General features: G+C 41.9%; 1 protein-coding gene across 1 annotated transcript; it reads left to right on the top strand.

Annotated features, from left to right (window-relative positions):
- Positions 1 to 30998: 30998 nt before the first annotated feature.
- On the top strand, positions 30999 to 59803 carry LOC132383495 (transcription factor GATA-4-like). Its single transcript, XM_059954517.1, has 6 exons — positions 30999 to 31667; positions 46385 to 46551; positions 53783 to 53908; positions 57090 to 57177; positions 58397 to 58521; positions 59158 to 59803. The coding sequence occupies exons 1-6, from the start codon at positions 31178 to 31180 to the stop codon at positions 59293 to 59295; spliced, it is 1134 nt and encodes a 377-aa protein (XP_059810500.1). The 5' UTR covers positions 30999 to 31177; the 3' UTR covers positions 59296 to 59803.
- Positions 59804 to 72089: the final 12286 nt, after the last annotated feature.

Raw genomic sequence — 72089 nt, 5'->3', positions numbered from 1 at the left:
GGGCCCGAAGGAACATTGAGGATCCTAATAACTGCAACCACTAACTGTTCCAGATGCTACCATTTGGGAAACCAGTACCACAGCATTAAAGCCAAGACCAACAGGCACTGGGACAGCTTCCTCCACCAGGCCATCAGACTGATTAATTCATGCTGACACAATTGTATTACTAAGCTATATTGACTGTTCAGTTGTATATTTCATTGAACATACTATTTGTTACAAATTGCTATAATTTGCACATTGCACATTTGAATGGAGACATAATGTGAAGATTTTTACTCCCCATGTATCTGAAGGATGTAAGAATAAAGTCATTTCAATTCAATACAAATACCGGATTTGCACCATTCACAAACCTGTAAGGAAGCTCAAATCACGGCTTAAGTACACAGCTTGCGAGCGAAACAAGTGCTACACCTGCCCTTGCACCACTTCCCTCACTACCATTCAGATCCCCAAACAGACCTGCCGGGTGAGGCAACACTTTACCTGCAGAACTGTTGGGATCATCTACCCTATGGCCTCCTGTATATTGGTGAGACCCGACATAGACTGGGAGACCACTTCGCCGAGCACCTACGCTCCATCTGCCAGAAAAATCAAAACATCCCACTGGCCACCCATTTAAATTCCACTTCTCACTCTGACTTGCCAGCTCACGTTCTCCTCTACTACTGTGATGAGGCCACACTCCGATTGGAGGAGCAATACCTCATATTCCATCTGGGTAGCCTCCAACCTGATGGCATGAACATCAATTTCAGTAATGGCCTACCCCTCTTCACTATTCCCTGTTCCTATTTCCCCCTCTCTCCAATCTCCTTATCTGACCATCACCTCCCTCTGGTGCTCCTCCCCCTTTCCTTTCTTCCATGGCCTTCTGTCCTCTCCAATCAGATTTTGCCCTCTCTAGCCCTTTATCTTTTTCACCAGTCAACTTCCCAGTTCTTTACTTCACCGCGTTCCCCCCCTCCTAGTTTCACCTATCATCTTGTATTTCTTCCTCCACTCTCCCCTCTTTCTTACGCTGACCTCAGCTTTTATTCTCCAGTCCTGATGGAGAGTCCCTGCCTGAGACTAATTTCCTTTACTCTTTTCCACCTGCTGCCTGGCCTGCTGAGCTCCTCCAGCATTTTGTGTGTGTTGCTTGGATTTCCAGCATCTGCAGAGTTTCCCTTGATCCTCATTAAGTAGCAGACCAGTTCTGAGGAGGCGATAATGGATTCCTGTTCCTAATTTCAATGTACGATATTTTCATTATATAATTACTACTGGAACAAAGATAAGCCACAGTATACCATATCCAGGGTGCTGACAGTACAAAGCAGATCGGGAAAGTGAACTGCGATGAGATGCAGAGATCTAAAATTTTGCGGGAAAGTGTGTTTTGCCCTTTATTGCAAATGCTGCCACACCGAAGGGCTTTACTTGGAGCACTTCATTTCAGTTTCCATGGCAAAGGAAGGATTTACCAGCCTAAAGGTGAGCAGTATAAACTCCAAACAATAGGAAATCTGCAGATGCTGGAAATTCAAGCAACACACACAAAATGCTGGTGGAATGCAGCTGGCCAGGCAGCATCTATAAGGAGAAGCACCGTCAACGTTTCGGGCCGAGACCCTTCGTCAGGACTAACTGAAAGGAAAGATACTAAGAGATTTGAAAGTAGTGGGCGGGAGGGGGAAATGCGAAATGATGGGCGAAAAGTTGAAGGGCTGAACTCTCACTGCTCCCCATCTATAATTCCTTTGGCCCTTCAACTTTTCTCCTATTATTTCTACCATGGCCCACTCTCCTTTCCTATCAGATTCCTTCTTCTTCTTCTGTCCTTTATCTCTTCAACCTATCACATTTCACCTTCTCACTCCTTCCTCCCGCCCCTCCTCACCTAGTTTCACCTATCACCAACTTGTACTCATTTTCCTCCCCTCCGTTTATTATTCTGGCTTCTTCCCCCTTCCTTTCTGGTTTCTGAAGGGTCTCAGCCCGAAACATCAACTGTTGACTCCTCCCCACAGATGCTGCTTGACCAGCTGAGTTCCTCAGGCACTTTGTGCTTCTGTTTGTACCCCAGCTCTGTTTCCTCAAATGTTATACATTCCATGAGGAATGCTGCTTTTGAAAATGTTCAATGTCACACCAATGATGTAAGAGTTGTCCTTCAGGTGGAATGGGGGAGCTCGACTCTGCGGCTGCTGAGCCTATGTGTCCAACTCAGACACAGAAATTTCAACTAATGAAAAGAAATATCAGCTGAAACATATTCTGAAGGTTGCCAGGGACAATCATGGTCTTGAGGCCATGATCGCCCATAATGATGATGGTGGTGAGCTTCAAAAGGAATGCATTAGAAGTGTGGGCAGCTCTTAAAGCTAGAAATACAGCCTGCTAGTGTAGTGTAGCATTATCTGACCTCCTCAGAATATACTGGTTCCCATTTCAATAAATACTTTACACTTTGCACTCTTTATCTAAAGCAGAGTAAGCACAGTTTTGCACAATCGAGTGTTCTTTCAGCTCTGCATAATGTCATAAAAATGTTAGTAATATAACAACTGGTTGAGCAGTTTCATAGCAACAACCTTGCGCTCAACATCAGTAAGACCCAAGGGCTGATTGTGGACTTCAGGATGGGTAACATGAGGGAACGTGAAGCAATCCTCATAGAGGGATCAGAGGTGGGAAGAGTGAGCAAATTTCTAGGTGTCAAGATTTCTGACCTAACCTGGTCCCAACATATCGATGCAGCTATAAAGAAGTCAAGACAGCGGCTATATTTAATCAGGAATATGAGATTTGGTTTGTCACCTAAAGCACTTGAAAACTTCTACAGATGTACTGAGGACAGCATTCTGACAGCATCACTGTCTGGTTTGGAGGAGCTACAGTGCAGTACGAAAGAAGCTACAGAAAGTTGTAAAATTAGTTAGCTACTGATGCACCATCAATAACTCACACTGAGACGTAAGGCGAGATATCGGCTTTTATTGACTGGAAGAAGGAACCAGGTGTGAGTGTCCATCATACTATGTCCTGGAGACTGAGGCCGAGCGTCAGGCCTCAGATCGCCTTTATACAGGGGCCTGTGGGAGGAGCCACAGGAGCAGTCAGCAGGGGCGTGTCCAGACAGGCACATAGTTCACCACAGCTACATCAAGGGTACTAGCCTCCATCGTATCCAAGACATCTCCAAAGAGTGATATCTCAGAAAAACGGCGTCCATTATTAAAGACCCACAACACCCAGGACCTGTCCTCTTCTGACTGTTAAGGAAGGAGGTACAGAAGCCTGAAGGCACACACCCAGCAATTCAGGAACAGCTGCTTCCCGTCTGCTATCCAAATGGACATTGAACCCATGAACACTACCTCACTACTTTCTTTAAATTATTTCTGGTTTTGCACTACTATTTAATATACTTACTGTAATTCATTTATTTTTTTCTATATTTATCACGTATTGCATTGTACTGCTCCAATACATTTCACGACAAATTTCACGACGTATGCCAATGATATTAAACCAGATTCTGATTCTGAAATAGGAGCGCTGAAAAGTCTTTGATTATACTGTAAAGGTTCACATCAATTAATATCACCTTCGGGTTAAATACCACAGTGCTTCTCCACACTGCATCAGCATATGCCCCTCAAGCCGAAAATCCTCCAATTTAACCCTAACCTAATCACAGGACAATTTGCAATGGCCAATTAACCTACCACCTGGTATGTATTTGGAAACCAGGAGGAAACTCGTGCGATCACAGGAGGAACATGCAAACTCCTTACAGGGCGAGGTGGGAATTGAACCCAGATCGCCTGTACTATAAAGTTCTGTACTAACCACTACGCTACCGTGCCCCCCTCTGGGCTTTGGCATATAATCCTCGGCAAGGGGAGAAGGAGACAGCACCTCACCCAACAACCTAGCCCTTCAAAACCCTTCAATGAGAGCAGTAAAGTTACCTGGTTTTCCAATATTGACATCTGAACCAAAGTGCATTTTAAAAAAGGTATCAATGCTAGATACAAGCATTCATGAGCAAGCTTTGTATTTCCCTTTTGATACAGTTAGTTCACGGCCTCCCATCACCAGGAACCAAGTATCAATTTTTAACAAGAAACAATCAGGGTTTTTGACCCAAAATGTCAACCAATTCCTTTCCCGATACAAACGCTGCTCAACCAACTGACTTCTTCCAGCAGATTGATCCTCCAGGTTTGGGCATCTGCAGCTTCATGTGCCTCCAAAGAACCAGTCTTCACTAACCCACCCAGCATTGCTACCGGCCACCCACTGGTGGATGGGGTCTGGACCTTTCGAACCATGGCACATTCAGGGTTAACACAATAAAAATATTTATTTATATTTATTGAGATAAAGCACAAAAAAAAGCCCTCCTGGCCCTTCATGCTGTGCCACCCAGCAATCCCTCAATTTAATACTAGACTAATCACAGGACAATTTACAACAACCAGTTAACCTACCAACCAGTTTGTCTTTGGACTTTGGGAGGAAACCAGAGCACCCAGAGGAAACACATGCAGTCACTGGAAGAATGTACAAACTCCTTACAGCATTGTGCTAACCACTATGCTACCATGCAAAGAATAGTTTTTTTGAGCAATAAACTGTATGTTTCAGGTAGCTACTTTTCACTTCTGAATTCAACTGTGGAGAAAAGGGTTAATTTGGCCCCAGACACCTCACTGTTGCTTTGAATGACCTGGTAGGAGTTGGGGTGGTCAATGCCAACCTGAAGAAATAGTATCACCCTCTTTCAGCAATTTTTCTCCCTCCTGGGAAGTGCCTCGACTCCAGTGTTGTCATTGTGGTGCTGCTCATGTCAGTAATTCAGGACAGTGCTGAATTCCACATCTTCTTGGCCCCAGATATTGGTGGAAATTCTCTACCAATCGTTTTTGCTAACATTTCATTTCCCACCAATTTCCACACTGGTTCTATTTTTATTCCTTTGTTCCATTTCGGTTGCTGACATTTCATCGTCTTTTCCTTTTATCCGTAGGCTGCCCGAGCAGCAAATCTCTTAGAATATCACCGCGTGGAATTCCAAATTGCAGGATGGAGGAAGTTTTAGACTCTTCCTCTGCGGCGCGTTCATAAGCCTTGTTGCTTGCACCAGAAGCTGCGGATGTAATAATGGAGAGTGATTTATCTGTTTATGTAAATCCACTCTCTCAGTTCAGGAAGTGTCATGCTGCAATAGAGCCGATTAGGAAACTGTGAGCAGAAAGATTGGAGCTCAGGGCACAGCTCCAGTAACTGAATGACGCCGGTGGAATATGGGTTGGCACGAGTCATGAGGGTAAAGGTCCACTCACACCCAGAGAAGCACACACCCAGCAGACTGCAGGCAAAACTGTTGGCTTCCTTTCCTTGTGTTAACATTTGACCTCCATTTGATTGTACTTCCTTCCTTTCTCTTTTGCACTGGTCGCATTACTGTCCACTCTTACAATCCTTTCTGATGTCCTGTTTTGAACACTGCCCCTGTTTTAAGTCTTTTCTGAAAAAAATATGAAAAGTCAGAGGCTGACATGCATGACACACTGTAATATGTGGTATATTACCTCCCAGTCTACCACATTTCCATTTCATACATACATGTTCACGATCATGTTCCCTTAAGGAGGTCTATACAGACCAGGACCTTTCACATTTCCCTTAAGGAGGACTTAAGGGAAACCCTTCACATTTCCCTTAAGGTCTATACCCACCAGGACCTTTCACATTTCCCTTAAGGAGGTCTATACCCACCAGGACCTTTCATGTTTCCCTTAAGGAGGTCTATACTGAACAGGACCTTTCACATTTCCCTTAAGGAGTTCTATACCCACCAGGACTTTTCACATTTCCCTTAAGGAGTTCTATACCCACCAGGACTTTTCACATTTCCCTTAAGGAGGTTTATACCCACCAGGACCTTTCATGTTTCCATTAAGGAGGTCTATACCCACCAGGACCTTTCATGTTTCCATTAAGGAGGTCTATACCCACCAGGACCTTTCATGTTTCCCTTAAGGACGTTTATACCCACCAGGACCTTTCATGTTTCCATTAAAGGGGTCTATACCCACCAGGACCTTTCACATTTCCCTTAAGGAGGTCTATACCCACCAGGACCTTTCATGTTTCCCTTAAGGAGGTCTATACCCACCAGGACCTTTCACGTTCCCCTTAAGGGGGTCTATACCAAAAAGGACCTTTCAAGTTTCCCTTAAGGAGGTCTATACCCACTAGGACCTTCACGTTCCCCTTAAGGGGGTCTATACCGAACAGAACTTTTCACGTTCCCCTTAAGTGGGTCTATACTGACCAGGACCTTCAGTTTCCTGATTTTTCTGTTGCCTTTTAGTCCTGTGGTATTTCTCTCTCAGTTGTCACCCAGAAGATGTAATATGCTATTCAGTTTCAACATGGTATCCTGCCACTTGAGCATTACTGCTTTGACAATGAAAGGTCTTGTCTGAATAACTTCAGAATCATTAAATTCTACTTACATTGCAATGTATATTTTGATTGACAAGTCACTCTGCTGATCAGTTTTGAAGGGGTATATGAGAAAATTTAGCCTAACACACAGGAAAAAAAAAATGGGTACCCAAATTTACTTGTGAAACCAATCAGCCGTGATTCAGATGGTGACCCACAATGACCAGCTCTGAGGGGAGGCACAGCGACACTGGTAAAGCTGCTATGTCACAGTTCTGACAACCTGACACACCAGACCATATTCCCATCAACTATGCCAAGAATCTACCACTCACCAATGCACTAGGGGAAACTTGTAGTGGCCAGGTAACCTACACATGTCTGGAATGCAGAAAGAAACCAAGGCACCCAGGAGAAACCAAACAGTCGGCACCGGAGATCTGGATCAAAGCCCAGATTCCTGGGTCTACGAGGCAGCAACTCTACAAGCTGCTCTCCTGACCTCATCCAACTCATCCACACATTCCTACCGATATTTTAAAGAAAGGGCTTTTTTTTTTTTGCAATCTTTTTGAGTTAGCATGCATCTGGGAGTCAGGAAACAAGATAGCTAATTCCAGAAGATAAGGTGCTCCAGGATACCCCAGTGAAATATCTGTTCTACTTTGTGGGAATGTAACATTCAATTTCAGCACAGCGAAGTCCTACAAACCACAAACAAGATAACAAGCAGTTGATCTATTTTAGTCAGGTTGTGCAACTGATAAATATTGACTAGTACTTGAACAGCTTAACCAATCAACCTGCAAAATTTGCTCTTCCTGGGTAACAGGAGCACCAGCCTAGGGTCTACAGATCTCTTGGTTAATGGAAAGGGTCCATGGCATAAAAAAAGTTGGGAACCCCTGAGCTAAAATAAACAGGAAGAGCTGATGCCTTGGCACAGGTGTCTATTATAACTGTCCAATTCATAGCTATTTCGAAGTTCAAATTTTAAAGTAAATTTTATTATCAATGTACATATACAGTATGTCACCATATACAACTCAGATTCATTTTCTTATGGGCATACTCAATAAATCTATAGGATCCATCTATAGAATCTATAGTAACTTTACCAGGGTCAATGAAAGATCAACCAAAATGCAGAAGACAACAAACTGTGCAAATGCAATTATAAATAAATAGCAATAAATAATGAGAACATGAGAGATAAAGAGTCCTTAAAGTAAGATTATTAGTTGTGGGAACATCTCAGTGATGGACCAAGTGAGTATAGTCATCCATTTATTCAAGAGTCTGATGGTTGAGGGGCAGTAATTGTCCTTGAACCAAGGAAACTCTCCATAAACTCTGTCCTTGAGCATCAGAGTCCTGAGGCTCTTGTACCTTCTACCTGATGGCAGCAATGAGATGAGAGCATGGTCTGGGTGGTGGGGATCTCGGATGGTGGATGCTGCTTTCTTACGACAGCATTTCATGTAGATGTGCTCAATGGTTGGGAAGACTACCCGTGATGTACAGGGCTGAGTCCATTACCTTTTGGACGATTTGCTGTTCAAGGGCTTTGGTGTTCCCATAGTGGGCTCTATTCTAGTTCAAATTAGAATAGCAATGATTAGTAGCTGCAGTCATCATTCTGGCAGATTAATAGCCTCACCCTTTTTATTCTATGTTTTCCTGATCCACAGTTTATATGATTTGACTTTTGGGTTGGCTTTACTCACAAACATGGTTACTTTCAGTTCCGCCTCTTCCATACCCAGGTAACAGGGCCTGGTGGAATGAATTCTCACTATGGTCCCTTATCTGTTAAAAACATGGACTCTGAATCCAGTTCGCTGGTATCGTACGGAAATAGACACTGCTCTCAGTGATGAAGCCAACCTTTCCAAATCAAGTGCTGTTTACCTCTTATCCCACCATGCAATCAGACGGGGCCCATGCATTATCAGGCCTTAAATCAAACGGCCATCTCTAGGGGTAAAAGGTTAACCACATTAAACAAACATTGCAATCCTAGGTACTGATTGCTTTGATAGGTAACCATTTTCTTTTATTTTACCAAAATATTTATTTTTCTTCAACGATTAACTTTAACTAATTGTATGTGGATTGATTGCTTATTACTCAGTAATCCAGCGCTATCCTGAAAACTATATCTGATCCTGCAGGCTGCTCCCAGACACTTAATGCAAAATAAACAGAGATACTATGTTTAGTGTTTAACCCATGAAAGTATTCCCATGGTGCCTTTTAGCACAAGGGATGTATATCTCTGGAAATGCTATCAAATGTCAGACCACGATTTCATCACTGGACATCTATGCCACAGTCAGGAATCAACAGACAGCCCTGCTGTAAAAGGAGCTAAGCTGCCATCTTGACAAATGTATTGTTATTTTTGTTTTATGATGTCATAGAGTCATAGAGCTTTGCAGCACAGGGAGAGGCCCTTCAGGCCATTTATTCAATGCTGTACTTTTATTCTGCTTGGTTCCATCGACCAATGCCTAGAACACGGGTTCCCAATTTTTTTTATACCATGGACCCCTAACTTTAACAGAGGGGTCTGTGGACCCCAGGTTGGGAGGCTCTGACCTGGAGGAACTCAGCAAGCCAGGCAGCAACTAAAGCTAAGGGTAAACTGTCAACGTTTCGGGTCTAGACCGCTCATCGGGAATTTTAATAATGCAGGCTCTCTGCAATGGGAGAGGGTGTGGTGAGGTGGGTAATATTTTAACAAAAGGATAAAAAGTAGGTTAATATGTTAACACCCAGGCATTGATTAGGCAACTTCTGCACAGCAATCTGTGCAGCCCAATTTGCCCACTTCCTCTGAATGTATGGTGTACACTGGTCACATCCCAGGATGGCTTGGGAACTAAGGAAGGGTATTCATAGGTTGTCAGAGGCAGCATGTGGAGAAGGTTCAGGTGAAGATAGATGTGCCGTAGCAGGGAAGGAAACCAGCTCATCCTCCTGTCACTTCTATTCTTTCTTCCTGCTTAAAAACACCACTTTAAATCTTCAACAGCAAGTGAAAAGTAAGAGACGATAAATGTTTAAGTAACAATTGAATATTAAATATTGTAGGGTACAATAAAAACTATCCAGTGACACTTCGAATGCAATGCGCCAGTGAGTGCAGAAGCCTGATGGCCTGAGGGAAGAAACTGTTTCCCATCCTGACCGTTCTTGTTTTTATCCATCAGAGTCTCCTGCCTGATGGTAGAAAGTCAAAGAGGTTGGAGGATGGATGGGTGAGGTTCTTGATACCACTAAGGGCCCTGTGTACGCAGTGCTCCTGATAAATGTCCCCAATGGATGGTAGGGAGACCCCTGTGATCCTCTTGGCCATTCTCACGGTCCTTTGTAGGGACTTCTGATTTGATGCTCTGCTGCTCTCGTACCAGACGGAGATGCAGCTTGTCTGGATGCTCCCAATTGTGCTCCTGTAAAATTCAGTTAAAATGGGGGGAGTGGGGGGGGGGGGCGGCTCACTCAGCTAAATCTCCTCAGGAGATGGCAGCAGCAAGAAGAGAGCATGTCCTGGGTGGTGGGGTTCCCTGATGATAGATGCTGCTTTCCTGTGACAATGTTTCATGTAGATGTACTCAATGGGAGGGAGGACCTTAACTGCGGGCTGGGCCATTATCCACGACTTTTTGTAGGATTTTCCATTCGAGGGCATTGGTGTTTCCGTACCAGGCTGTGATGCAGCCAGTCAGTATACTCCCCACTACACAACTATATGAGTTTTAGATGTCACACTGAATCTTTGCAAATTCCTAAAGAAGTACAGATGATAACAGGAGGTACATGTAAATGCTGGAAAACTTACATAACAACTTTTGTGAGAAATACCAAGAAAATTCATAACCTTCCAACAAATGTTAACTATCTTACAACAAAATTTACAACTTGGTATTTGCGCTCAACTTCATCTGCAATCTGGATATTTTTCATTCCAATAACATTTCCATCAAATTAAAAAGACACAATAAAAATCATCAGGAAATCTCATTAAAGTAGGGAATAGGCGATTCTTCTGCCTACCTTGCTTTCCACAAATTGGTGCAGGTTGTCATTTTAATTACCTGACAACAGACATTCAGACAAGAGACCGTCCACAGTGTAAGGGAGGAGGGGACTATTTGCTATGAAAGCTCAGATTTCAAAATACAGCAAGTACTTTAAAAGCCTGGTGAAATACATCTTGTGAAAATAGTTCAAAAATTGAGTTTTGCCTGTTTCCACATTAGGAACCTTTGAAAGAAAAGAACAGCTCCATTACAGAAGAAAATTTAATCACATGAAATTAGTGCAAGAGTGCGTTTTTTATATGTTGTGTATCCTTCTCGCATGCATCAATAAATAGGTCTGATCCCAGCAATAGCGGGAGCTAATTGACAAGGAGGAATCCCAGCAACTGCACAAACAAGAGGAGAGGGAGGGGCACTCATGAAACACGAGATAAATATTAACTCTTTCAAAGCTGACTTCCTCGGGATTCCCTTATAATCTTCAGGCCGGCTCCACGGCTGTTGCAACCTCTGAGCGTGTCTGTGCTTAAGCAGCTCTATTAAGACCTTGTAGACTATTTGCATAAAAATCAGCAACATTGATTCTGATTCTGGGTGCCACAGCAGTTTTAGGAGATTTGCTATGTCACCTAAAACACTCACAAATTTCTACAGATGTACCGTGCAACACTGTCTGGTATGGGGGTAGGCTATGCTCAAGATCGAAGTAAACTGCTGAGATTTGTAAACTTAATCAGCTCTATCATGGACACTAGCCTCGGTGGTATCCAGGGCATCTTCAAGGACCAATGCCTCAGGAATAAGGCCCCTATCACCCAGGACATGCCCTCTTCTCATTGCTACCATCAGGAAGGGGGCAGAGAAACCTGAAGTCACACACTCCACAATTTGGGAACAGCTTCTTCCCCTCTGCCTTCCGATTTCTGAATGGACATTGAACCAATGAACACTACCTCTCTACTTTTTTATGTATTTTAGTACTACTTGTTTAATATAGCTATTTAATATATAGCTGCTAACTGTAGTTCACAGTATTTTATATTATATATTGCATTGTACTGCTGCCGCAAAGTTAACAAATTTCACAACGTACGCCAATGATCTTAAACAGGATTCTGATAGGACAGGGAGAAATGTGCTGATATGTTTACTATTACATGTCAATCACATGGAGATCATGCACAGAGGCACACTTTATTTAAACATATATCAATTATATTACAGTGTTACAATCAAGCAGAGAGAAATATTTTATGTCTTTTTCTCAGAAATTGTTTTATTTCTCTAACAGATAGATTGCGACACTTTTGCTTAATTTGTCGATGCGAGCCTATAGGGGTGGGGTGTAGACGTTTGGCTGGCTACTCGCTGCGCAGATCCTACTCTCTCCTTGGCCTTACAGGGCTGCAAAGCAATGAGCCATCAGTCATCGAGCCTCCAGGTGACCATGGATCAAGAGGATTGACCTGTGGACCAGTTCTGCTGGGATGCAAAACATGGCCTGATCAACCCTGGCTGGGTCGCCTGAGCGTGAGTGCCTGATGCTGAAAGACCCGAAACACCCAGTGACCCCAGGTTACATCACTGATGATGTGTCCCAGCACTTCCTAGGATATATCTCAGCATCTGAAGATAATCCAAAGTAATATATTTTCAAAAATAAGCATCTTTTGCCTAAGGTTTCTACATTTTTTTCAGCAAACCCCAATTTTGCAACACTGGAATATATTTACATTCAGCAGAACCTCTTCCACTGCAGGAGGACAGATTATTGTTCCAACTTACTGCAACATGAGGTTTCAACTCTGGACGTGAACTATAACCGACAAATCAGAGCTCTGGGCACTGATCCACCTTCTCTTTATCAGGCAAATTCTGCTTGCAAGTATTTAGCATGACCCGTGCTTCGCTATGAGTTGAGGAGTGCAGCAGAATGAACTTTACTGTGATGTCATCAACTGCACAGAAGGCTGCCAAAGACACTGATCCTTGTAGGCATTGGTATCGTGTAGTCGTAGTTCACTAAAATCATTTCATGAAGACGATTCCCCGTCAACATCTCCAGGACAATTGTGGGAAGTATAAACAACAATGCCCACATCTCATGAATAAGTAAAATGCTCTTCATGCCACAAAGTTCGTATCTTATCCTCCTTCTGCTGCTGACTACCTTGTCATTGACACAGCCAAAAGCAAGGATGACCCAGCCAAGTCAACAGTCCAAATATTAATTATTCATTCAAAACAAGAAATATATAGTAGTGGATAATTACCCTTGGTTCTTGTGTTCTGCATGCTGAAATACGTGGAAATCTGAACACTGTCAAAGAAACAGCAGCCTGATTGATTGGCGCCCTTTCCATCTTCAACTTCCATTTTCCCTATCACTGTTCCCAGTGTCCATCGTCAATAAGCTGTACGGAAGCACTCAGCAAGAATTCATCAATGATACCAACCAGACCAATGGCTTCTACAAATTATTAGGACACAGGAATCAAATATATGAAAATAGCATCACCTGCATTAATTTGAAAATTGGCAAAATAATGTTTATTTAATGAAATAAAGAATCTCAAGGTTATACTCTATATGGTATACGTACCTTGATAAAAATTTATTTTGCACTTTGAAGACCTTCTCAAAGTTCAACATTCAGAGTTAATATATTATCAAAGTACGTATATGCTACCATATACAACTCTAAGATCCATTTTCTTGCAAGCATACTCAATAAATCCAATGACCATTATAGAATCAATGAACTACCACGCCAACAGAGTGGACAACTAGCATGCAAAAGACAACAAACTGCAGATACAAAAAAAAGTCATAATAAAGTCACATTAAACAATTAGGCCGACACAGCACTCTTTATGTAAATCTCCAGAAAGCCACAATAGTAAACACCACTAGATTAGTCCGAAAGTTCCTAGCAATTGAGAAATGAGAGTGCTTGGCTATGCCTGTACCTCAGGGTTTACCAGCTTGAGATGAGAAAAAAAATAATAACAAAATAAATGCCATCTACAAACACCGAAGAAGCCAATAGAATTCAAAGGTCAACTGAAGGGGTAGCCAATCAGGACCAAAGAAGCAAATGGGGGGGGGGGGGGGGCAGGTGCTACATAAAGTGAGAAACATCGACAACTGCTCATTGTAGGTGTCACCTCAACTGGTGATGAAACGTCTGCAAGCTAATTGCCGAGCTCAGCGAACATCACAACATTAAATAAAGAAATAAGCATTAAATATTGAGAACGTGAGATGAAGAGTCTTCAAAAGTGAGTCCATAGGTTGTAGGAGAAAATTCAATCACGTAGTGTATGCACACAATACTGTCATAGATTACTTTCATAAAAATGACCAACGTTGACACTGCAGGCAACAATTTCCTGATGTGTTTACAATTGCATTATTAATCACGTGAAGAGTCTGGGCACTAGACCTTCACTGCAGTTTACAGATTGCGCTGGCTTTGAAGATTATCACACCTCCTTCCTCATTCAGTGAAAATTCCTTAAGGTTTCTCCCTTAGACCATTCAAATATCTACAGTACAAGGGCAGCATCAGCTAAAGAGCCAGAACAGCAGCATCTTCTCAGGAACTGATCGGATTTGGCAATAGATGGTAGCCTTGTCAGCAACACCCACATCCTGTGACTAAATAATATGTAAAACAAAAAACCAATAGGAAGGATACAAGAAGAATTAAATCAAAAATAACAGTCCAAATTGAAAAGAAAAATATATTCTTGCAAAGAGATCTGAAGGAAAGACTGCAATGTACTGAATTTTAAAATACAGTGCGAGGACAAGGCATTATATTTAAAACTGGAGAACATTGATTTAAGCAGATGGGAGTATTCAAGAGGAATCTTTTTCATACAGTGGTTGGTCAGTACCTAGAATGAACAACCAGTGAAAGGTATAGATGTGGGTGTGACTGTAATATTTCAAAGATGTTTAGACAGGTACTTGGATAGAAATGTTTTCAAGGAGGAAGGAGAAAATGCACCTCATAAAGTCCAACCCAATGTCCCTGTCATGAGAGGCGGAAATGGGTAAGGCTGGGCAACAGGGCTCTGGTGAAGCTATGTAAGTCAATCTTCTGTACAGTGAATACAATGGATTGCAGAAACATTAATGAACTCCAGCCATACCATTGACTTTGGACGATGGAGACAGGAGGTCACCAATGGTCTATGCTCCTTTGGGGGCCCATGAAGAAGAAGTGTCAAATGCAAGAAATAAAGGGCATGGACAAGCTGAGGAGTAGAAATATGATCTGAACGTGTATCTCAAGTACAAAAAGAATTTATCACAAAGAGCAGAGGGAAAATAAGGATTAAACCACTGCAGCTACATCACAAAGAATCAAAAAAAAATTAAAAAGGGAGAAAAAGTGTCAAATTGTACCAGTACTCAGGCAATGAACAAGGCAAGGTCAATAAAGGTAACTGAAGTTCGCTGGTTATTTCTCTTTCCATGGATTATACCTGACATGCTAAATTCCTCCAGCATTTTGTGAGTTGTCAAGATTACAAGAATCTGCAAAATCTGCGGCTTCTGAAGGTCTATAAAGGTAGCTATATACTAGACTGATAAGAAGCTGTAATAAAAATTTAGTGAAGAAAATAGAGTAGCAAATGTTCAGACAACCAGTAAAATATTCTCCAAATAAAAATCATTTTTCCACTAAATATGTAAGCTGATTGTCTATGAAGATAATGCAATAGGTGAAATGTCTAACTGGAAGCATTGACCGACAAAGTACGAGGAGAAATATGAGAAATAACATTTGCATCTCCTTGCACTTTCCGAGTCTGGAGTCACACAGGGGTAGATTGAAGAAACTAATAGTGGATAAGGCAGGGCACTGATTATCTTCAGCCCCGCATGTGGGTGACTTTGCTTCCAGAGATCACAGCAGGTCATAGGGGACTGGAAAATAACAAGCTGAAACTCCTGCCTTCAGAAGGCTAGGGATGAACCATCTAATTTTAGACTTCCAAGTAACAATGTGAGAAACTTGTTTAAAACAATGCTCAGAGACAGAAGAGACCACCTGGCAAGAGCAGATTAATGGAGTGGGAGATAGAGCTGGTAAATAATCTGGAATTTGTATTGTATTTGTCAGTGTAAGTCCTTGAATTTTATTTAGCATCAAAAATATTGCTGCTCAGGGTTCCATTATTAAATGCAGAGCATCTATTAAAATTTACTAGTGGAAAGAAAATATGAGTCCAAGTAAATTAAGAATGGGATGTAATTAACTAAGTAGTGGGATCACTGTTATTCATCTTGTTTTTAAATGGAATCAGTTCAAAGTTGTCTCTGTTTACAGATAACACAAAAATGGGGTCCCTGAAGAAGGATTCCAGCCTCAAAAGGTTTTTTGAGATATTCACCCAGAATTAACGGTCACTCATCACTGACCCCAAAGAAAGTTTCTCACAAAATTATTTTTGCTGAGAACTTCCCCTTATCTGTTAATGGCTTCTGCAATTTCAAGTATATCACCAGCTTCTAGCAACCAGTTATATGAAAGAATACTCATAACTTGCAAGGGGTCAGGATGTAATTTTTTTAATATTGCATCTAACTTTTTATGGACTGTTAAATTCAGTCTGGAATAAAACAAGCAATTAAGATAGTATCTGCAATATCACAAATAAACTTAAAAATAAGTTTTAAATGCCTTAAATCTCAAATATTAATGTAACAGAATTAAATCACAGATAAATGAAGTTTGTTCTTTTTTTTAAAGGGTCAAATACTCTGCCAAGCTGTAATTATGACTGAGTGTAAAATTAAAACCTTGCGTGCACGAATAAGATTTTCAGCATATTTTGTAATGGGGCTAGTTCTTAAAAATAGCTTAACTTAATATTATTACAGATGACTCCCCCCCCCCCATTCCATCTTAAACAGCTGCAAACAGTGCAGGCTATAGAGGAAGCCTGAACCGGTCACTTCAGTTTTTGGAGTTCCACATTAAACTAGGAAAGTGCAGAAATCCCAGACATGGTGCCAGTTCCATGGATTTTAATAGCAATGTTAGTAATTTCAGCTACATTGCTGCATGAAACTCTGGACAGAAAATGTGGGTTTGAAGGCAGAAAAATGAGTAAAAATGCAGCAGTGAACATTATGAAAGGGAGTTAACATAGTACAGGCATCCAATAGGAACAAATAGAAAAAAATCAAAGTCAAGATGTGATCTTGAAATACTTGAATAGGAATCTGGCAAAATTAACCTTAGTATTTCTAAGTGGTGTTAAAAACATATGAACTACATAACAAAGGGTGGCAGGTACGAATTGAAAAAGGATTTTAAAATTATATAATGTTTTGCTACAATATTCTAAAATATCCCTACAAAATGCTGGAGGAACTCAGCAGGCCAGGCAGCATCTATGGAAAAAGAACAGTTGACATTTCGGGCCATGACCCTTTGGCAGGACCGAAGACAGTCTTGTCGAAGGGCCTCAGCCCAATACGTTGACTATACTTTTCTCCATACATGCTGCCTGGCCTACTGAGTTCCTTCAGCATTTTGTGTGTGGTTTTCAGAGTTCCAGCATCTGCAGATTTTCTCTTGTTTGTTTTTAGACTATCCCATCTGTTTTTGGCCCGCAAATTAAACGGGATATACTATTAAGGAAGGACATTTAGTGGGAGCTTATAAGAAAACTAGATGTTAAAGGAGTGAAAAGAAATTGAATGTCTAAAATATGCAGATACTGGAAATCTGAAATTAAAAGAAAACAGAAAATGCTGGAAATATACAGAAGATCAAGCAAAAAATATCACTTTTTCATGCTGCTTTTGATTTCCAGGTAGATTAAAATTAGTTCTTAAAAAATAAAATTCCTATCTTGTTCATTCGGAAGGGGGATATCTAAATTGCATTGAAGATAACATGTCTCCCTTTCCCCTCTCAACACACAGGAAAGAGTCAATCTTTCAGATGCAGGCCTTGCCAAGAATTCTACCTGTTTAAACCCCCTCAACATTTTGTTTTTATTGATGAAAAGTGGTTGCCCAGCATGGATGTTTTCTTTCTGGTTAATACTTGTCAGAGCTCTCTTTTAGATTATGAAGGCAGAGGTAGATAGATAAGGAATGGTATGAAGTGTGATAGCGGGTAGACAGGGATGCACTGTCAACCAAGGTAACATTATAAGGAGATCAACTATAGCTTGAGGTTAGGTGACTATGCTCCTGCTCCTAGTTTGCATGGTTCATCCTTTTAATTCAATAAGCTGGTAAAATAGATGTTTCCTTGTGATAAACCTGAGATTGAGGGTAGAAAAAATTAAAATAAATGAGGAATTCACCCAAACTGCAAACTAGGTAATTTGGTTGCCCAAAAGGTGGGTGAAGCCAACTGCAAACTTTCCGATGGGAAACGTTAGCTAATCAATTCTTATCTTTTAAAAGGATTAAATGATATTTCACTGGAATGAAAGACCAAATAAATAAATAAATAAATTATAGTAAAAAAATTTAAAAGAATACCAATTTGGAAATCCAAAATCAATACAGGGAATGCTGGAACTATTCAGTCAGTTACTTCCTATAAGGTAAAACTTAACAGCATAAATGGCAGTGCATGGGATGACAAGGGGCTATAGACACAGTTAATTCCACCACGGGCACAACCTTCCTGCCATCTAGGACATCGTCAAGAGCTGTTGCCTGTGGTGAACTACATATACCTGTCTGGACACGCCCCCCCCCCCCCCCCCCGCTGACTGCTCCTGTGGCTCCTCCCACTGACTGTGGCTCCTCCCACAGACCCCGGTATAAAGGCGATCAGGGCCTGAGCCCTGCCTCTCAGTCTCCAGAATGTAGCATGGTGGTCAATTGCTGCTTGTTCTTTCTTCCAGTCAATAAATGCCAATATCTTGCCTCACATCTCAGAGAGTTATTGATGGTGCATCAATGCCTCAAGTAGCCAGCAACTATCATCAAGGAGCCTCACCACCCAGGACATACCCTCTTTGCATTACTACCATCGAAGAGGAGGAATAGAAGCCTGAAGACCCAGTGCTTTAAGAACAGCTTCTTCTCCACTGCCACCAGATTTCTGAATGGTCTATGAACCATGAACAGTACTATTTGTCCTATGCACAATTGATTGATTTATGTAACTTATGGTAATTGTTATGCATTGCACTATACTGTTGGTGCAAAACTAGGAATTTTATGAAATACATCAGTGATAGTAGACCTGACTCTGATGTCAAATTTGGCCGCTTCTATGGAAAGAGAGAGAAAAAAATCCGTTGACACCGAGTCTGTTTCTCGTCCCAAAGATGCAGCCTGACCAGCTGAATATTTCCAGCATTTTCTTGGCTTGTTTCAAATTGTATCTAATGGTTTTCTCCTGCCTGAAAAATACTTTTCCTCTTCATAGATGCTGCCTCCTCCCAATATTTTACATTTGTTGCTCTGGATTTCCAGCATCTGCAGAATCTCTTGTGTTTATTCCTGACGTATATTTTATTCTGTGGCATTAATTTGCCTTGTAATTTAACATCTGTAAGTAGGTGAATTCATAAAAAAAAGCTCCATACCTCCAAAAGTAACTACGATCCCTATTTTGCTATTTTTCTGGTTCCTGAATTGGCAATTATTCCCTAATCAGGAAATTAGTCAGAGCCTGATGTGGTTTCACACAGTTTATTAAGGTAAATTTATGACTCATAATCTAAGTATTGGGCTACAAATGATTTGAAATAAGCAGGTTTGAAAATAAAAGTGCAGGAACCAGAAACACACAGGATGATTAATTGACTTCCACTGGCATTGAAAACACTCTTGCAGCTGCGTACAAGGTTGCCTCTGCCTTTTGCATACTATAATCATTTAATACAAAGATAACTGATACATGCATGATAGGGCAATTCTGAGAAAACCTTGATGTCTGAGATGGTTTTGTTTAAACTCATTGCTAATTGGGCAAGCTCTACAAATTCCAATGTGGCAAGGCACTTAGGGAGGTTGTTGCTAAAACATGGGATTCAAACTGAGTTGTGGAGGAGGGCTGCTCATTGAGCAATCAGTACCAGAGAGAGACAGCACACAGTCCATAGGGAAGCTGACTTTGAAAAGCTTTCTCCTTCCAAACCCAGGCAAGGAAAGGAACATAAACAAAAGACACAGTGATAAGAATAGAGAGAAAATACAGAATAATGGAGAGAAAGAGAGACAACAGAATGTCACACAGACAGACAAAAGACACACGTGCATTAATAGAAAAGCCGTTTTTTTTAATAAGTCACATTTGATTTTAACTTTTTACCATTCAATTAAACTTCTGATGTTGGGGAAGAGGTGTGTTCAAAGGCAGTAAAAAGTAAACATTTTCCAGACAGTTTCTGTTTGCAGTCCTAGTACTTAAATATTATATCATATAGTAATTCATAATAAATTTTAATAATGCTTACACCCAAATGTAAAAATTCCTTAATGCAGCAGACTACTTTGTCCATACTAGTTTATGGTATCCTTTATATCAAGAAATCAATTCAGTTCAGGAAATGTGAGAAACAAGCATGCAATCAGGAAGCTGATGCTGATAACCAGCAAACATTATGACAGGTTATAATAAACAATACTATATGAAGATCATTTTGGTCTCCTAATAGATGCGATGATAGTTGAACATGAAGAATGACATAGAATATTACCGGTTTGGTAAAATTGTACCTTGTGTAAGTAATGGGACATCGACCCTAAGTTATCAACGAATGCTATGTACACACCTAGCAAATTCCAATTCAAGAATAATAGTTAAGATTTACAATCAGTGACCCTTCTGGTTAGTCATCACTGTAAATGGAAAGTAGTTCATGGATTCTCTATGACAAAATTATTACTACAGTACTTACATTGCAGAAGAATACTTCAATTCTTATTTTATTGAAATTCAGTATGCAATAGGCCCTTCTGGCCCCTGGAGACTCACCACCCAGCACTCCCCCAATTTAATCCTAACCTAATTACAGAACGATTTAGAATGACCAATTAAACCACTAACCAGTACATCTTTGGACTGTGGAAGGAAACCAGAGAATTCAGAGGAAATCCATGCATTCCACAGGGATGCAGTACAAACTCCTGACGGGCAGAGACAGAAATTGAACCAGGATCACCTGTACCGTAAAGTATGCGAACCACTACTCTACGTGCCATCCTTAATTGGCAGCAAAGCAGTTCGGGATGTCCTGGGGTAATGAAAGTTTCTTTCTTCCTTCTCTCATTCTCTCCCTTTCATGCATTCCTTCTTTCCGCTCATTACTCTATCCCTCCCTCAATTTTCCTTCCATCCTTTAAGCATTCCTTTGCCATTGTCACTGCATGGATTAACAAGATAACTGGTTCCAGGAACATTCAATGAATAAAATAGAGATACCTGTTATTATACAGAAGCCCTTGGACAATGAATGCTATCTCACAAGAATGGCACACAACAAGATATAATTGCACAAAAGTGGAAAATTTTCCGTTCAATCCATTTAAGCAAAAATTGTGGGCATTTATCTATAGTCAGAGCATGGTATTTTAATGAAAGTTTGATTCATCTGTTCATGGTCTTGATCTCTTGGCATTTCAGTTCTAAAGACCAGCAGGAAGAAATCAAGACAACTATCAATAGATAGAAAAGTAGCTGATTCTATAGCTCTGGCAACATGCAGCACTTTCCCCTGTTACAATTGTTCCCCAGATCAATCCTATTTGATGAGCCAATTAAATTAGTAATTATCAAGTTAATAATGTCAATATCCTGCATGAGGACCACAACTTTGACATTTGAACGCTTGTGTGCCTCAATGATCCAGAGACCTATGTTGGCTGGAGTCAGGGCTTTGTGCTTTGGCTCTTGGTAGGGTCGCCCATGCCAAACAGGTCAAAGGGTAGAGGCCAGACTAAGAGTGGTCCACCAGTCCTCCAGGTTCGGGGATTCAGCTCACGGCTAACAACCCTGAATTGTTACGGAAACGGTAATGAAGAACTCCGACTGCGACGGTATTCCTGAGTCCCCACCTGGGACTTGCATGATGGACAGTAGTGAAAACCAAGAGGAAGCTACTAGCACGATGAGGAAAGTCCTGAACACCACCGGAGAGGGAAGACCTTTATTGTTGTCCTAAACACCAGCAGCGTAACAGGCAGAAAGTAATGTCAATAAGACTATTTGTGTGTGAGACTGCCAAACTTCTTGATTTTTATTTTATGTTGAACTTATTAATTTATTTGGTTAGCAGTTCCATGTAAATCATTCCCTGTCTCACCTTTGCTGGATTTTTCCATTCTTTTTATGACCTGTACTAACGTTTCCAATATAAGGGGTTTCACTAGAGTATTGGGTGCCAGCATTTTTGCCTACTAACCAAACTGTCAATATTTACTGTCTGTGATAAATGGCATCATAATTAGTTGCATTCTTAAACATGATATCATTAGCTAAAGGGTGGCTCAGTAACTCACTTGCATTGAAATATTGCAAACCTCCTGGTGCCCTTATCAATGTAATTCTAAAGGAGTGCTATACTAATGTAATACCAACAGTGAAGCATTATAATGTCACATAGGATGATGGTGACAATCCCACCACACATCTACAGACAATGGAGGGAGTAGTCCCTCTAAGGCCACTGTTTTTTCCCTTTTCTGATATACTTCAAAAAGATCATGCAGTTGTTAACACATTGCTGTTTGTGGGACCTTACGGTACACAAATGGCAACAGGGACTACGCCTCAAAAGTACTCCAGCAAAATACTGCCAATGTTGGCAGCAAGAAACAAGGAAATTCTATGTTGAAAATCTCAGCAGGCTAGACTGTGCCTGAAGACATAGAAATGGAACTAAACTTTCAGGTTAATGACCTTGGACACTGGCTGTTTATAGAGATGTTATTCATTAAAAACACAATAGATTAGCACCCTCACTCATAAATCAATTTCAAACTATTACAGCAATATGGTCAAATATTAATATTCCATTATTTAGTTTTTAACTTATTTTTCAGATTGTTTTGGCAAACGCAAGAGATCCATTACTGATCTTCAGTGCATTTTGTTGCAAAGAAACATTTATTTCCAGTGTCCTTTTGTATATTTTAATTTTTTTTTCTTTTTTTAAATATCTGAGATGATGTTTGTTCATACTTTGTTTTCATCATCTTCTCCAAATTTCTCATTGTCTGTGTAAGCTACACAGCTGGTAAAAAACGCACCTCTTCACCTATACTTTGAAAACACTTTTCATATTCCAGAAAAGTAGCTACAAAAACCTACACTGAGTTTCAAGGACAAACAAGAGAAAATCTTCAGATGTTAGAACTCCAAGCCAGACAAATAAAATGCTGGAGGAACTCAGCAGGCCAGGCAGTATCTATGGAAAAGAGTACAGTCAACGTTCTAGGCCGAGACCCTTTGGGCTGAGTCCTGATGAAGGACCTCAGCCTGAATCATCAACTGTACACTTTTTCCATAAATGCCAAATGGCCTGCTGGGTTCCTTTGGCAATTTTTCAGTCTCAGGGAAGCCATTTTGTGCTTTGGGGAGTAGCATCTTTTAGTTAAGACATTAAACTGAGGCCTCATCCACTGCCTCAGGTGAATTTATTAGATCCTTTGATGCTATTTTATAAATGTTCTCCTGTGTCATGGTCAACGTTTATTCCTCAATCTATTTCTGGTCATTATCAAGTTGCTGATTAGGCAAATAGGCCTGTACAATTCCTACATAATAAATATAGCTATACTTCAAAAGTGCATCATCAGCCGTGAAATAATTTGTGATGCCTTGGGAATACATTAATGAAATGTTTTAAGAGCAAACACGAGGAAATCTGTAGATGCTGGAAATTCAAACAACACACACAAAATGCTGGTGGAGCACAGCAGGCCAGGCAGCATCTAAAGGAAGAAGCACTGTCAACATTTCGGGCTGAGACCCTGACCCTGACGAACGGTCTCAGCCCGAAATGTCGACAGTGCTTCTCCTTATAGATGTCGCCTGGCCTGTTGTGTTCCACCAGCATTTTGTGAATGAAATGTTTTATTTTGTTTTATGACAATTTTCTAGCTGTGAATGTGATTGTAAATTCTGTTGAACTTGCCGCAGTGGTAATGTCGACAGCAATACCAGCCTGACCCTCAGAATAGCTAGATGGACAGTTGGAAGGGAATCAAACCACTTTAACTCTCACTTAATTTCAGAGCATCGAGGCTAACCATAGACTATTTACCAATTCATTGGTCCTTTACTATTACCCAGGAGACCGTGGATATTTGACCAACGTATATATACAGGACAGGGATGGATTCCTTAAGGTATTTGTGGGCTAAAGGAAATTAAACATTAAAGTGGATGGTATAGGATCAATTATGTTTTTATCGGATAGATGGGCTGACTCAGTGGTCTATTTGTGCCATAGTGATCTGTAGCAAACTATAATTTATTCAAAAACCTCATTAATTAAGTAATACCTTTTATTTAATATATTCTAGGTTCTAAATTAATGAATTTCATATTCGACCACTGGTTACCAACCTTATTATGCCATGGACCCCTACTATTAACCAAAAGGTTGGGAACCCCCTGTTTTATATGCAATGAAAATTCGTTCGGGGCCATTTTCTCTGGCAAGAAGGTTCTGCAACAATAAAATCACAGCAGGATTTTAAATTTCCAATCTTAAGTGCTCTGAAGATATTATTGTCTGCACCCAGCATGTTAGTTCCTCTTTGAGTTATGTTAAAGGAAAATTAAACTAATTAAAATACAATCTTATCCTTACGAGCTAGCAAAGTGGGACTTGATTGTTTAAATCTTAAACATTTCACATAGTAATGTAATTTTAATTTTAATTATAGATAGTTAATTAAAGATTATTGAGATAATACTTTGTATAAAACTGTAGATTGTATTTTTCTTCTGGTCCAGATGACATCCACAAACTATTTAAAATTTACTCTTGTTGTCTGTTACTCTGTCTAAATTCTGATAATAAATAATAACCTTACTATTTAGTTGCCCATTTTGCAAATCTCTCTCAGGTGATGGTAGATTCCAAGAAATTACCTATAAAAGACTGAAGGGATGGGTTCTCAATAAGTAATATTTTGTTAAATCTTTGCTGCTTATGATTTATAATTGGGCAATGCCATGTGAGAGATGTTAGTTACAAATCTTAAAATGGAATCCCAGAATAGTTACAGTACAGAATAAAGCACTTCATCCCATCACCCAGGACATGCTCTCTTCTCGCTGCTGCCATCAGGAAGAAGGTACAGGAGCCTCAAGACTCGCACCAGCAGGTTCATGAACACTTATTACCCCTCAACCATCAGGCTCTTGAACCAGAGGGGATAACCTCACTTGCCCCTTCACTGAACTGTTCACACAATCTATGGACTCACTTTCAGAAACTCTTTGTCTCATGCTCTCAATATGTATTGCTTATTTATTCTTTATTATTATTTTTCTTTTATTTTGTATTTGCACCGTTTGTTGTCTTCTGCACTCTGGTTGTCTGCTCGGTTGGTTTGGTCTTTCACTGTTTCCATTATGATTATTGGATTTATCGAGAATGCCCACAAGGAAATAAATCTCAGGGTTGTATATGAAGACATATGTACTAAACTAATAAATTTACGTTTACTTATTTTTACTTTTTTATTACGTTAGATCCTTAATTTCCTCCATTATTTGTCTAGGGCCACCATCAAAGATATTTTAAATAATATCTATCTACCTCATGAAACCTCGATTGCTTCTATTTCTCAAACCATTTCGAGCAATAAGGTCCACATTAACACCCTCTGAATAAAAATGAATTCTCACATTGCTCTTGCGTCATTTTCCCATCACTGCAGTATCTACTGCAGACTTAAGCAAAATATTAATTATCTTGCCTTGTGTATTCTACATTTTCTGCCATCTGCTATAGTCCACGTGCACCCACCAATCAGAGTCATTTCAGTGAAAGCGTTTCTTGTTGAACCTTAGGTCAGCCAATGATATCAAAATAGCTAAATGAAATTGCACAAGGGAGGAACCACTAAACACAGTAGATGCTGTCAGATTATCTTAATACTACACATTGAAAAGATATTTACTTTTTAGTACGGCTCTACCGTTTGAATCGATTTCCAGATTATGAATGTTTTGTTTTACTTACAGCTGAAGAAAGAACACCTGATTCATTTTTCATGCTTTCAAAACTGTTAGACCTAAGGCGTCGTGAATTTAAAAACTATTGTGTCATGGTCGCGCAGTGGTTAGGAAACCGTTTGATTGTACAGGTGATTGGATTCAATCCGTGCCGCAGCCTGTAAGGAGTTTGAACATTCTCCCTGTGTTGGCGTGGGTTTCCTCTGGGTGCTCCAGTTTCCGCCCACAGTCCAAAGACGTACCAGATGATAGGTTAATTGGTCGCTGTAAATTATCCCATGATTCAGCTAGGATTAAATCGGGGGTTGCTAGGTATCGCAGCTTGAAGGACCGGAAGGGTCTATTCTGCCCTGTATATTAATAAGTATTGCATTCAATTAAATACGAATAAATCATATTGATAATTGGGGGGGAACCCTAATATCTTTATTTTTATAGAAGTGATCAGCCGGTTTCAAAATATAAACAAGTATCTTCCAGAAAATGCGAATCATTTACTGTTTAGTTTTGCACGTTCCATGTTGTTTCCTGAATGATATTTCTGCATTTGTTATTGTCATGATTTAAGAATGCTGGGTGGCTGGTTAATCTTGAGATTAGGATATTTAACTTTGAGCGTAGCATAAATACCATTGGAGTCTGTTGGACTAAAAGATTTACGTAATGTTGTTTTAAGCCCTTATTAGTTACTCTATGCTCCCCGCCGTGTTATATTTATGTACCTACATTATAAGGGAATCATATTCCACTCTGTAATCTTGTCAGCTCATGTCATGAATTTTGGTAGAAAGTGAGAACCATAAGGATATTAAACTGATAACTTTATTCCAAAGCATAATGGTGTTAATATGTTTTATTAAATTTGTGTAAATGATTGGGAAAATACCTGGAAAATGCAGATAATGTAACTGCTAGTAATGTGCGTTGCCTTGCAGAATAAACCATGGCTGTCTGGGTGTCACCAGACCTTGACCAGCTAGGAGATATACAATATGACAAATTGTATGTGAATATCATCAAACGAGGCATATTGAGGCTATTTTCATGTCTAAAAAAGATGTTTAAAGTAACATGATTTAAGAAATAGCATTATTCAGACATTCAAAAGGGAGCAAAAATAACCTCTGTTCATTCTTGTGACATTTACTTCGTCTTTTTTTTTATTCTCACCTTTCCACAACATTTAAACTTTTTTCTTCTTTTGTGATGTCTTAAAGCAGAACAGAAGAAATCACATATTCAAAAATGTTCCTTACCTTCGGTTCTCTTTATCTTGCTATATCATGCTCTCGGTATTTATTTGCTATTTATATTTGCATTTGCACGGTGCGCTCTACTCGATCTTCCATTGATCGCTTTATACAGTAGTTACTATTCTATAGATTTGCTGAGTATGCCAGCAGGAAATGTTCTCAGGGTTGTATGTGGTGTCATATATGTACTCCCATAATAAAATTTGCTTTCAACTTTGAACTTTGAAATGGTCACGGAAAAGATTCACAGTAGCTCCTCCGATAATTTCTCAATGGGAATAGTTTGTTTTTTCATTACCTCTTCCAAAGCAATCGGATTATTTACTGCTTAGTTAATTTTACCATGACAATTGCTTATAAACATGATTTGATAATGTTCGTTATACTATGTTAGAAATAAAATCATATAACAATTTTGCTAACTGGAGTTTTAATAGTTTTCTAACTACTTCCCTGTCAATATTGTAATTACCAGCGACAAAAAAAGATCTCTGCAATACTGCCTTTACAGGTCCCATTTTTCCACTGTGTATCACCTTGAGTCTTGTGCTAGCTAAGGAAGACAACATTTTCTTTTGCTCAAACATCTTTTGAACGGATAGATAAAATGTGCTAACAATCATTCTCAAACAACGTTAAGTTTGATTATTGTAATTAATGAGGTGACTGTGAAAAGAAGTTCACCTGACAATGCAGAATAAATGGAACAAGTGTAAAGCAGCCTTCACACCTACCTCCTGACACATTTTTATCGCACATGGAAGGGGAGTGGTGTCCTGTTTAATGTGTCGCTTAAAATCAATGCCAAAACCAACACTTTTAACATAAAGAGGGTCAAACTGTGCCCTGTGACTAACTTCCAGTGGTTGAAAGGGGTGGGAACTCTTGTTGCTTCAATATGTAAAAGTCTTCAGTGATTAGATTAAGAGATGAAAAAGGTCTAAATTGACTAAAGAATGATGTTAAAATCCGCAGTAAACACGTGTTTTTTCTCAGCACTTAAATACAGGGATTTAGTGAGATAAAAATGATATGTAAATGTAATGGGGTTAATCTGTTCATGGGCAGAAAGTATGTACATTAATGTTCAGGTATGTATATTTTCTCACGCAGGCCCTTGTCAGCTGTGCACTTTCAAAACTGATATACATGAGCCCAATTTTTATAACAGTAAGAGAGATAAGTCTTGTTCAGAGTTCAAAGTTCAAAGTAAATTTATTATCAAAATACATGTATGTCATCATAAACAACCCTGAGATTCATTTCCCTGCGGGCATACTCAGCAAATCTATAGAATAATAATCATAACAGAATCAATGAAAGGCACCAACTGGGCGTTCGACCAGCGTGCAAAAGACAACAGACTGTGCAAAAACGAAAAGAAAGAAATAATAAGAATAAATAAATAAGCAGTAAGTTTTGAGAACGTGGGATGAAGAGTCCTTGAAAGTGAATCCATTGTTATGGGAACATTTCAGTGATGGGGCAAGGGAAAACATTCCCTTTGGTTCAAGAGCCTGATGCTTGAGGAGTAATAATTGTTCCTGAACCTGGGGCTGTGGGTGTTGAGGCTCCTGTACCTTCAGCAGCGAGAAGAGAGCATGTCCTGCGTAGTGGGGTCCCTCACGTTTCCTGCGACAACGGTGTTGGGGCAAAAAAAGGTCAAATCTACCTAATGCACAAAACTTTCTAGCTTCTCAGTGTCAGATTTGGTCATGCTCTGTTTTCGCGCAGAAACGATGAACCCCAACCTGTTACATTCCATGCCAGGCAGAGGCCGATCAACAGAAGTTCTTTTAACGTCAGCGCCATCAAATCAAGCGGTGAAGTGCAACAAGTAGGTAGGTAAGGTTGTGCCAGTCCGTGGTTGATAATATTACTGGGTAAATCGTTTTTTACGATAGAAAAGACATTCGTGGGATTTGATGTTAATGTATGTGGAGTTTTCAACAATGAGCATTTTGTACTGCGCTTCCAAAGCACAGTACTGTATAGATCAGCAGGTTAAATGTCAGTTTGGATCAATTCAAAGACTCAGTCCTACAAGAATACCCTCAGTTTAGCACCCCCCCCCCCCCCCCATCAGCCTTGTTCCGTAGGTGCATTCAGCTGAAGGAAGGTTTTCAGGCCTCTGCAAGGCCCTTCGACCCGATGCGTCTGCACCCGCTGCGAGTTAGCACAAGGCGAAATTAATCCCATTTCATACCCTAGTTTCAAAGTTTATCTTCCTTCCAGCCGTCTTTTAGGAATATCACTTTGTAAGCAATAATTTCCTCACCTTTCTCCCCAGCCCCATAATGTTAATTAAATAATCGGCCCAGTCAGAAGCAGCTTTTCCTCACGAGCTGCTTAAATTCTTGAAAATGTGTAAGCAAATGCAATCCTTAAACCTCATCATAATTTTAATTTTCTCTCTCTCTCTGTCTCTGTGCCCATCGTCCCCAAATCTCACGCCTTCCTTCGATGGCCATTACGTTCTAATCTTCAAATGGTCTGGATGAATCGTGCCAAGTGACTTGTTTCCTTTCTGCAACGATACCTTAAACGGTGCTGAAATCTAGTGTGGCCTTGTATGTATTTATGGTCATCTTTCCCTTCATGTAAAAGCAGAATTCTGCTTCGTTCTGGAGCCATCTCAGGGCGCTTTAGCTGGATTGCTTATTGGCGCGTTGGTGGGGGTTTATTTCCCTGGTCTAGACCATTTACTGACTTTGCACAAAGTATAGAGTCCCAATTTTTGTTTTTCAAAAGTTGCATGAGAGAGAAAATTAATATACTAGATGGGCTCGTGGCCACAGTTTACCTAGTCTGTTCCAAACATTTAAGGCATCGCTTTGGCATAATACCAGATGAACGGTTGTCAGAGTGCAAAAGCTGTTGGTTGGTATCGCTCCGGTGAAACATAGAATTCACTTGATACCAAAGAAAAATAAATATGTTACAAGATCTAAGAATTTCTTTTATTCGATTAAAATTTTCGTCGAAAGAGATTGCAGATCATCAAGTAAAAGTATTTAAGTTGAGTAAATGTCCATGTGTTACCATCAGCTCGATGCTTTGAATAATGGTTTAATATTTTCAACATCCCGGCACAAATCTGTCCTGATTTTCTTTTCATGAACTGTTAGCCCAGGTGGAAACCTTGAAGTCTGAACGTGCCGCCATGTTCCCAGCTCAGACGCAACGCACTTGTTTAGTGTATTTGCATCTGCCCTGAATCTTCGGTCAAACCGGGTTATTTCTGTCGCCGCCGTTTTTGCCTCTGGATGAATTATTGTCCGCTGCCTAGAGCGATCTTATCACGCGTATTCCTGCGTAACGAAAAGATCATAAAATCCCCTTTTCAGATTTTGCAAGGCATCAGAATCTCTTAAGTTTAAATGTTCTTGCACGCGTATTCTCTTAATCCGGTTACAACCACGTAGAATAAGAATAACAGAAGACGGGTAATAGAAAGAATGGGAGTCTTGAATCTACTAACTAAAAAGAGCAATTAGAGAGTTAGCAGCAAATCAAAAGAAAATTTTACAGGTTGAATTGGTCACTCCTTCCTTGAAATCAAAATCCTTATTTGGATCTTGTTATTATAACGACAAATAATAGTATTTGCGAGCCTTTCGTCCTGCTAAGGAGCCATAAGCAACGCCGGTAAACGAGGGGAGTAAACCAGGCGGGTAAAGGAGCGCGTCCCCGCACCTGGAGAGCGGAATCTGCCGGGATTCCCGCCGGCTGCTGAGCCGGATAAACAGAGCAGAATAAAGACCGCCCCTGGAAGTTGACTGAGGGCTGGGGCTGAAATAGTTAAATGGCAGATTGACAGCGAGATGCATTCACTGGCAGGTGGGAGGTTCCGCCAAAATCCCCCATGATTTGACTTCCATTTCCTTTCCCTTTTTCCTTCGATCTTTGACCAGCTGATGAACTCTGCCTCTCGCTTTCTCACTCGCACCCTCTCTCAGTAGTTCTGTCAGTCAATCCCCTCCCTCGGCGGATGTCAGTGGTCTGGATTTACTCTCCTGCTTTGGGACGGACTCGGAACCGGCACCATTTGGCACCAACTGAGATCGCCAGGACTTTCCACTAAAGGACATCTATATTCAGTGAGAGGGGGGTAACACTGTGCGTCCCTAAGCCGGGTCCCGGTGTCCCGGGACATCAGGCGGGTGGCACTGCTGAAGTTTCTCTCGGTAGGGGACTGCCCTCCCGTTGCCCGGTACCCTGCCCCGGAGATGTACCAGGGTTTGGCCAATCCCTCGCCGTACACGGCGCACCCTGACCCGGTCGGGGCTTTCCTGCACTCAGCCAGTTCCGCCGTCTACGTCCCCGGCACCAGGATGACCAGCGGGCTCTCGGGTTTTTCTTACCTGCAGGGCGGCTCCCCCCAACAAGGCAGCCCGGTGTCGCCGCACCCATCTTGGGCTCAGACGCAGGCTCAGGCGGCGAGCAGCGAGCCTTCGTGCAGCCGCAACCATGGTTCCTACTCTTCCAGCCCGCCCATCTCCAGCGGAACCCCCGCCTTCAGCAGCCCTCTGTCCATCTCCTCGGCCGCCGCCGCCGCTGCCGCCGTGCGGGACCAGGTCAGCATCAGCTGGACCCTCAGTGGCTCCTTCCCCAATCACTACCCACAGTACCTGAGTTCAGAGGCGGCTACTGCCTGGAGTTCGGCTCCCATGGACAATCCTGCCTTCAGTTTCATCCCGGCTCGCAGGCACGGCGAAGGTAAGACGCGATCTTGTTGTTTGTGGACTAGGGAATGTCGGGGGACGAGAGGCACGGGAGCAGCGGGTACTGAGCCCATTTATTGTGCGCCAAAATAACTGTTCCGAACCTTTCCCTTGTTCTGACCGCCCGCAGGTCACGACTACAATTCATTTATTTACTTCCAACATAAAGTGGAGTTCCAACGAATCTTGTTATTCGTAGGTTTAGGTACGGAAGAAAATCAAGAAACGTATTTCTAATGCTTGATATTGGCATTTTAATTTGCTTTACCTGAAATCTGCAATTTGGAAACATTAAAAGTTATTGTTACAATGAAAGTGTTGATGCCATCTACAGCTTTATAAACATCACCAGTTTCACAGTGTGGGTTCACGATCGGACTAAAATAGATCATTCTGATAACTTTAAAGAAGCTGTCAATGTACCCGTACTTAGTTTCCGTGTTTCATTAATGGAAAGATGTTACGGACAAACTGTGTCATTCTCGACTACTTCTGAAAGCAACAGATTTTATGACGTGGCCAGCTAATTTTGTAATTTTTTTTCAGGCGTTAGTTTTCGTAATCTGTGTTTTCGCAGATTGTGTTCAAACCGTGATGTCAATTAACTGGAATAGATTAGGACAGCGCGCAAATTGTGCTTTGAATCCAAGCGAAGTGGGGGGGGGGGGTTGATCGTACCTCGATTGCTGAACAAGGCCTTGTAGAAATTTGTAGAGGTTCTATGCCTAGCTTAAGCAGAACGTACACGTTGGAACTTGAGATTCAATTAGTTTAAGAGAGAGACAGTCGATACTGCTTTTTAAAAAAATAAGTTCGCAATTCGGTGATTAAAATGAGGATTTAGAAACATGGAGGTTAACGAACGAGTCGCCGGGCTTCGTTTATTAGGCCGTCTGTGCGGAGCAGAATCACACCCCCGGGAAAAAGAGAAACAAAACGTTTCTGACGCTGTGAGGTTACGTTAGTTTAGGTTCCAAACCTTATTTTGACGTGTGTGTTTTAAATGTTATGTGGTTCTGCTACTCCGATTCCGGTTTGTGTCTCGTAACCTTACAGTGATCGAACTGATGAGTTGGCAACGGAGCCTGGTTAGAGATTGGCAGCATTGCTAGGCTAAAGCTTCCAGTAATTTAAAGGTAATCGAGCGGCCGACTTCACAGTCAAAGCCTCACTACGGTGAATGTTGTCCACTTTGCCTCCTTATGAGTTACAAACTCACTAAATGGGTAGTGTTATCCCTCAGATTTAGAACATGCTGAGAAAGGGATCGATCGGGCAACAACTAGAAAGAAGCCCGCAAACCAATAACTTGAATTCTGTATCCAGATGTTGCCCCTAATACTTGATAAAGTATATATTTTCTTAAGGACCAATGCCACATATTCCAAGTAAACTTAGAGCACTTTCCCAACAATTCCTCCCTGATTCCTTGATTTGCACTTTAAGGGTCGGTAGCAATGGCTGGCCGCAGTGTTTATTTTCGTAGAATTGCGCCTAAGTTTTCACATACTTCGAGTAAGGTCTGTAATTAGCTTTTCAATGTAGTCCGTTGTGACGGTCCAGCTCTGATTCCCGGGGAGGTGTAAACGCCTTCAGTGTACGTTGTGAATAATAGTTGTAAGTGCAGGAGTGAGTGAGGTTGGGAGTGGGATAGATGCTTGGCCCATTGAAAAACAGAACACTGTTGACAATATTAAAATATATTTTAGCAAAGCACGTCAGGTTTGCGAGTTCCCTGAGACTTTCGTTCTCCAACTCCTCGGAAATGCGGTAAGAGAAAATCTGTGTATTATGCTACCACATTCTTCATCCATATCGTAAGGTATGGATTATTAAAAAAAATCAAAGGAGTGAAGAGTGAAGAAAATTCGCTTCCAACATCCCATCTTACACTTCTTTTTTCCGTGTTAGACAAATCAGTAAAACGTACGTAACCCAGAAGTCGTGTAATTACTAAATGTGGAAAAGAAAGTTCACATACAGTATATCCGTCTACTGCTTCGGTCCGTAAGCAGGCAACGGAAAGTAAGGGCGATTTTCCTGAACGTTTTACTGAGTCTGTTCAGGCTCTGCAGGCCGTTTTGGAACGGCGTTGCTGCTTAGTTTAAAGGGAGTCGATTTCCTTTGTAGCTGCAGAATGATATAGCTGTGAGTGGGACAGTTACAGGAAAAGGTGTTTGGCAGGAGCGGTACATGTTTTGTATCAGGAAGGGAATCATGGAAAGTCCTGTTTTTTTGCTGAACTTAGAAGATTTCGATTGTTGAAATATAAATCTTTACTGAATGTTATGTTTTTTTAAAAAATACAGGGCCTATAGGTAGTGCCTTCGCGTTCAGAGCTCCGGCCCACACAGCAGTGATTGAAATACATGGTCACTTTTTTTTTCTTAGGTATTTCTTAAACGTCTAGACCTAACTATCACATACAAATAAAGTAAGCTGCTGTTTTGCAAAGATAATTTTCAAAAGATTAATTAGCCTGGTTTGTATAGAACGGTGCCACATTTGTGTGATACGTGTAAATATGGGAATGATATGGCGGTTCGCGAATTGGGCTTGAGAACCTTTCTTGAATTAATCAATAAATACTGGTCGACTTGGTGCTGAACATTCTGTTTATAAAATGCCCGGACCGCAAGTTTCTCCCAGTCTTGGTTTGAATTAAAAGTGTAAACGCGTCCTTGTAGAAATCAACTATACCCTCATCTGTAGTTAGAATTGGTCAGAAAATTAAAACACAACCAGTTGCTGACGGCCAATAAGTCATGCAGAGAACTGTTTGTGAGTAGGTTCAAAATCTCACAAATGTTAGAATGTGTCGGTACACAAGGATCTTCGTCCATTGCAAAATCAACCAGGCCCTAACAGAGAAGATCTGATCCCGCTGTAATATTCCCGAAAAGTGTCAGGCCTCCGTTGTCAGATTTGACCGTGGATATTGCTTCCTGGCTGTCTATACACGCAAACCTGGCCAGTACGATATGGGGAGCAAGCTGTTAATCCCAAAATAATGCCAATGATAATCGGAGCCCAGTTCTAATTTGTGATTTTTTTCCCCTGTCTCACGTCAAGGCGAACCTCGGGCCTTCTGTAAAATAAAACCTAACCCTAACGGGGCGTTTCCGAGGAGGGCGCAAATTGATTCCTGCACCACTCCCTACCCCAAATTATCGCCGGTTAATTTAGGGTTCAAGGCCCGGTGAAACGATAGTGCTAAAGCCAAGTGCAGGAGCACTGCAAAATGATCAAAGCCAGTTGAGAAACAACTGTATTAAATGCCATTCTAAAGACATAATTAGTATAGTTATTTCTAAGATCAAATCATATTTTTGAGACAGAGCAGGCGGGCCCAAAGTTCTGTCGATTGCTACAAGTTCGGCACGAGGGAAGGAAAAGCTTCAGGATTACATAAAGCTACAGCGATCACTGTTCTGTGCTTTGTATTGTATTGTAGAACACTGCGTGACGTTCTGAGTCGATAATGTCTCGGGACAGTTTATAAACATGCTTTATTACACACTTTGGGAGGGAAAGGTGGGTGAGGGGCGAGGGGAGCCCGCTCCTGTACGAAATGGGACGCTTTCCGTGGTTAGGGGTAGAGCCGGGTATGTGTGCCCGCTTTCCCCTCACCGGTCCACGGCCACCCATTTCTTGACCTTCCGTCCTCTTTGGGACGCTATTTCGGACCTAGAGGTCCGAGGAGAGATCATTTGGGAAATGACCGCAGACTGGATGCGTGGGCACAGTTGGGCCGGGGGATGAAGGACGTCAGCCGTCTCTTACAGATATTAAGTGATTCTGTTTCTGTTCAGCTAACATGGCGATGTACATTAGGGAAGGGAAAGGACTGCCGATTATTTTATAAAGATGGACCCTTTGCAATATTCAAACGGACAAGCATCAGGTGGAATTACCTTGCCAGTTTCCATTGCGGGCGAATTGGGAATTGATTTCTTCTGCAATCTAGCTACCAATGTACCTTCCTGATTTTAATGCAGTATGGTTGGTAATTAATGCAAAATTTTAAAATACAGAGCACCCTAGTACCTGGGTTTAGGACAGGTGTTACTGTCCAACATGTTCCGAAACTTACTGGCGAGATCCCTCGCGATCAATCACTTAAAGCCACGTATCAACTTTACACTTTACGAGCTTCCCCATCATGGGAGAATATGCCAAAAGTCAATTATTATTTGCATTTCTCTCGGCATAAAAATACATCCTTTTTCTCCCCTGCTGAATTTCAGTAAGACTTCGTGGTCTTGGTAAACTCCCGCTACTATAAGGAAAGAGAGAATGGGACAGCTTTGGCAGCGTCCATGGAGGGAGAAACTATTAATAAAGTTTCAGGTCCGAGACCCTTCGTCAGCACTGATTTTGCTTTTCGCCAATAAAGATTGGGCACATTGAGAGTTGTCGGTGTTTAAGCTCAACTGAAGCTGTTGCTATTAATTTAGATATTGCAGGAATTGAGAATTGTTTCGGGCACGCCGATAATTCGGCGCCCAGGGAAGTCTGACTGCGTAAACATTTCCGCCCTTTCACCGGTCTGGGCGCAGCGGCGATGGGAGACAGTAGCACCCTCCGAGCAGAATCACCTTTGGTATAAGCAATGCAGACGGAGCGATGAACGGTTCTCCTTCCCTGGGAGATTCACCTTCTGTGTTCGGATAGTGACTTATTTCTGTAAAACTACACCCAGCACTACGGCAGTGCACAGATACACGAAGGACTGTGTAGAGATTGACAGTGTGGCCAGGTTTATAATGAGGACAAAAATGTTATTATAGATCAAAACAAACAATTTCTTGCCATCACGCAATGGTTAGCGGGGGGCCGATTGATCAACTCCGTTTTGAGCTGTAAAGTCGGTGATTGGGAACAGTCCGTAACAGTCTAGTAAACTGCTTTTAATAATGCCCTTGGGAAGAATAATTCATTCATTAAAGCGAAGTGGATGAGGGATTAGGAGCGACTGGGAAGGGAGGAGATGTAAACTGGATAAGTAACGGAAGCTAACGGGGAATTTGCGGCGGGGTGGATATGGACGAACGACCGGCGACTGTCTGTTTAACTTGCACTTGAGACTCAAAATCACTTTCACACTTCTTCTACTCTTGTAATCTGCGTCACAAATGTCGCTCACAAACTCACAGCTGCCAAGATATTGAAGTCAATCCGAGGATTTATTGAAAACCCGAATTATGCATCGCGGGCACTTAAGATTTTGAGAAAGCTGCAGTATTTCAGACGTAATTAAGATTGCTTTTCCGATAGTCTGGAATTACACGCCGACTCCGCCGACAGCACAGAAGAACTGGTTCCATTTTAACAACGTAAACGCAGTGCCTCTTAAAGAATAATTTATTAAACCCGTGTCTTTTTTTCACAAAGCACAGGCGTAATTAAATATTGCTTGATCAAAAGTTTAAGTCATTTTCTTACAAATCATTTTACTTCGAGATAATCGAGGTCTGGACGCATTGTGAGCAGTCAAAATCACACCTCGCAATTGAAGCAGAATCTGAAAACGCCTCCTAGAGTTTTCTTCAGTAGTTCTATGTCTTGAACCTGTCCAGGTCCTCTGTATTATTTTTATTTCATAAATATAATGAACGCGGTTTTTTTCTTTTTTTGTAATTTATTTTTTATTGAAGTTCATCATCAAACAAACATTTCCATAAGACGTATTTCAGACATTGTACATATATATCATATATATCTCCACAAAGTATTTATCTGAGACACACACTTATAGAAAAGAGTGGAAAGAAAAAAACAGGCAAAAGGAAAGAGCTATGTACAAGTAGGGAGTGATCTTTTTTTTACAACAGATTCATTGATTTGTGAGAATAAAATCAGGCCTATGAGGCATTATGTAGTTAAACCATTTTTCCCAGTATGAATCAAATTGTTCCAGCTTATGATTAACAGATGCTGTTATCTCCTCCATTTTGTAAATGTTCATTGTAATTTCCATCCATGTATTTAAAGTTGGGCTCTCATGTGATATCCATTTCCTAGTAAGAGTCTTTTCACCAGCCACCAACAGTATATTCATTAAATATTTATCTCTTTTCAACCATTCTTGAGGTATATATCCAAAATATATGGTCTTACTCTCTAAATTTAAATGATGTCTTGTAGGGCATTGTGTATTCCCCTCAAATTAACAGCTCACTACTATTTTATTTGACCACCAACGCTCATCGATATTCTGGCCAAAGTCTACCGCTGCTCGCCAATTAACACATTTTCCCCGTCTCTGCTACAAGCCACAGACGTGTTGGTGCGGCAGGCCGGCCTTCCTTAATGATGTAATTTTATAATTATATCTCTTTAAAATCCAACTCATCTGACGTGATTATTTTTACAGCCTCTCGAGCTGAATATTAAATATCGCAGACACCGGCTGCTTTGCTTTATTAGAAGCAAAGAAAACCCTTTTGTCCAGGCGTGTGGAAATAACTTGACGAGCGTCAGGCAGTAAATTAAAGGACCACGTATAGGGGATTATTGGTTTCTGGTGAATGGGGTCACATTGGCACGCCGTTCTATATCCCCGCCGTTTCTTTCATCAGATTGCAAATGTACAGGTCCCCCATCTTTTGGACCCTAGTTGAATTATTTCGTCAGAAATAGACGAGACATTCCACTGACGAAGAAAATGTGATATCCGTTCACTTTTCCAACTAAAGTTCGAAGTCGATTTATTATCAACGCCATGTAAAACCCTGAGATTCACTTTCTAGCGGACCTGCTCAGTAAATCCAAGAACCATAATGGAATCAATGAAAGACCGCACCGGACAGGGGGGACAAACAACCAATGTGCAAAAAAAAAGCAAGAAACTGTCTAAATACAAAAGGGAAAAAAAAACCGAAATGATACTAAGAAATAAATATAGAGATAGAGAGCAGGGGATGAAGTCCTTGAACATGAGTCCATAGGTTGTGAGAACATTTCGGTGATGGTTTGAGTGAAGTTATCCCCACTGGTACAAGAGCCTGATGGCTGGGGGTGGGGGGGGGGGGGGGTTAATAGCTGTTCATGAGCCTGCTGATGTGTCAACATCCGCTTTTAATCCCTCTTCCTTCGTTTGGGGCAATATGGGCGGAAATGAATTAAGAAAGAGCAGATAATGTTCATTGAAATCTGTCCCTACATCAAGCTCTAAACACAGTGATTCGCTAATATTATGAGCCTTGTGTGAACAATAAATCGCTGACGGAGACGAAACCACGTCAAAGATAAATGAGCGGACGGATTGCTTTTGCAAAACCCGGTCGGAAATGCGTTGACCGCCTCCTGAAGAAGCACTCTCACCTTGATTACGTGCGGGTGGCGGAATGTACACGGATGCGTGAGGGACATCTAGCATCTGATCTACAACTAAATCACACCTTCGATTGAAATAAGGGATTTTGGTCTGACTGGTGCCTGAATACGAAGAACCAGGTGCTTGAGATGAGTGTTTAGAGAAAATTGCGTGCAACCTAATATTGAAATGGCCGCAGATTAAGATTTATCCACCAGTCCTCATATGTAAATCTAGATAAAGTTCGGTTGAGTTACCGACACAGCCACAGTGATTGTACGGGTTACTTTTGTAACACGGTGACATCTTTAGACAAGGCTGCCAGTTATTTGTTTTATCTGTTGTGCATGGGAGCTATACTGAAACTCGGTGCAGACACTGATTTCATCAATCATTCCACTTCCCCCAAGCCCAGATGAATGAACTGCAACCAATGTGTTACGTTGCAAGGATTTTTAATCTTTTTATCTCCGAAACCAGAGAATCAGTCAGGTTTAGTATCACCAGATAATGTCGTGAAATTTGCGGTCTTAGCGGCAGCAGTGTTATCCAAAACCGAATAATATATTTTAAAATCTGAATTACGTAAGTATATATTAAACTAAATAAGTAGTACAATTTTTTAAAGTAATAATATAGCGTTGATGGGATCATTGTCCATGCAGAAATTGGATGGGCAGAGGGGAAGGAGCTATCCTGAATCGTTGAGTATGAGCCAACAGGCACCCGTATCTCCTTTCTGATGATAGCAACCATTAGAACTGCTATAATGAACTTCATTGATTGTGCGAATAAAATTATTTTCAGTCGGTAGCAACCGATTGAAAATATTTTATTCACACAGTCAATGAGGTTCATTATAGCCGCTTTAATTGTTTTGCAAGTAAATGTAGTCTCAGAGCAGGACTGGTGGTCAAAGAAGGGTCAGAGGTGATAACACGAACTGGATTTGTTGTTCCGGATAGCCGTTGGGGGCAGATGAGCGGTCTTATTATTTGTAACGCTTTATATCTGAGTTGGGAGTTTTTGATAATAAAAAAGAGGCACGCAAAGTAATTAACGGGTTCCAAACATCGACGTTTTCTTGAACATAGGAAGAGTGCCGTCCCTCACAATCGATGGGCGAGCAAGTGGCCATAGTCAACATCACAATGGCTTTTCCACGTTTTCCCCACTTGGACTTGAAGGCATCTTTTTCTACCCAGTGCTGTGCTTAATATAATAAATATTTCGCCTCTTAGAACAAAAAAATCGTAACGAATTGGAATCTAGAGTCTCTCAGTGCTTGCTGAATTGCTTGACCTGTGATTGTTTAAAAGGAACCGCGGCGAACACTATAGCCAACTGTGTCCTACCGATAGAAAAAAAAAGGGTTGGCTTCGAAATGACAAGTCAAATGACCTACAGGTCAAAATTACGGTACAACTTAGCAATAAAACCAAGCAGAGTAAGATTCCCTGGAAGAATTACAGCTTGTCTAAAATTTAAAAACATGGGCCAAATTTAATGTTGGCATTCAGGCAGCCAGGATTTGACACTACGATAATTGCACTGAGTTTGATTCCATTCCAAGGTGCAGTTCTGAAACAGTGACCTGAAGCAGAATGTCTCAGATTGACCAATTATTGTCTCTGGTGCAAGACGAACAATACTTTGCAATCATTATTACTTGAAGGGAAATCCAAATTCAGTGTTTATCTTAAATACTTAAATACATATCCTTCCAACTAATAAATCTTGGACACAATTTCTAACCCGATGCCCAGTAGCGATCGTCGAAATTACAGAATTATGCAACACCACTGCATAGAAAGAGGCCCTTTGACCCATCTAGTCCATGCCAAAAAATTAATCTGTCTAATCCCATTGATCTGCACCTGGACCGTAGCTCTCTATACGCCTTCCATCCATGTACCTATCCTAATTTCGCTTAAATGTTAAAATCGAACCTGCATCCACCATTTCAACTGACAGCTCATTCATTCCACACTCTGAGCGAAGAAGCTCCCCCTTATGTTCCCCTTAAACATTTCACCTTTTACCCTTAACTTATAACCTCTAGTTATAGTGCCACACAACCACCGAGGGAAAAGCCTGCTTGAATTTATCTTATCTACACCCCTCATAATTTTATATACCTTTGTCAAATCTCCCTTCAATCTTCTATGTACCAGGGAATAAAGATCTAACCTATTCAACTTTCTATACAACTCAGGTCAATTCCTGGCAACATCCTTGTAAATGTTCTCTGTACTCTTTAAATCTTACTTACATCTTTCTTGTAGATTGGTGACCAAAAAAAAACTGTGCATAATGCTCCAATTTAGGCCTCACCAACATTTATACAAATTCAATATAACATCCCAACTCCTATTCTCAATACATAGATTTATAAATGTCAATGTGCCAAAAGTTTGTTTTAGACCCTGTGGATGCCAATTTCAAGGAATTATGGATCTATGTTCCCAATCCCCGTTTGACTGCATTCCTCAGTGTCCTACCGCTCACCATGTAATACCTACCCTGGCTGGTCCTCCCAAAGTGCAACAACTCCCACTTCTCTGCATTAAATTTCATCTGCCATTTTCCAGCCCATTTTCCCAGGTGGTCCTAATCCTGCTGCAAACTTTGATAGTGTTTCTCGTTGTTCACTGCAATCCCAATCCGATTATTTGCTGATGCAGTTTCTCATATAATCACCAAGATCATTAATATAGATGACAAACAATAACAGACCCAGCACTGATCCCTTTGGCACACCACTAGTCACATGCCTCCAGTCAGAGGCAACTTTCTACTAGCACTCTCTGGCTTCCTCTGCGAAGTCAGTGTCTAATCCAGTTTACTGTCTCATCCTGAATGCCAAGCGACTGAACTTTCTTGACAAACCTCCAATGTAGGACCTTGTCAAAAGCTTTGCTAAAGTCCATGTAGAAAACATCCAGTGCCTTGCCTTCATCAACTTCCCTGGTAATTTCCTTGAAAAATTCTATAAGCTTGGTTAGACATGGTGTACCACACAAAAAGTAATGTTGACTATCCTTAATCAGACCCTGTCCATCTAAATATTTATATTTCCCATTTCTTAGAATATCTATTAGTGACTTCCTCACTGCTGACGTCAGGCTCACCAGCCTATAATTCCGTGACTTATTTTTAGAGGCTTTCTTAAACATCAGAATATTAACTATCCTCCAATCCAAAAACACCTTGCCCCTGGCTAAGTATGTTTAAAATATTCCTGCTGGAACTCCTGCAGTTTCTGAAATGGTTACCTGTAGGGTCCGAGGGAGCACCATCTCAGGCCCTGGAGATTTATTCACCCCAATTTGCATTAAGCCAATAAGCATCTCCTCCTCCATAATCTGTATAGGGTTGATGAACTCGCTGCTGCTTTGCCTCACTTCTATAGACTCTACATTTGTCTCCCAAGTAAATACAGATGCAAAAAGTCAATTTAAGATCTCCCCCAACTCTTTTGGCTCCACGCATGAATTACCATTCTGATCTTCTAGAAGATCAATTTTGTCCCCTGCAATCCTTTTCCTCTTAAGATTTCTGTAGCAGCCCTTCAGATTCTCCTTCACCGTCTGCAAGAGCAACCTCATGTCTTGTTTTAGCCCTCCTGATTTCCTTCTTTGGTGTTCTCTTGCATTTCTTATACTCCTCAAGTACTTTATTTGTTCCTTCCTGCCTATACCAGCTATGCACCTCCCTTTTCTTAATCAGGGCCTCAATATCTCTCGAAAACCAAGGTTCCCTAAACCTGTTATCTTCACCTTTAACTCTGACAGACACGTACAAACATTGTGCTCTCTAAATTTCACTTATGAAGACCTCCCACATCTCAAGTACACCTTACCTTTGCAAAAAAAAAACAATCTGCCACAATCCACACTTGCTAGATCCTTTCTGATGCCACCAAAATTGGCTTTTCTCCAGTTTAGAATCTCAACCCAAGGACCAGACCTAACCTTTTCCATAATTACCATGAAACCAATGGCATTATGATCACTAGTTGCAAAGTGTTCCCCTACACAAATTTCTGTCACCTCTCCTGAGTCATTGCCGAATGGGAGATCCATTATCACACTCACTAGTTGAGAATTCTGATTAAGAAAACTTCCCTGATCACATTTGACAAACTCTTTCCCGTCCAGCCCTTTTACTGTATGGAAGCCCCAGTTAATACGAGGGAAGTTAAAACCAACAGCTATCGCCACCGCATGTTTCTTGCAACAATTTGTTATCTCTCTACAATTTTGCTCTCCGAACCTCGCGGACTGTTGGGTAGTCGATGATATAATCCCATTAACCCAGTCATAAAACCCCCAGTCTGTCCTGTCTGAGCACTGCCGTGAAATTTTCCCCGAGGACCCAATGCCATTCCTCTTCTTTTAATTCTCCTTGCTTTATCACGTCTAAAACAGCAGTACCCCGGAACATTGAGCAGCCAGTCCTGCCCCTCCTGGAACCAAGTCTCACTTATAGGTACAATGTCAAAATTCTACAATACTCCTTGCAATGAAGTATACGCGGCTCAGAAGATCAGTCCTAATTTGCTCGACCTTTTGATTCCTGACTTTGTATGTAGGAATTACAACATCTTTGTCCACAACTGTTCCACTATCTATTCTGGCGCTCTTGTTCCCATCCCCCATTAACTCTACCTTAACCCCCCCCCCCCCACCCCACCCCGTATATCACCTGCAAACCTCCTGGCTAGTGTATTAGTCACTGTCCCGCTGTCCCGTTCGGGTGCAAAGCGGTCATTCTGTACAGGACCCACCTTCCCTGGAGGAGAGCCCAATGATCCAAACATCTGAAGATCCACCCCTCCCCCCACCCACCGGCAATTCCTCCTTAGCCACGTGTGAAACTGCACCATCATCCTATTTATGGCCTCACCGGCACGTGGTATGGGTTCCACTCCTGAGATCACAGCCCTGGCGTTCCTCTCATTTAATTCAGCAGCTAACTCCCTGAACTCATTTTCTAAGAACTCTTCACCAATGTCATTGGTACCGATGAGGACCACAAACTCTGGCCGTTCACCCTCCCAATTAGGAATTCCGTGGACTCGATCGGAGGAGTCCCAGACCTTCTCATCCAGCGGGTGACATACCACCCGGGAATCTCCTCCTTCTCCACAGAACTCCTGTCCGTTTCCTTAACCAATGAATCCCCTATCACTACGCCTCGCCTCTTCTCCCCACTTATTTTTTGAGCCGCAGCGGTAGACTCATTGCAGGAGACTTCCTCTACTAGGACATTCCCCTCACCCCCAATATTATCCAAAGCAATATACCTGTTATTGAAGAGAGCAGCCACGGGGTACTCTGCTGAGCTGCCTATCGCCTTTCCCCCTCACAATGTTTCCTACGTCCTGCACTTCTCTCTCTATGTCCTGTCCATCAACCCCCTCAGTCTCCCGAAGTTCAGCCAGTTCCAGCTCCAGTTCCTTAACAAGGTCTGTTAGAAATTCTAGCTCGATACACTTCTTGCAGTTGTAGTCTGCAGAGACACTGCAAGTCTCCCTGACTTCTTAAAAGGAGCATTCCACTATTCCACCTAGCGTCCTCGCTGCTCTAAATGTTCAGTCAAAAAGAAGGAAAGAATAACTAATGAAAAAAACAAATCGACCTACAAAGCCTCGACTCCCCACTCCAACACAATGGCCGATCTGCTTCAACCTAACTTCTTTTGGAACTTACCCACAGTGCCTAGTTATGCACAATCCAGTGTCTCCTCGGGAACGGTGGCGTGCAAAATTATAATATCTAATTATACTGCCAGTATAAAAAAGGCCTGCGATTAATCCTGACAATTTGTTCAGTTATTTAATTGAAGTTATGCTTCAATTAAGATTGTTCTTTGCAATTTTTCCAAGGTGACATTGTATTATATATCACGTTATGAATTCTGTACCTGCGGAATTACGCAGGGTAGAATTCTGCTTTTTAAAAGTTCACCCAGAATAACAACCGGACTGTCCACTTGCTGCAAGTGTTATCTTCCGTTGAAAATCCAGAGCAACGCAGACAAAATGCTGGAGGAAATCAGCTAGTCAGGTAGCATCTAAGGAAAGGGATAAACAGTTGACGTTTCGGGCCGAGACTTCATCAGGCTCGAAACGTCAACTGTATATTATTTTCCATAGATGCTGCCTGATCTGCTGGCTTTATGTTTTCCCGTGTTTTGTTTTAACTGAATGGGGTATTGGATAGGTTGTAGCTATTGTCCCAGTGCTCCAGCCATTCCAATCCTTAGCAACTGCCTGATGTCGAATCGGACTACACATGATTTCAGTGTCCTGCTTGACCCCGTGCTGAGACTCGCACTCCTCCTCCGCTCTCTACTAAGGATGCTAATTTGATCCATTGCGGCATTAGCCTGCCGAAAACCTCAGCCATGCGTCACTTCATGCATGAATACTCTAACAAAGTATCGGCGAGCTTTTTTGTTCTACTCTGTACAGCCCTGAGGACATCCACAACTCTACTGTCTTCCCATCGATATCTACCACGTGCCCTTGACCCATCCATCGCGACGCGATGGCTCCACTGTAATTCTAAGATCTCTTTTTCGGCTACATTAAAAGCTTTGGTCGTTTCTAACTCTGCCATTCCCTTAAGTATTATAAATCTCAGAGATGTTTGCTCCTCCAATTCTCTAAGTAGTTGCCCACCAATAGTCGCCCAGATAGGACGAAATTCCCTCTAATCTCCTCCGCCGTTCCTTCCGCCTTTAAGACCCTCTTCAACCCCCAATCCTCGAACCAAACCATTGCCTAGTGATTTTAATACCTCACAAGAGACGGACATCATTTTTTTTAAATTGAGAACGATCTTACGAAGTTACTTGAAAGGTTTGTGCTCCATGGTCTAATAACTCGGCATTTCTCTCGAATATTTAGCTTGACGCCGCTTAATGCAAACATCTCGCGGGCTTTGCTGCTGTGAATGCTCTTTGCAAAAATCCGTATTCGGGGACAGGGACTGCAGTCTGGACTCGTTTGTGATTGGTCACATACCGAATGTAAAACCAGCTCTTTGCCGCCGATTCCTCGCCGATAACTTGTTTACGTTAATGCGCAAGTGGCTATACATCTCACTAAAAAAAAAATGAGAAAAAAGTAGTAGTAGACCACTCGGCCCTCTCTGGCCTATTCTACCATCCGATGATATCAGCGCCATTTTCCAGCGGTCGCCCCGTGTCCACTGATGCCCTTGATATGAAAACCCGCCGAACCCTGCTTTTGGATCCTCAATTTAATATGGCCGGCCTTCTTGTGTAGAACAATAAACTGTGTTGTTAGTCGTTTTAATGGCATTTATTTATATTACTCTTGTGAGTGTGCATAGCTGTTACTTTGAAATCTTCTTTTTGCCTAGATCTACTTGATGACGTCCTTGAAGGCCGGGAGTGCGTGAATTGCGGTGCCATGTCTACTCCACTGTGGCGGAGAGATGGAACTGGCCACTATCTGTGCAATGCCTGTGGACTCTATAACAGAATTAACGGGATTAATCGACCTCTTATCAAACCTCTCAAACGGCTGGTAAGATACAGGAAAGCGTGCTCCGTAGCGAGGTTGGAGATTTAGGTTGATGTTGACAGAAAGGAATCATTCTCATTTTTTCCCCCTGAACAATCATAAACACGACTCCTGAGTAATAATCTCAAAGTGGTCTCCGACAGTCAATAAATGGCTCCCCCACGCCTGATTAACGTGATTGTTCAGCACGAGCTGGAGTTATTCATGATGAACAGGCATTTTGTTTCCATTGTTTGTACCCGTTATATTTAAAGATTTGTTTAAATCAAGCTAGAATTTTGAACTTTGAAGAGCCCTCAGGAAAGATTTGAAATAATTTCGTTGTTTTGTTTTAAACATGTAAGCAACGTTTAATTAATGATGGACCAGTAAGGCAGCTTAATATGTGTATATTGATACTCATTATTAATTTAGATAGGCACTTTTATTTTGTTTACGAGATATAATTATTTGTTAAACTTTGCAATCATTGATTTTCATTCATTCCGGTTAAAAATCTTCAATACATAAAAAAAATCCTAGGATGACAAGATTGAAGAGCTCAGTTTATGAGGCTATTGTTTTGTTAGCAGGGTATAAATTATTGAGAATACAGAGGATGGAACACTACAGAGCAGTTCAGACCATTCAGGTCGACGATGTTGTGCTGACTTTTTAATCTATTCAAATGCTTCCCTCCAACGCAACCTTCAACTTTTTCTTTCATCCACATGCCTATCCAAGATACTCTAAAATCTCCGCAATATATATGCTTCTATCACCAATCCCACAGGAAAGGATAGGTATTTTTCTCACACACAGAATGGTAAGTGCCACACGCTTTTCACTCTCTGCGTAAGGAACAGCCCTCTGATCGCGCTCCCCTCCCGCCCCTATTCTTTCCGCCAATCACTTTAAAACAATATTAACCCGTATTTGCTATTTCTGTCGCTTGCTCGGGCGCTTAGCTGCTAAATGGATCATAAACCATCGATGACCTCCCATCTCTAATGCCCTGGGTTGTAGTTCATCATCGCTTCTGCAGTCCATTGCGTCGACTGTACGGGGGACTGGCCGATTCAGCTTCACTAGAGCCCCGTTGGCCGGCCTTACCCGTTTCCACCTCTCACAACAGGGACATAGCGTTGGACATTGAGATGCAGCTACTTACCCCCTGCGGGATAAAGATTATGACTGTCCACTCTTTCTATGCCTCTTGCATAGATACACATATATCAAGTTACCGCTCATACCCCTTCGCTCCAAAGAGAAAACCCCGAGCTCGCTCAAACGTTCTTCGTAGTATATGCTCTCGAAACCAGGCAGCATCCTCTGAACCCTGTCGATTTCTTATAGTGAGGCGACCATATTTGAACTATGCTATATAAAAATGTTTCAACTCTTAGCGGGGCAAAGTCTTATGCCTATCGGATACCGTGCATCGACGTATTCCTTTAGTTCGTCTTGCAGTGCTTGTTCCAGTGAACGATCAGAACGCGAGCGTTTATCGCTGTCATTGCTCTCCTTTCCTCTGAGACAAGATGGATCTGGTAACTTGAATGTAGAAATCTATTATTAGGTAAAGACACCAGCACGAAGTCAGTTGAGCTTAAACGGTTAAGAGCATAGCAACAGGTGAGGACAACCTAGCCTATCGAGCCTGACCCTCCATTCAATGAGTTGATAGCTGACCTGTAACCTTGCGTCGTACCATGTTATTTCACATATTCCATGTTTTTCTAATTATTTTCTGTTATAACATGAACTATTTAATTAGCCTCAATGGCTGTTTGAGGAAGAGTTCCAAGTCTACACACGCCGCCCCCCATCCTTCCAACGTGGAAGTGACGTCCAGCTTGGTTCGTCCAAATCAAGAATTAGGAGCAGGAGGAGGCAATTCGGCCCCTCAAGCCTCCTCTGCCATTCAAATAGTTTATGAATGATCTTTTACCACAACGCGTTTTTCCGTTCCTGTCCTTAAATCCTTTAATACTCAAAAGTCATTATTTTGAAGGCAATAACAAGTCGTCTCAGTGGTTAGTTGTCTTCAGCTGTTCGTTTCCACACCACACTGCTCGACTTCCCAATGAGGGTAAATAGGTTATCTGCATTTATCAAGAGAGTTATCCGTTATAACCATTATAACCGTTCAATTTGCCTGTTAATTTTCAGTGAATCCAATCACATTTTCAATTATTTTGCCTTACAATTTAATCACCGGATTCCAGATATTATTCTGATAGCAGATACCGCTAGAGTGAAAGACAGCTTCTCCTTCACTGATATCAGACTCTTGAACGGACCTCGTTTGCAATAAGATGGCCCCTTTGTCTCTTATTCTGCCTCCTTATGATCGTGCACTTTATTGTTTACCCGCACTGCACATTGCCGGTAGCTTTTACACTTTACTCTAGCTCATTACACTGTGTAATGATTTTATCTGTACAAGCAGCCGGCAAGACAAGTTTTTTCTCTGCATCATGATACTAGCGATGATAACAAGCCGATACCGATACTACACTTCCTCCTAAAGCAACGTGCTCTTTCTAAGATGTGGCCCTAAGGTTGCCCGCTGAGTTCCAGGTATGGTCCAAGGAGGACTTCAGCAGAAGTTCTAGCACTTTGCAGTCCTGTCCATACCCCCAGTCTCCCGCCAGTTAACTCATTTCCTGCTGGGATCTACAACATTAAATTCCACAGTTTACAACTTTACCTAGAGGTCTCTTAAGAAGGAATTTATCAAATATTACCTGGAAGTTCATGTAAGTTCTCTCGACATTCACTTGCCGATTACTTTCGGCTATACAAAAAAAAATGCTTTGGAAAAGCATGAGGCCGCTGATACTAGAAGCCGGAGCAAAAAAAAACACAACACGAAGTGACTGCTATAAGAACTCGGCGAGATAGGCAGAATTCGTGGAGTCAAATGATGGTCAGTGCTTCGGGTTGATGTTTTATATCCGAACCAAAAGAGGATAGAGATGTGAGAGGAGACAGAAGCTGGTAGGTGATAGGAAGAACCAAATTAAGCGAGAGGGATGATGAGGAGGGTAACTGGATTTAGTGATGGATGGAGCGAATGACAAAGATAAACAAAGAGAGCGCAAACTTTGGTGGTCTGGCGGGAGTGGGAAAGGAACACAAAAGGTAAGGGTTACATGAACTTGGAAGATTTTTTGTTCACAACATTGAAATGTAAACTACTCAAGTGGATTGTGGGGCGTTTTTTTTTAGCCTTTCCATCTTCCCCTTCCCTAACCGGTTATCCTTCTTTATCTGGTTCCATCTGCCCATCAGCTCTCCCTTATCCGCTTCTGTCGCAACGCCACCCTCCCCCACCCTGTTTCCTTCTGCCCATCATGCCCTGATACCCTGATCTGGTTCCACCTACCTACGAACTTCCTTTTCACCCTTCCCATTTACTTCAATACACTATCTTCTCTCTACATACACCGTCCAGATGCAAGATCTCCCATCGAACGCTTGAGTTCTTCCAGTAGCTCATCTTCTGCTACTTATCAGACATTAGCTTTCCTTTCAAACTCTTGTCATTTCTCTCTGGCCAACCGAAAATATCCACGCACAAGCAGGCTGGAAATCCGAACAACACACACACACACACACACACACACACACACACACACACACACACACACACACACACACACACACACACACACACACACAAAATGCTGGAGGAACTCAGCAGGTCAGGCAGCGTTTGTGGAACAGAGTTTCGGGCCGAAACCCTTTACCAGGACTCAAGATGAAGGGCTTCCGCCTGAAAAGTCGACTGTTTACTCTTTTCAGCAGATGCTGCCTGGCCTGCTGAGTTCTTCCAGCATTTTGCGTGTGTTGCGTGAACATGTTCACTGTGCGGTTGTTGCATCCGATGTAATGGATACAGGTGATTTTCTAATAACAATCGGTGGATTGTCTGGGCTACAATTCACTGTTTTCCCCCTCATCTCGTGGTTTTTCAAATTTTCCCCAACCCTTGCCTAACGCAAGTCTTACCGAATGTGCTCTATCTACTCCCATAACGTTCAAGACGTTTATTCAGATTAAATAATTTTCTTGTGAAGCGATTTCCCTGCGACTCACTTCCCCCGAAAACAAATGACAAAAATGATTCTGCAATTATTAGTTGAAATGGAAGAACTGATATGTTTTATACGGTTCTCTATTACAATGTTAGCAACTGCAAGATTTATTGCAAGTTTAAACCACAATAGAATGAAATGGTGCAAATTCTGTGGTTAGCAGCATTTAAACGGCCACTTAATCCAGACAATTTGCCGATTGATGTAAAATGTAAATTCTGAATAATTCCAAAAAGAAAACAACAGCTTCCGTTCTGATATAACAAAGGTTATAAAATAATGTTTTCCTTCACGGTCATCATGACAGGGTGATGTGAATTGTCACAGGCTCAGTCCTGATGAAGGGTCTTGGACCAAAATGACTATTGTTCACTCCGCCCTGGCCCCGGGGGCCCCAGAGATGTGCCGCACTTGCTGTATTCCACCAGCATTTTGAGCGTGATGTTGAAGATTTCCAGAATCTGAGAATCCCCTTATCCCTTTATAACTTGTCACTAGGCTATTATAGTACAAATTATTCATATACAGGAGGGCGTCACGTGGTTATTGACATTCAGAAGGCAGATTGCCGCAGTTATTTTGTTCCATGAACATTGAGTTCCTGCACAAAGCACTTCATGTAATTTTAGTGTATTTTATTAAATGGCTGAACATTCCGGTAGATACGATATGGTAAGTGCTGGAGCTTCTTTTGGCGTGAGCGACGACAGTAGGTCACATGATCGGATAGCGTAGTGTTAGCAAAACGCTTTACAGTACCAGCAACCCGGGTTCCATTTCCACCGCTGCCTGTGAGGAGTTCGTACGTTCTCCCCGTGGGTTTCCTCCGGCTGCTCCGGTTTACTCCCACAGTCCAAAGACCTACCGGCTACTAGGTTAGGATCATTGTAAATCGTGCGTTAGATCGGGGGCGGCGCGTCTCGAAGGGTTGAATCTCAATAAGTCACATTAGACATTCACTGAATTATTTTTTGCTCGGAATGATGTGATAATATACTGAGCGCCACGTATTTATAGCAAGTTTTTGTTTAGCTTGAGAGATAGTTATCCTCATTTTAGCTATCTGGATATCTTATTAGTTAAAACTCGTGACATAATAATTCTTCTCACGGGATCCTCTTTATCTGGAGCTTAAACTTGCCCTGACTAAAACGGAGGGCCTGCAAACACCTGAGAGGTTGCTAAGGGCTGGAAGTAGCAAAACTGATATCAAGGACGTTTCGCTGATTTGCGGGAAGGGTTCGGTTTAATTCTCAGCTACACACCGGATAATTAATTTGTTCATATACGCAATGGGCCCATGATACTCACGTTTGTTTTGTAAATTAATATCTCTGTCAATGTAATTAATATTGTGTTCGGGTTCAGAGGAGGCGTTTAATTTTAAACAAGCAAGTGTTCATGCTTAAGGTTCTCAATCCATCCATTAATCAGTCAGACACCTGATAAAGGAAGCTGGGATTTCATTCGCATGACAATCTTTTTCAGCGTGTGGTTTATCAACTGTGTTGCTGCTACGGTAATACCGTGTCTGTGTAATGTAACCTGGGTGAGCCGTGGAATACTTGGACAATTCCCGGCTCAGTATGATGCCAATTTGTTATGTCGTAACGGTGGGGAAAATACCCATAACTCGCCAACAAGATGCAGATTAAAACAATGTATCTCAACGTTTGTTTTATTGTTAAATTTCTCGAAGCGTTCCTTCGTAGAATGGAATCCGGAACCCAGATTAAATGTGAGCTCAACGCTCATTCTTGGCCAGACCCCCACAAAAACTGAAAAGAGTGTATTTGGTCAATTATTGATGAATTGTCAGCCCAGGTTGGAGATAGCGTTTGCGACCTGATCCACGTTTGGACAGGTTAATCCTCTCGTTCAATGCACGTTCCTGGCATTCTTTAAAAATATATGCAAATCAGGCGGTGGTGGACTTTCCACTTTGACCCTACTCCCTGCGACATGAAAGCATTATCAGAAAACATAAGAAATGATTCCGTGCCCTGTCCAGGCCTCGCTCCGCCAACTGGAGCCGGTGAAATGAGCGTCAAGTCCTCTGAAGGAAAACATTGGCTCCATCCTGCTTCTCTTATTCAGACCGAAAAGCGCCCAGGTGGAACCAGCCACCAAATACAGTAGCAAGACTTGGCAACCCTTAGAGCAGGGAGTAAACTGGAGAGACAGTAAAGGCAAGTCAGTTTTATAATAAGCCGGATTTGGTAGCCGCAGTACTGCAAGGGATATTTAACCTGTTGGTAAATTGCACAGACAAGGGGAAAAAACTGGAAAATAAACAACGCTTTCTCCTCCTGTGAGAAATATGTAACTGAGATGTTTAATGTGAAAATAAACAAGCGTCAAACAGAAATAGATCCAAACGTGATCTAATTACTGAGCTTACACATTCCGTTGCAATATGGCCGACAATTTTTCCCCTTTTCCTGTAATTTACTCGCTCTTGCCTTATAGAACATAACCGCGTTCTTCCACGCCTTTGCATCGCAAGTAGTGATCAGACCGCAAGCAAATAATACACTGGGCAGAAACAGCGACATTCAACGGGTTTCTGCTTCTGAATTCACTCCTAGGTCAATTATACTAACCAGTCTTCTCGGTCAGTTATTTCTATTCAGCCCACCTTGGAATAACAACCCCCCCCCCCCCACCCCCACCTCAGCCTGCGATAGAACAGTACACGCCCTTCGTGAGGTCAGCCATTTAAAGGCAGAAAACTAACAAAGGCCACCGTGTATTATTAAAGTCTAACAGATAGTCTTAATAGCTTTACTTATTAAGCAATAGTCAATATTAAGGTATTTTGGCTTGACTGTCAGATAGGTTAAATGATTTACGAACGTGACCAAAGGTTCAATCTGCCATTGTTCTGTAAATACGTTCGGTACAATTTAAAATGGTTCTTGAACCAAGGCGATCTGTAGTGCTAAAGGTTACTGCGAGCCAGGGAGCCATGGGCAAAGTTTTTTTCTTGGATCTTGCACAATAGCAGGTGCCAATCTTTCCCGCCAGGAGACTGAAATTTCCTGTCTGTAATTAAGTGTTTCGTCTCATTTGGAAAAGGCATTGAATAGAGATTCATTTCATAATGGCTGCCGTTGGTGGATAGTAACGCCGGTTTTTTTTTTCTCTTTCAGTCTGCATCTCGGAGAGAGGGCCTCTCCTGCTCCAACTGTCACACCACTACCACCACCCTGTGGCGGCGCAACGCGGAGGGAGAACCCGTGTGCAACGCCTGCGGGCTCTACATGAAACTCCACGGGGTAAGTGGACAGGGAGAGGCGGAGCACACTTCCCAAACGCATCACGCGGATTCAATACCCACTGACTTGAGGCAACGTCACCTCAGTTGGTTCGGCAAATGTTAATGATAATTTGCACATTGTAATAATTACTGCAGTCAGAAAGGAGGTACAGCAGGAACCTGAAGGCACACACTCAACGTTTTAAGGCAGATTCTTCCCCCTCCGCCATCAGATTTCTGAACGGCAAATGAACCCATGAACACTCGCCATTTTTGGTTATCTAAATTTTAATATACTTATTAGACGATAAGACCATATGATATAGGAACAGAAGTAGGCCATTCAGCCCATCGAGTCTGCTCCGCTATTCAATTATAGGCTGATCCAATTCTACTAGTCATCCCCTTTCCCAGCCTTCTCCCCGTACCCTTTGATGCCCTGGCTAATCACGAACCTATCCATTTCTGCCTTAAATAAACCCAATGACTTGGCCTCGACAGCCGCTCGTGGGAATAATTCCACATATTTACCACCCTCTGACTAAATTAATTTCTCCCTATCTCAGTTCTAAAAGGACATCCTTCAATCCTGAAGTCGTGCCCTCTTGTCCTAGAGTCCCCTACCATGAGAAATAACTTTGCCATATGTAATTTGTTGAGGCCTCTTAACATTCAGGATGTATAAGGAACCCAACACTGTACACACTACTCCGTGTGGTTTCACAAGTGCCTTATACATCACATCTCTGCTCTTACATTCTGTACCTTTAGAAATGAATGCCAACATTGCATTGGCCTTCTTCACAACTGACTCAACATGGAGGTGAAACTTTAGGGTATCTTGCACAAGGACTCCCAAGTCCCTTTGCATTTCTACATTTTGAATTCTCTCCCCATCCAAATAATAGTCTGCCCCTTTATTTCTTCCACTAAAGTGCATGACCATACACTTTCCAACATTGTATTTAATTTGCCACTTCTTTGCCCATTCCCCTAAACTATCTAATTCTCTCTGCGGGCTCTCTGTTTCCTCAACACTACCTGCTCCCCCACCTATCTTTGTATCATCGGCAAATTTAGCCACAAATCCATTAATAGCGTAGACCAAATGGTTGACATATGTCATAAAAAGCAGCGGTCCCAACACCAACCCCTGTGGAACTCCACTGGTAACCGGCAACCAGCCAGAATGGGATCCCTTTATTCCCACTCTCTGTTTTCTGCCGACCAGCCAATGCTCCACCCATGCTAGTAACTTCCCTGTAATTCCATGGGCTCTTATCTTGCTAAGCAGCCTCATGTGTGGCATCTTGGCAAAGGCCTTCTGAAAATCCAAGTACACCACGTCTACTGCACATCCTTTGTCTACCCTGCATATAATTTCCTCACAGAATTGCAATAGGTTTGTCAGGCAGGATTTTCCTTTCAGGAAGCATTATGGTAATGTATTGCACCGTCACTGCTGTCACAACAACAAAAAGTACAAATTTCATGACATGTGTCAGTAATAATAAACCTTATTCTGATCTGACGCCAGAGAACTGACGATGTAAAAAAATGCAGATACTGGAAAACTGAAGATTGGATTAATTGTTGGCTTCGGCTGAGCACAACGGTCGCAACTTCTGAGTCCACTGAAAAATAAAATGTCAGAATTTAAAGCAGAGTTTTGCTACTTTCCATTGTCTCCCAAATCATCATTGCTTAATTTTCTGTACGTGTATTGTCAATGCCCCAAAATAGAAATTCTAATTTCAGTTACATTTTTTCCTTTGGAAGCTCGAATTTTATAGAAATTTAAAAAAAACAAAACCATTATAAAATATTTTGTTTGCCAAATCTCAAGTATCAGTTCTAAAGTCGGGCAGGTGGATGTTGGCAGGGGAAAACACACACACCACACACCATATGAAGATCAATTTCACGGGGACTCAGTTAGTGGCGCCCTTAGGGCCGCGTCATCACCAGAGGCCGGAATTCCACGCTGTAAACTGAACCACAGGCTGAATGGGTGATGCACCATCAATAACTCTCTCTCTGAGACGTAAAGGCGAGATATCGGCTTTTATTGACTGGAAGAAGGAACAAGCAGTGGTTGACCACCATACTACATCCTGGAGACTGAGGGAGGAGCAGTGCCTCCAATCGCCTTTATACCGGGGTCTGCGGGAGGAGCCACAGGAGCAGTCAGCAGGGGACGTGTCCAGACAGGTATATGGAGTTCACATTGGGCAATGAGCTAGCGCGGCAGAGTTGCGCTGCCACCTTCCGTGTGCGTCGTGACGCCCAGATTCTAACCGCCTCCTTCAGACCAGCAGCAATGATCCCAAGGAACTATTGGGAAAAAGAGCAGAGGCATCATACTCCCGGCGCATCGGGCATTGTTTAGCCCTCAATCAACAGTAATGCAAACAAATTATCACGCCGCGGGGGCGTGCGAGGCAAAAATCGTGGATCCGTTTTTCACAAAGTGAGACCACCCTTGAAAACGCCTTTCATTGGTTGCAGGACGCTACAAATGCAGATTTCGTTATTCCGTTAAATCCCATTCTGCTCGGAATTTGAACGAAAAAGAATGGATGTAGTTCAGTTAAGTGTGCGGAGATTAAGGCTGTGCGGTACACAACACCACATGCCACAGAGGATGCCGTTCTTGAACAGTCCTATTTTAGTTCAGCCAGTTATCTCACATGCCAACTCTTCATTTAAAGATAATCATGAGGCGACGCGAATGAGCAATAGCCTATTTAAATTCCAACATTTTCTTTCTAACTGGGCGCAGGGTATTAGTTACTCGACACCACTTGGCATATGAATAACGTTACACTGCGAAGTCGCATTCAGTCATTAGTCTGAAAGGTTTAATGTAATTCGTGAGTGCAGGTCACCCCCACATTGACGTAATGTGATACTTCAATGGTAATGGTGCAAATTACAGCTCTGAGGGAGGCCAACGTCCCACCGTGCCTGGGATCTTAACTTTCCTCATTTTATTTATTACATTATAAACACAGGAGTTACTGCAGATGCTGGAAATACGCACAAAATGGCAGAGGAGCTCAGCAGGCCAGGCAGCATCTATGGACGGGAATAATAAGTCGACGCTTCGGGCTGAGACCCTTCATCAGGACTATTTATATATTTCATACATTTCTTTGATTTGGCCATTTCACTGACTTCTGTTTTGTTTCGCCCGGTAGATACCGCGACCTTTAGCAATGAAAAAAGAGGGTATTCAGACCAGGAAGCGGAAACCAAAGAATGTGAACAAGGACACATCTTCCGCTGGTAAGCAACAGTGGGCAGCGCTGGTAAATTTAACCAGGCAGCTTTTCAGTTAGTCTAAGTCGGCAACAGAAAAGAACGGGATGTATTATTAATGGAATAATGTACACCGGCAAGCCTGACTTTCAATGGGAAATATTTTTTACAACTCTTTGCTCCATGTAAACATTTCCAGCCAACCTACGTCCACGCAGAGAAAAAAAAATATAATTCACATCGCATTCCTAATGATAGAAAGTTTAAAATAATAAGAAGCGGGAAGTTCAAGCGCTGACAAAGAATATGTAACTACGCCAAAGATTAATGGCAGACAGGTGTGTAATGGAAACTTCTCCGAGATGGTTGGGAATGGGCTGGTGCGACACAGAGGACAGCGGTCGCTGGTTGAGGCCGGAGAAACCTGTGGAATTACGTTCCAGTGCGTTATGGGAAATCTCAGCGGCAGGCTGGCATGTTATGAGCAGGGTAACCCTGCGACCCTACTTTGGTCGGATTTCTTTAACCAGGGTCCCTTTACTTCACCGACAAGAGGGTTTCTCTGCCCACCGTTCAGCAGGCGGTGCCAACATTACAGGCACGAGAAAATTTGCTTCGCTTGCTTTCGAACGGCGCTTTTTCTTGTCAGATGCAGGGAGGTGCCCGGCCGGTAACGTTGAATTGGCATTATCCCCTCTCTTTCTGTCATTAAAAATCGGCGGCCTGCTGCCCGAGAATCAGACAGAGGAGCCACGGGCTTATGCTCTTGGGCCGGGTGGAATTGATGGGATTGCTGATTCGGTTGGTGGGAGACATACCGGCCTTGGTGCCTGATAATGGGTGGTTAGTTAGTAAGAGCGTAGGGTTGAGGTTGCCGGGAGATGAGGGAGTGTAGCTTTACCCCGTCCTGCCGCCGACCCGGTGATGCAAACTGCCAAGGGGTTTTGTAACCGGGATCAGGGTGGCAGTCAGTGTCTGACATTGTGTGCAGAATGGAAACATTGCTTACAGTTCTTTTCAGGTTGTTGAGCGCCTTTGCATTGGCATGTCAGATGCAGGGACAACAATAACAACAGACTGTACGACCCGCATAACCTGCATTGTTTTCAATAATGTTTCATTTCGCTGTGAACGTGGATCACTCACCTAGGGCACAACATGCGACGTTTGCTGGGAACTTTGAATATGGTTACATGATGTTTAACTGACACAAATCCGTTATTTCTGTTATATCTTTGTCTCTCAGCTCCCTTTTCAAGTTTGCCATCCACCCCTACTAGTACTTCTGCTGGTGCGTTAGAGCTTATCACACCAAAGACCGAGCCTGGCCTTTACTCACCTGCATGCAGGGCCCAGAGGTTTAACACTCAGGTAAGCCCATAAGTGTGCAGAACCTGATGGATCACCTTTCCATGATCCACCGGGATCTGGGAAAGATGGCTCAGCTGTCTTCTCAAGCATGTGGAAAAGAGCAACGTGTTACAAGAGTTTAGAAGGTAGAGCTAGGTGATATTAACTCCATCCACCGCTTGGTTTCGCCACAACCCAGTCTAGAACCCTAGACTTAGTTCAACATTCTTGTCTATGGCCGGAGTTTCTATCTGTCCGGAGAAGGAGTAGAATTTGCTGCTCCTGAAAGGTGGTGGTCGTGGGGGGTGGTGGGGGTGTACTCAGTGTTGAGCCAAGTTAAAGACCTGCTCCACTGACAACAAAACTGATGAGACAATGCATGAAAATCTGAACAGCACATAGGTGGAGGTCTAGTAACCTTCTTGGTACTTGAAGGAATCTCCCCTGTTCCTTCTCTGTGGCAAATAGTGCAATCAAAGGTGCCTACTTAATTGACTTAGGCTTCTTCCCAATTTTTACCTGACATGTTCCAAGTTCATGCAAAGTTTCTAGAGGTCAGGTTTTAATACAGATCCATATGAGCATTAAAAACTTAACATAAAGTGACACTTCTGATACTCCAAATGATCCACTTCAATGCCTGTCTGTTATTTCCAGGATACTTTAGGGGCAGGTGGCAATTGTCTTCGCTTCAGCATTCCAGCTTTGAAACTGACAAACTCAAGTGAACCAAGCACTAGTAGAGAATCCAAGGAAGGCAAGTCCTACTCCTTCGGCAGCATGGAGATGGTCTGACACCAGCGAGACCACTACCGCCACAAATCTCTCAAAGCTACAATTTCACTGATGGAGTTTGCAACTGAGATTCATTTTTATCTTAAAGGAAAACTGGAAATGATAAAGAAGATAAAAGAATGCCAGGAAGAAAAATCAAATGGAATGCTGGGTCATATCATGTTATAATTTAAAAGAGTGAGTGTTGCAAAAATGATGTCTTATTGCTAAGGCTTAACACTGCCTAAATTCCTTGTAGGTGACCTTGGCGCAATCCTGATCCAACATTATTTGTAATTAAGTGCCTTTTATGGATCACCATTTGCTGTATATCTCTAACTTTCCACTTGAAATGGATATATTTGGAGTGTGCTCCCTGGACAGTTGCACATTTGGAACAGTTTGAACAGATCTTGCCTCTGGTAAAAGTGCGTTTGCATTTCTTTGGGAAATTATTTTTTCTTAATGTAAGTAGTTCTTGTATTATGGATGGTTCAGGCTAATAATAAAATGCAACTTAATAAATTTAGATTGTCTCCTGCAATGTGTGTACTGTATTAATCAAAGTGGCTGAACACAGGGTATTTACCACAAAATGAAAACTGGAGCATTTAATGATATCTTTGAAACTGGCCTTTAAAGATTAATTGCTGGTATTTGCAGGGCCAGGTACGTTCAAAGGACTTGAGATAAAACTATTTATTCTTTTTTTAATAAGATATATTTTCAAACTAATGGCATTCATTGTTACACAAATTATTGAAATATATAAGGGATACCATACACACAATAGCCCATTTCTTGTTTTGCAAGAAAGACTAGTACAATTTGATAAGAGCAGTAGTGAGGTGCAAAAGATGCAAGATGAGACATGATGATCAAATACTCCAACAGAATGAAGGGTAGCATAATAAAGAATTCTTCTAGGGAGTGGCAGGAAGCATAATATTAGATGCATTAAATAATGTGTTTCAAACTATAAGTATATTCAATGTTGAAGACTCCCACAGATTGAACAATGTATATAATGTACACTATAGTTGATAGGTATACATATCTCAGACCATAAGATATAGGAGCAGGATTAGGCCATTTGGCCCATTGAGTCTGCTCTATTTCATCATGGCTGATCCATTTTTCCTCTCAATCCCAATCTCTTGCCTTCCCCTGTATCCCTTCATGCCCAGACCAATCAAGAATTTATCAACCTCTGCCTTAACTATACCTAAAGTCATGGCTTCCATAGCTGCCTATGGCAATGGATTTCACAGATACACTAGTCTCTGGCAAAATAAATTACTCTTTGTCTCCATTCTAAAAGGATGTCCTCTATTTTGAGGCTGTGCCCTCTGGTCTTAGACACTCCCACCATAGGAAACTTTCTTTCCAAATCCACTCTATCACGGATAGGTTTCAATTAGGTCACCCCTCATTCTTCTAAATTTCAGTGAATATAGGCCCAGAGCCATCAATGGCTCTTCACGTGACAAGTCATTTAATCCTGGAATCATTTTTGTGAACCTCCTTTGAACCCTCTCCAGTTTCAGCACATCCTTTCCAAGATAAGGGGCCCAAAACTGCTCCAAGTGAGACCTCACCAGTGCTTTTTAAAGTCTCAACATGACATCCTTACCTATACTATTCCTCCTGAAATGAATGCTAACATTGCATTTGCCTTCCACTACACAAACTAAACCTACAAATTAAACATTAGGGAATCCTGCACAAGGACTCCCAAATCCCCCACCTCAGATTTTTGTATCTTCTCTTCATTTAGAAAATAGTCAAACCTTTAATTTTTCTACCAAAATACATGACCATACACTTACCAACACTGTATTTCATTTGCCTCTTCTTTGCCCATTCCCCCAATCTGTCTAAGTCCTATCGTAGCCTCCCTTTCTTCGAAGAATTCCAACAGATTTGTCAGGCAAGATTTTCTCTTGAGGAAACCATGCTGACTACTCTATTTCACATATATTCCTTTCCACACCTTGTGGCGCATCGGGCAGCACCTTGCCATTTCCTTAGCATTTGTCTGTTTGTCACGAGGCTGAGTTGCTAGCTCGATGTTTAACCCAGCATGGATGGAGAGCATGCAAGGAGCGAACTGGATTTGATCTCGGGACCATTTGCCTCAAAGTTCGGTTCTGATGCCACTACACTATCGGCCAACTATTATTATTATCGATAGGTGGACTGAACATAATTTTACAGATACATGATCTTGATGAAGGAATGTGCTTCAAGATCTCAATGGACACAAAATGTATGGTACACATAAGTTACTCTCTGCATGTAAATGAAAAGCACGTGCAGAAAGTGAAGGCAACATCTAATTTTTAATTGAAATATACTATCTCAGATACATATCTTTCTTTAGGAAGCTAATGTGTGGTGGGAAGGAGGAAGAGGGAAAGGGAAGACAGGGAGAAGGGTAGGATGGAGGGGTGTGGGAGTGTCAGAGAGAGAGGGAGGGAGGGAGAAAGAGAGAAAGAGAAGGAGAGAGAAATATTTGAGGAATGGTATAATGAATTTTTAACAAATATCTCTCTTTGAAGAATGTGTGACTTTTCTTGAATTTACCCTTAAGAGACCCTTAGAAATTCAAATGTTGCATCATTATTTGCACCTTGTGAGTCATTCAATAAACAATGTGATGTTGTCCTTTACATATGGGTAAAATACTTACTTTTAAAGCATGGAATTTCTGAAAACATAAAATGGACACAGCAGCAACTTTGCAACATTTAATAAATGTCCAATTTGTTCTGAACTTCCAGAACTAAACTCCAATAGAATCACAATGAAGGATTTAACATTCACATCTAGTTAAAGATGTGAATTGGATTCATACTAGTCAGAATTTACCCATTCAAGGGTAATTTTTAATAATATGCCTTTATCGCTGCAACCTCTCTGGCACCAACCTCTGCCATTGTAGTGTTGTATAGCTTGTAATTTCTTTTATAAATCCAGAACAGCATTTAACATATCTTGCATTCACTCTGTGGTCATCATTCCCTCTTAAAACCATCTCTGTTTCACTTTTACGAGCCCAGTTGCATTTTTCTAATTACAGGATTCAACCATTAATGCTCAGAAATGGTATGGGATGGGATTATGTCAGAGAATGTCTGGTTTTGGAAAACAGCGTTGGTGAAAACAAGTAATGAAAGCTGAACCTATCAGTAACTTTTGAAGTGTCCCATAAACAGACCCCACCCCAGTCCACAACTTAAATATCATTTCCCCCCAAATCACCAAAAGCTTCCTCCAGCAATTAGGAACAACCAACTATCATCAGAGTTCCATCCAAATGACCAGGATGCCTCCTCAGTTCCACAGCATTCTCTCACTCTCCCATTACACCTATTGTTCTTGCATGCCTCAGCCTTGTGAAACAGGCTTCCTGCTTGAAAGATGATATGTTTATCAATCTGCCTTCCTATACAAAAGAACCCTAGAGAAAGAAAAATTATGATGTTTGGTGGAGGTGGAAACAATAGGGTCTTTCAAGAGACTCCTGGATAGGTACGTGGAACTTAGGAAAATAGAGGGCTATGGGTAACCTCAGGTAATTTCTAAAGTAAGTACATGTTCGGCACAGCTTTGTGCTGTAGGTTTTCTATGTTTTGATTTCATAAGGCAAAAACCTACAGAGAGCCCATGTGGCAAACAGAAGTGTCAGACGTGCCAAGTGTAGTCATTTGCCACACACCACAGAGTTCTTATGAACCTCCAGTTTCTTCTTCCTGTGGTCAATAATCAGCTCTTTGGCTTTATTGATGTCAAGTGAGAGGTTGTTGCTGTGGCAACATTCACCCAGATTTCAAATCTCCTTCCTATATGCCAACTCATCACTACCTTTGATTCCGCCAGCAACAGTGGTGCTGTCATCATTATGTGCCATGTCCTATGATGTGGTCGTGACCATGATTATTCTTGGCAATTTTTTCTACAGAAGTTGTGTGGCATTACCCTTTTCTGGGCAGTCACTTTACAAGACTGGTGACCCCAGACATTATCAATACTCTTCAGAGACTGTTTGCCTGGTGTCAGTGGTTGCACAACCAGAAATTGTGATAAGCTCCACCTGCTCCCATGGACTCACATGACTCTGATCGGGGGTGGGGTGGTAGGCAGATGCCACACTTTGCCCAAGGGTGACCTGCAGGCTAGCGGAGGGAAGGAGCGCTCTACACCCATTTGTGTCATTGGCAAACCTAAATATGGCATTGGAGCTCAGTCATAAGTGTACATTAAGTAGAGCAGGGGCTAAGTACACAGCCTTGTTGTGCACTTTTGGTAATAAACTTACTTTGAGCAGTGGACTTTGAATACAGGCTCCTTGATCACCAATCAGAAGATTTTAACCAATGCTAAAGATCAGCTGAAAGATAACATGGACATTGGCAATGTTTGTAGTAGAATATGGAAAGCAAAGAATCTTGGTCTTGATAAGTGTCATGCGGGATCTGGTGAAGCAATGGACAGTCACCTATCAATGTCCTCTCGAGGCAATAACTCTAACACCAGCTTCCTTCCTATTTCTTATTATATTCAAAATAGTACCAGGGGTAATCACAATGTTTCTTGATGCAGAAAAAGCAGCTGACATCCATTTGGTGATTTTTTAAAAATATTCATATCTGGGATGTGGGTGTCACCAGCTAAGCCAGCATTTATTGCCCATCCTTAGTTGCCCTTGAGAAGGTGGTGATGAGCTGCCTTCTTGAACCGCTGTAGTCACTGAGGTGTAGGTACACCCACAGTGCTGTTTGGAATGCAGTACCATGATTTTGACCCAGCAACAATGAAGGAACGGCGATATGTTTCCAAGTCAGGATGGTGATTTCCAAGTGGTGGTGTTCCCAGGTATCTGCAGTTTTTGTCCTTCTAGATGGTGGTGGTCGTGGGTCTGGAAGGTGCTGCGTTCAGAACTTTGGTGTGTTGTCACAGTGCATCTTGTAGATAGTACCCACTGCTGCAACTGTTCAATGGTGGAGGGATTGGATGCTTGTGGAAGGGGTACCAATCACGTGGGCTGCCTTGTACTGGATGGTGTCAAGCTTCTTGAGTGTTGGTGGAGCAGCACTCATCCAGGCGAGTGGTGAGTATTCCATTACACTCCTGACCTGAGCCTTGATGGTGGACAGGCTTTGAGGAGTCAGGAGTCCTGCAAGTGTGGGTATAAGGTCACTGCATGAGGCTTTGGCATGAGGCCACTTCCGATGACTCATCTGCTGACACTTGTCATTCAGGGCTTATCGATGAAGAAGCACCTACTGTCGGAATGCTCTGATACAGCCCAAGTGTGGAGAGAGAGGCACTGAAGCGAGCTGACGGTTCACTGACTTTAATGAGAACTGTGGCAGAAATTAAAGCAAAAGAAAAAGAATAAACACTAGGCCAAAAGAAACATTAGCTAAAACTCTCAAACTGAAAGTTAATGCCAACACTGTGGCTGGAAGCATGAATACTATTTCTTCATAGCATCCATCAAAACAGTAGTCCTTTTTCCCAGACGATGATGAGGGTAAGCAGGGGTCATAAATGTTGCTGTGATTTTGGTTAACTCTCAACAAGACTGGAATGAAAAGAAAGGAGTTAATTAGAACCATAATGAAACAGTGATGAGCTGGGACATGCATACTTACGAGTGCGATTCCTGAACCTGTGCACAGCCTGTCTACATGGATGAAAGCAGCCCGCAGCAGAGTCCATGGCTGTGACATCTACTTGGAGAGGGTTAGATTCCTTTGGGTCAGCCACAAACAGCAGTGATGGGAGAGAATGGGGAACAATAGCCGGCAAAAGTTGTCCTTCATGGAATTCTCTGCCCACAGTGGTGAATGGGAGCTGGATCATTAGAAGTTTTTGAACTGGAGCTGGATGAATATTTGAGAAATTGGGGAATTGAGAAGTGTGGAGAAGTGATATGAAAGAGTAGTTGAAGTCAGTACAGATCCATTATGATCATGTTAAGTGGTGAAGTAGGTTTGAGGGGCTTCTCCTACTCCTACTTTTTGTACTGTGTTTAAACTAAAGATTCGGGCCTCTTTAGAGAGAAAATATTATGCTGAAAAATCTATGAGTCATGCAAAGAAAAAAATTGATTTTCTGCATACATATCATTATACATGTCTGATTAATGAAGTGCTTAAACAAAGTTAAACACACCAACAGTCCATCACAGGCAAAGCCTCCCATCAGTGAACACATTTACAAGGAGCACAGGAGCTTTAGGACCCACATCACCAGGTTCAGGAACAGTTATTACCCTTCATCCCTCAGGCTGAGACAGTGTGGATAACTTCACTCACCACAACTCTGAACTAACTTCATAGTCTATAGTCTCACTTTCAAGAACTCTACAACTCATGTTCTCTGTATTATTTATTTTTAAACTATTTGTACAATTTGTTCTCATTTGCAGTCTTGCCAGTCTTGAATGTTTGTCAGTCTTTGTTATGTATTCTTTTTCACAATTTTTTACTGTATTTCTTTATTTTCCTGTAAATGCCTGCACAAAGTGAAACTCAAGACAGCATATGGCAAAGTAAGTATTCTTACTTTCATAATTAATTTACTTTAGATTTAGGAACTAGCAATTGAAGTTCAAAAGTTGTAACTTCATAAACAAACACTCAATGTTTAAAGGTGGTTAAAAGGTATTAATTTTGACATCCTCTGTTTACATCTATGATCCACCATTGATGAATGCAGTAAGGTTTTGCCTCTTCTCTTACAGACAATGGACAATAGGTGCAGGAGTAGGCCATTCAGCCCTTTGAGCCAGTACCACCATTCAATGTGATCATGCCTGATCATCCACAATCAGTACCCCGTTCCTGCCTTCTCCCCATATGCCTTGACTCCGCTATCTTTAAGAGCTCTATCTAGCTCTTTCATGAAGGCATCCAGGGAATTGGCCTCCACTGCCTTCTGAGGCAGAGAATTCCACATATCCACCACTCTCTGGGTGAAAAAGTTTTTCCTCAACTCCATTCTAAATGGCTTACCCCTTATTCTTGAACTGTAGCTTCTGGTTCTGGACTCCCCCAACATTGGGAACATGTTTCCTGCCTCTAGCATGTACAATCCCTTAATAATCTTATATGTTTCAATCAGATCCCCCCTCATCCTTCTAGATTTCAGTGTATACAAGCCCAGTCGCTCCAATCTTTCAACATATGACAGTCCCGGCATCCTGGGAATTAACCTCGTGAACCTACGCTGCACTCCCTCAATAGCAAGAATGTCCTTCCTCAAATTTGGAGACCAAAACTGAACATAATACTCCAGGTATGGTCTCACCAGGGTCCTGTACAACTGCAGAAGGACCTCTTTGCTCCTGCACTCAACTCCCCTTGTTATGAAGGCTAACATGCCATTAGCTTTCTTCACTGCCTGCTGTACCTGCATGCCTACTTTCAGTGAGTGATGAACAAGGACACCTAGATCTTGTTGTACTTCCCCTTTTCCTAACTTGACACCACTCAGATAGTAATCTGCCTTCCTGTTCTTGCCACCAAAGTGGATAACCTCACATTTATCCACATTAAACTGCATCTGCCGTACATCTGCCCACTTACCCAACCTGTCCAAGTCACCCTGCATTCTCCTAACATCCTCCTCATATTTCACATTGCCACCCAGCTTTGTGTCATCTGCAAATTTGCTCATGTTACTTTTAATCCCTTCATCTAAATCATTAATGGATATTGTAAATAGCTGCAGTCTCAGCACCGAACCTTGCGGTACCTGCCATTCTGAAAAGGGCCTGTTAACCCCTACTCTTTGTTTCCTGTCTGCCAACCAATTTTCTATCCATGACAGTACCCTACCCCCAATACCATGTGCTCTGAGGATGCTTTAAAGGGATCAGCAGTGGAGTGGCATCATTAGACTGGTCTGCGCAAAAGGCGATACCACCCTCCTGGGTGTGGTGGGAAATACTATTGGGGTGATAAAGGTGGGAGGTGCTCGGTAGCAATGGGGGAAGCTGAGGGATTACAAGTTCAATGTAATGAGCTATTCTGGCTTGAGTGGGGCACTGGAGAGCACTGGGCTCCAAGATTATTAGAGCACCTGAACTGGTTAACTGTGGTTTAATGAATTGACTCTATTTCTTACATCCTTCACATACATGAGGAGTAAAAATCTCTACATTATGGCTCCATCTAAATGTGCAATGTGCAATTTTTAGTAATTGCAATAAATAGTATGTAGAACAGGATAGTCAATAAAGCATAGAAATACATTTGTATCAGCACAAATTAATCAGTCTGGCCTGGTTGAAGAAGCTGTCCTGGACCCAGTTCCGGGAGGGGAGGGCGAGGATACATGGACATTGCCATCATTTAACCATTTGCCTCTGAGCCTTTGTCTCTCACTGTAGGCCTGGCTAATGAGTCACCCTGCGATTCCCCAAGTATTTCCATACACAACTGCACACTTTCCGCCTCCAAGTAAGGCAGTTAAGTAGTTCAGCACAGCAGTGTGGGCCGAAGGGCCCGTACTTTTCTACGTTCTATAATTTATGCTTTATTTCTGCTTTACATCTGAATGCTGCTTATCTGATGCTATGTGCCTGTGATGCAGCTGCAAGAGAGGCTCTCACAATAAGCTCGACCTTGACCGCCTATGTCCCAGCTGCAACGGGATATCCTAACTCATGCGTTCTGCCTGCAGAGCCCCTCTTACATCAGGAGACCGACACAGAGGGCAGCTCACCCAGTGAGTTCTCTCCAGCGTCCCAGAGGAAGAGATCTCTCCTGGCACAAGACCTCCCAGGGCATTCCCGAGTGGATCTTGCCTCCGGTTATATAGTGCCCTATGTAGCCTGTGTGGACGGCACGCAAATGGAAGTTCGTCCCGGTCCCTCAAGAGCATTCTGACTGAGTGCACCTCCGTTAGGTGTGGAAGCGCCAGTGCACAGGATCGGGAAAAGCTGCAGTGGATTATGAACAGCCAGTTCCATCATGAGTTCTAGCCTCCCAACCATCAAGGACATTTTCAAATGGCAGTGCCTCAGGAATCCATCATCTATCACTGGGGATCTTCACCGTCTGGAACATGCTCACTTCGCATCACTGCCATCAGGGAGGAGCCTGCAGACCCACTCTCACCATTTTAGGAACAGCAGATTTCTGAATGGTGCATGAACCCATGCATGACGCCTCACTATCCCTTTACCGGATTATTTATTTATTTGTTGTAATTTATATAATTCCCAGGCACTATGTTGGACATTGCCTCACTCCGCCACAGCCACACGACCGCTGCGGTTTGCAGTTGCTTTCTGCGTCTCCTTCAACCGCGAGAGCCTCGTTCACCTGAGGATCAACGACAGATCGCACACAGGCCCAGCAGAATTGAATTGGAATGATATGGTTTAACGATTAAAGTGAACTCTTTTTTGTCACATGTACATCGAAGCATACAGTAATTTGCATCAGCGATAAGTGCAGTCCGAGGACGTGCTGGGTCAGCCTCCAGTTATGGCCATGCCTCTGGCACCAACAGAGCATGCTCAGAACTCGCTAACCCTAAACCATACATCTTTGGAAAGCGGGAGAAAACCCCTGCACCCGCATTGAAACCCTCACGGTTATGGGGAGCACGTACAAACTCCTTACAGACAGTGGCAGGAACTATCAAAAACTACACTCAAAAGCTTCTAGAGATGTACCATGGAGAACATTCTGACAGCTTCGTCACTGTCTGATGTGGGGGTGGGGGGGGGGCTACTGCACAGGACCAAAAGAAGCTGCAGAGGGTCGTATATTGAATCAGCTCCATCTTGGGTACTAGTCTACAATGTACCCAGGATGTCTTCAAGGAGCGGTGTCTCAGAAAGGCAGCGTTCATCATTAAGGACACCCAGCACCCAGGACATGCCCTTTTCTCACCATTACCATCAGATAGGAGGTGCAGAAGCCCAAAGGCACACACTCAGCAATTCAGGAACAGCTTCTTCCCTTCTGCCATCCGATTCCTAAATGGTCATTGAACCCTTGAACACTAACTCACTTTTTTTAATATACATTATTTCTGATTTTTGCATGACTTTAAATTTATATATATATATACTATAATTGATTTATTTATTATTATTATTATTTTCTTCTATACTATGTATTGCATTGAGCTGCTGTTGCTAAGTTAACAAATTTTACAACACATGCTGGTGATAATAATCCTGATCTTCCAATCGATAGCTGGCATTGTAAAGCATTACACTAACTGCTACGCTATCTGTGTAAGTAATAACATTAACTGAACTTAACGCAAAACCTGTCATTTTGGCGAAATACGTGTTGTTCATTAGACCGCTCATGATGCGGAGGAATGGCGAGATCCCTAGGAAGGGATGGAAGGTTAAACATCGGAATCAGAGCTCCAAGGTAATTCATCCTCTCCGCCACAATGACACAATCTGAGTCCTCTTTAAATAATCGTAGACTGTGGGGAATGTGTGCCAGCCACAATGAACTTGACAAGATTAACCCGAGAACACAAGGGCTTAACAATTCCAGTTAAGATATTGATTAGTGAATACAGATGCTCAAAGCCCTAGAATGATCTACGGCAAGGCGCAGGGCTGATGACAGAGAGAGTAAATTTTATGTCAATTGGAACTACACCAAACTCAATTTATCTTTTCAGAGCACTCATTATAGTCAGACTTTATAAAAACTATATGATCATAAACTTCAAGCCAATAAATTGCAAGCTAAGCTTTGTGTTTATGAAAAGCAATAACTTTTATTCATGACTCCCTGGCTGGTCTATGTCTGTCTATGAGTTCAGATTGTCACATGATATCACTGGACAGTCTGGAAGCTCAAAGTCAAAGTCAAGGTAAAATTTATTATCAAAATATGCACATTCAGTGGCCTCTTTATAAGGTATAGGAGTGGAGCACAGTGTGGTCTTTTGCTGCTGTAGTCTATCCACTTCGAGGTTTGATGAGTTCTGGTGTACTTCTGCACACCACTGTTGTATTGTGTGGTTATTTGTGTTAACATTGCATTCTTATCAACGTGAACCAGCCTGGCCATTCTCTGCTGACCCTTCTTATTAACAAGAACGGCCCACAGAACTGCCACTCACAGGATGTATTTTTTTTTATTTCTGAGCATCATTTTCTGTAAACTCTGGAGACTGAGGTGCATGAAAATCCCAGGAGATCAGCAGTTTCTGAGATACTCAAGCCACCCTGTCTGGCACCAACAATCATTCCACGATCAAATTCATTTTGATCACACATCTTCCGCATGCTGATGTCTGGTCTGAACAACAAATGGACCTCATGACCATGTCCTCATGCTCTTATGCATTGACTTGCTGCCACATGATTGGCTGATTAGATATTTGCATTAACAAGCAGGTGTATAGGTGTACTTAAAATGCCCACTGATTATACACATGGGCAATAATCTCCACTTTGACTTAAATAGTCAAGCTTTAGAAGGATATAGTTCTGGTGCGAGTAAGTGGTCACTAGTAGTTCCCACAATCTCAGTTACTATATTTGCACTGGTGATTGAATCCATGACAGTGCTGATACAATCATGTCAAGACTCTGAAGAGATTGAAACAGCAGGAACAGAACACAGGATTTCCCTTGTTAGAGATTAGGTCACCATGGAATCAATAAGAGCACAGCAATTGGCTGTTGCAATACTGTATTAAATAACAGCATATTTAAAGTGTTGACTTTAGGAATTACATTGTGTTTTTTGTGCCTCTGCAGATGGATTATGGAGTATTATCCATCCCTATTCTCTGCCAGCATTTCATCAGAATATATTTATTTTAGCTAAGTAATCATTATAAGATATGAATACAATATCAGTGTTTATCAGTCCAAATTGCAACATCTGAGCCACAGTGCGAAAGCAACAAGTACATTATAATACACAAATTTATTTCATTATGCAAATTTAATTAATTAAACTCAACAAACTGCATAATTTACTTAGATTACACATTTTGGGCTGAGAACACCTTTGTTTGATGAACACAATTTGCAGTATACGTCATGACTCTCAAAATTGCACCTTACCAGCATTGACATCAGTATTATCAAAAACATGCATGTTTGATGAAAAAAAATTGGAGAATATTCACTCTGTGAGCTAATAGGAACAATAAACCTCAAGGTGCACCAATAAAGAGAAATCATGCAGCCGCTAGTATTATAAAGTTTTAACATACATATATATATATACATACACACATACAAACACACACAGTTTCATTTACTGCAAGCTATTTGGGGTATTTTTCAGTGTTTGAATTGAAAACTCGTTCTTTCAATCGAGATGAGTGCATTTTTATTACGTTTGGATAAAAAAAAGTGGAAGTGCTCTCCATCTTATCATGACAATTAACTTTAATTTACAGTTTAAGACTGGTCAAATCAACTACGCCACTCTCTTTGACCAGCCTACACATCGGACACAGATCAGATTTTTCCTTTCTTATTCAGTGGAAGTCATTAACTAAGATTATTCCTCCTCCCACATTGACAGTTTACAAGAAATCCCTCTTAAATAAATCTCAAACTTCAATGGTCTTCTCACCAACAGTTCCAAAAACTGAGCATTCAATCTTTGCACGCATTAATTCAGTCGCTCTCCTGAAAGACTCTGCCATTATCAGGAACTGCACAAACAGATGATAATGACAGGACCTCCTGTCAGTGCTGGCGTCTTAAACTTGAATGGCAAAACCCTGCCTTGTTGATTTGGTCGGTGACTGTGAAGCCGATGTTATTTTTTCTGGCACCGCTCGTCCACCAG

The sequence above is a fragment of the Hypanus sabinus genome, chromosome 30, assembly GCF_030144855.1.
Source record: "Hypanus sabinus isolate sHypSab1 chromosome 30, sHypSab1.hap1, whole genome shotgun sequence".
Lineage (NCBI taxonomy): Eukaryota > Metazoa > Chordata > Chondrichthyes > Myliobatiformes > Dasyatidae > Hypanus > Hypanus sabinus.
The sequence above is the reverse complement of the archived record's forward strand: the minus strand, read 5'-3'. Positions and strand labels throughout refer to the sequence as shown.

Coding starts and splice junctions, on each gene's coding strand:
- LOC132383495 (XM_059954517.1), top strand. CDS start 31,178: ATGTACCAGGGTTTGGCCAATCCCTCGCCGTACACGGCGCACCCTGAC. Junction 46,552..53,782: donor TCAAACCTCTCAAACGGCTG/GTAAGATACAGG, acceptor TTTCTCTTTCAG/TCTGCATCTCGGAGAGAGGG. Junction 53,909..57,089: donor TCTACATGAAACTCCACGGG/GTAAGTGGACAG, acceptor TTCGCCCGGTAG/ATACCGCGACCTTTAGCAAT.